The 72,089-nt window shown below is 45.2% G+C and overlaps 1 pseudogene; it reads right to left on the reverse strand.

Annotated features, from left to right (window-relative positions):
• Positions 1 to 32,334: 32,334 nt before the first annotated feature.
• On the reverse strand, positions 32,335 to 37,434 carry LOC115332881 (annotated as a pseudogene).
• Positions 37,435 to 72,089: the final 34,655 nt, after the last annotated feature.

Below are 72,089 nucleotides of genomic sequence, written 5' to 3' on the forward strand. Positions count from 1 at the left end.
AAACGTGCTTTCCCGAAACGCAGGGAGAATAAGAAGGTCTGCATTCCACCTGCTGCTGTGACATGATTTCTGACAGCCAATGACAGCCGACTGTCGGCAGAATTTCGGGGAAATTATTCTCCCGGCTGCCAGGAGGTAGACTGTCTAATTTTAAAAGAAATCCGGACGCGAGCCCGTGGAAGAACGGCCAATTGTCGCCAAGCAGGTTGCTGCACACTTACGTTGAAAATACCGTACTTAAAAAATGTAATCCGAGATATAAGTTGACACGGGCACTGCAAAACAACCACGCAAACACAAAAACGAGAACGAAGGGATCCGTGAAGATCCGTGAACAAATTACAAAAATTCTTGGGCTTCTATGAAGAAATTGCGTGTTGCCGACATACGGGTAGGACTCTTTTAATGAGATACCAGTTACCACAGAAGCGAAATTCACAGCATCTCCGCAGGCCGCACATTCCGGGGTTGTCAGCGGCTAATGCATCATCCGTCAAACCATGTGATCACGCTTCTGCCGTTATCCGTGCACAGAGAGCGCAGTCAAGAGATAAGAAGTTTACGGTTGATTGGTCCGGCGAGTGCAGACCTTCTACCACGCTTTCAGCTTAGAGAGAGACAGAGAAAGAGAGGAGTAGAAGCGCAGCAGCTTTTTTTTAATACCAGAACAGGGGTGCGCTCACAAGGGCTAGTCTTCAGGGGCATCCCAACAATGAACACAACGAGAGGATTTGTCACTTGTACCCAAGGTTGACAGTGCAGCGGTTGTTATGGGTTGTCTCGGGACTCAGGCAGGTGCCGCGTTCTGCCTTATCACCAGCTTCGTAACTGTAGTGCCGTGGCCCTAACCGGAGACTCGATTGGCCTAAAACACGCATAGCGTCTACCCTGCTGTCAATGACGAGTGAACAGGACAGCTCCACGAAAGCCAGCTTTTGGACTTCCAAAGAAGCTGCCAATCCAAAAAAGTGGCTCAAAACAGTGCAAGTTTGGTGATGAGGACGATTCGTCCATGCGCTCTTCTCAAAGGACGTTTCGTCACATAGGAACATTCGTCGCAGGATGATTCGTCACGCAGGCAACTGGCCTCATCGAGCGAACAAGGGGCGATAGTAAAATGTAAGTTTCAGCAACTCCCATATTCCCTGACAAAGAGTTTTACGACTTCCCACTGTGACATAAACCAATGGTTATAAAAACAAATCTTACAATGACGAGTGTGCATGTGACGAAGGGACCGTATCCCGGCAAGTTTGAAGGTACTGCTTTACGTCGCTTAACCCACATAATACATTAAAACGAACAACTACCCGCGACTCTCTTTTGCGCACAACGTCTACAAATATATATATATATATATATGGTTAAGAAACAGAAGAAGACACTTCTTTGTGAGGAGACAAGAGATGAAGAGGTGGAGGTGGAGGCACTGAGCTCTGGATGAATGTAACCGCCATTTTCAGTCTTCAACTAATGTAAATTAAACAATTGTATATATTCATCGTAACAGCTTGGTAGAGGTGCGATCCCTCCCCCTACATCTCCGTCCCTACCAACCTGGAACTCTGGAGCCGACAGCTTCCAGTCTCATCTATCATAATAACCTCCGGCATCACCCCTCTTATCATCGCCAACCCTCGTAACCCTGGCAACTTCACCGGATTCTAGGATCAAGAGGTAGAACAATGGATCCACCTATACGAAAGGATCAGCGTCCATAACAGGTGGGACCCAACTATCATGCTTGCGAACGTCATTTTCTATCTGCAAGACACAGCCCGATTCTGGTTCCTCACCCACGAGGAAACTATTACGTCTTGAGATATGTGTAAGGAACAGCTGCAACATCTCTTTGGCGATCCTAATGGTCGAAGGCTATCTGCGAAGCGCAAGCTTGCTTTACGTGTCCGAACGCCCACAAAATCCTACATTACGTACATCTAGGATATTCTTTCCCATTGCCAGAAGGCTGATTCTGTCATGACTAACGGTGACGAAGTAACTCACATTCTTAAGGGTATCGCTGACGATGCATTCCACTTGATTGTCCTTAAAGATTGTGCCACAGTGGCTGCTGTTATACAAGAGTGCAGGCGCTTTGAAGAGGCTAAAAAACGCTGAATCACAGCCAACTTCACACGCCTGCCCACCACGACACGAACATCCACCTCTGAGGATCCGTCTATATCTGCGGGACAAATTATACGGATAGTACGCCGTGAATTGGAAGCGATGCTGCCAACAGAGACCTCTGCGCTCCTTGTTGATTCAGGTAGTGCAGCAGTTCCAGTATCTCCTGTTCAAGCGTTGGTCCAATGAGAAATCCACCGGCTCGTCCCTCCGGAACGACCAGAGAGCCGACGACTGCCTTTTTGTCCTGCCCACCACTTGCCATCCACCAATCCTATGAGTCCACAACGGGATACTAACGCATGGAGGACGTCAGATGACCGACCCGTCTGTTTTTACTGCCATTGAATCGGGCATATTTCTTGGTATTGTCGCCGCCGATTCAACGATGGACCACGCATTTTCTCGTCGACTGCCTACCGTCGGTCCTTTCAACGTCACTTCAGCCCATCAGCTAATCTCTACCGTCATGAAGATGAAGAGCCCAGGTTGCCCACACAATACAACCGTTCCCCCTCTCATTATCCCCGCCACTCACCCTCGCCCATGCCCCGTCGCTCAACACCCACCACTCGCGACCACCGCATTTCGGAAAATTAAACCGTCCAGCCTCGCGAGAATGGGATCCATCAATGTTCGTGCCCATTAATCATCTTCAGGATGCTATAAGCAAGGCACAAAACGAGCTTTTAGTTTCAATCGACCACGTTCCAATATTGACGCTTGTAGATACTGGTGCCGCCATCTCCATTATGAGAGACGATTTTAGATGCCAGCTTCACAAGGTTTTGACATTCCCGGATCACAAGGTTTTAACATTCCCGGATTCTAAGCTCCTCCGGGGTGCAGACGGCCGCGCTATCTCACCTCTTAAAATGGGCAGCGCTCGAATTACCATAAACAATAAAACCACCCGCGTTCCCTTCACCATGATTTTCAATTGCCCCCATGCTTTGATTCTATAGGATGGGATTTTTTTTCAACACACGCCGCCCTCATTGATTGTGCCACAGGAACCATTGCCCTCGACATTCCTACCTCAGCCAACATGTCTGAATCAATCGTTTCAAGATTATGCGCCACTGCAAGTCATCAGATTCCACTACTTGCCACCCTCACCGTCGAACTTCACTCAAAGCACTTGGTTGCCAATGGATACTATGTTCTTACGCCTAACAAGGACATATTTCTCGCTAAACAGCTTGCCCTCTCGCACTGTATTGTTCTCATTTCCAATGGCCGCACCCGCGTATGGGTAGCTAACTTTAGTTCCAGTACGCAAGTATTGCCAAAAGGTGCGTCCTTAGCAACAAGCTTATCGTTAGACACGGCCACCGACTCCACTATTGCCGGCAGACCACCCACCCGCTTGTAATTCAACTCGCCCAGCACCCCTGGACCCTTTTAACATACTCACCATTATAGACTTTATGTTCGACGCTAGAAAACAACTGAAGCTTCAAGGTCCTCTGCGGGAGTTTCATGACATCTTTGATTTTTACAACCGCCCCCTTGGGCATACAAGAGTTGCGTGGACGGTGCCCTTGGGCACCGTTCACGCAACTCCCCTCCACTTCGGACCTTACCAAGTGTCAGCCATCGAACGCCGAGTCATTGAACAAGAAGTTGACAGCACGTTTTCGAAGGACACTGTTCGACCTTCCTCGAGCTTCTGGTCATTGCCCGTTGTATTGATAAAGAAAAGAGATGGATCATGTAGGGTTCTGCGTTGACTACCGTCGCTTGAACAAGATCACAAAAAAGGACGTTTATCGACTCCCTCGTATTGATGACACGCTTGATTGTTTGCACGGGGCCGACTACTTTACCACTATCGACCTCCGCTCTGGCTATTGAGAAATTACAGTTGACGATTCAGATCTAGAAAAACAACATTTATTACACCCGATGGCCTCTACGAATTTAAAGTTATTCCATTCGGCATTTACAATGCCTGCGACATTCGAAAGGATGATGGATCGCCTGCTTAAAGGATTAAAATGGGCAACCTGCTTATGCTTTCTCGACGATGCAATTATTTTTTTCAAGCACATTTTCCTCTCACCTCACGCGCCTGGCCCAAGTACTCAAACGTTTCCGTAACACCGGCCTTCAATTAAACTCGTCGAAGTGCCATTTCCGCAGTTGTCGAATAAAGCTTGTGGTCCATTTGGTGAATAAAGCCGGCGTTCAACCAGACCCTGACAAAGTAAATGCTGTTCAGGACTTTCCAAGACCTCGCTGCACTAAGGACGTCCGCAGCTTTCTGGGATTGTCTTCATACTTCCGCCGTTTTATACACCGTTTTATACACATATACTGCCCGCCCACTTAACACCCTTCTGAAAAAGGCACGTCTTTGTTATGGCAATCGGACGAAAAACGAGCGTTTACATGCCTAAAGACCGCTTTAACAATGAGCCCCATTCTAGGTCATTTTGATGACTCCGTACCCACTGAGTTACGCACAGATGCCAGTGGCCATGGCATTGGTGCTATTTGGGCTCAAATTCAATCCGGACACAACAGAGTAATTGCTTACGCTAGCCGCACGCTTACTTCAGCCGAAATATATTACACGTTCACCGAGCAGAAGTGTCTAGGGGTTGCGTTGGCAATAACAACATTTCAGTCATACTTGCTTGGCCGCGGGTTTTCTGTAATCCCTGACCATTACGCCCTGTACTGGCTATCGTATATAAAAGATCCTGTCGACCGCCTTGGAAGACGGGCTCTTCGACTCCAAGACTACGATTTCACCATAACCTAGAAATCAGGGAAGCTCCATCAAGACGCCGACTGCCTATTCCGTTACCCTGTGGACTCTACTACCCACATCAATGAAGACACCAATATTCCAGTTGTTCCTATCTCGAACCTTCGGGACATTGCCCAGGAACAGAACCTTGATCCACTTTTGCACTCTATCATTTCAGATTTGAGAGGTAACACCAGTACACCTCCCTCACGTCTCTACTCTCTCCAAAACGGCGTTTTCTATTGACAAAATTTTCGAGCCGACGGTCGTTCTTGGCTTCTGGTCATACCCAAGCACTTAGAAACGTCTATTCTTGCCGAGCTGCATGACGCACCACCATCCGGTCACTTGGGTATGGTGGGAACCTACGCCCGAGCGAAGCAATGATTTTACTGGAGAGATATGTACATAACAGTAAAGCGATACCTCACATCGTGTGACTCCTGCCTGCGCCGAAAAAGACCCTCCCCTCCCATCCTCCAGGATTTCTACAACTTCTGAATTTTCCTGAACAGCCATTTCACCGCGTAAGAGTTGACCTTCTTGGACCCTTCCCTACTTCCTCAACTGGTAATCGCTGGATAGCGGTCGCGATTGACCACACCACACGCTATGCAATCACAAGGTCCCTCCTGACCGGGACGGCAGTTGACGTCGCCCAATTCCTGCTCGAAGACATCATCCTCAAGCACGGAGCACCTCGAGAACTTTTGTCCGACCGTGGAGGGCCGTTCAAATATCGCGTCGTAACTGAAATCTTGAACCTCTGCTTCATTCTTCACAAAAATAACGACAGCCTACTATCCACAGACGAACGGCCTATTAGAACGCCTTAATCGGACCCTTGCCGACATGCTCGCTTGGTACGTTACCTACGAGCACAACAATTGGGATGTTGCACTCCCTTACGGAACTTTCGCATATAATTCCTCTCCTGATAATACAACCGGCTACTCTCCCTTCTATCTTCGTTGCGGTCATGAACCCCTCCTCATGTTGGACACACTGCTTCCGCTACACCCCGAAGCCTCACTTTCCGACTATGCCTCGGGCGCCATATGACGTGCTGAAAGAGGCACGACAACTTGCACTCCCGCGAACTCTCGATTCTCAGGAACGGCAATGCGCCCGTTAGGAAAGCACCCACAGTTTCGTCGCTTATTCACCAGGTGACCTGGTTCTGATCTGGACCCCACAGCGACAAGGCGGCCTTGCTCAGAAGCTACTACCTCGATATTGCGGTCCTTGGATTCTCAACCGAACAAGGGACGTCAATAATATAGTTAGACTTGTCGAACCTCCACAAAATAACCGCCTTCGTCAAGTACAAACAGTTCACGTCCTCTTACTCAAACCATACATTCTCCAATGAAACGGCGGGACGCCGTTTCCAACCGAGGCGGAGTGATGTTAAGAAGAAAAACATAATTTTTCGTCAGGAGACAAGAGAAGAGATTGAGGCACCGAGCTCTGGATGACTGTAATCGCCATTTTCTATCTTCACCTAAAGTAAATTAAATCAATATATATATTCATCTTAACAATATAAATATATATATTTATATATATATATATTAGTTTATAAGAAAAAAGGCCTGTTCACACATGCAGCGGAGCGCTACAGGCATAGCGCTAACCTCGCGCTTAGCGCGTGCTGACGGCAGCGTTCACCAGCTTTGTATAGCACCGTAAAAACTGTTGCTCATGGCAGACGATAAGTAGCTGACAACACGTGAGGAGCGCTACATCAGCGCTTCGCTGCATGTGAGAACCGGCCTTCATCAAGGTGAGACACAAGAACACTAGTTACGCCGGCAAAAAGTTAAAAAAGGACGGAAAAAATGTCAAAGTTAAAGAAAAACTTACAAAATAAAATTTCAAATGGGAAATTGAATACAGAATTAGAAATAAAAAATAAAAATAAGAAAAGGGGCCTGACATTCGTCGACGTTTCGACAGGGGCACTGTCTTCTTCAGGACCAGATGGCGCAGTAGGTTGGTTTTATATAGAGTTCCTGTATAGGCTCCCTACGGGAGCCAGAGTTGAGCGTTTGTTTTCCACGTGCCGCCGCGCCGCTATTCGCCGAGATCCGATCACGTGCGGAGCCGGATCAAGTGCCATGCAGGAAAGTGGACGATGCACGCGCCCCGCCGTACGTGCCCCTGCTTCTGAGCGCGCCGCGCGCCTCGAACGCGCGGCGCCGCTATTCGCCGAATTGAGTCACGTGACGAGCGGGATCAACATGCCGTGCAGGAAAGACGGCGCTACGGAGATGAACGCGCAACTCTGGATCCCGTAGGGAGCCTATACAGGAACTTTAGTTTTATACAAGATCCAGGGGGAGGGTGTTGTTAACTCGAAAGTTCGAAGAGGCTTGTAGGGAAAGGGAAGCGCGACGGGGATGAGTTCACTTTTGTCGCGATGAGAGATGACGGTTCTAGGTTATGTTGGGAGGTGCATTCAGGCTGAGTGGAAACAGGGCAGTGAGTCATTGGTGGCTCGAAGGAGCTTGTAGGGAAAGGGTGTGTGAGTTTTTTCGCCATGAAATTAGATTTTTATTTTTATCGTCCTATGGCCGCTGTGGCTGTGCACCCCACGTTTGTCTACATATATATATATATATATATATATATATATATATATATATAGGGAGAGAGAGAGAGAGAAAGAGAGAGAAGAAGAAAAGAACCCTTAGTGAAAACAGCAACAACGGACGATTTAATCTTCGACGTTTCGGCCAAAACGTCGACGATTAAAGGCCGGTTCAAACATGCAGCGAAGCGCTAATGTAGCCTTCTCACGTGTCGTCCGCTGCTTATTCTCTGCCATGAACAACAGTATTGATGGTGCGATACAAAGCTGGTGAACGCCCCCGTCAGCACGCGCTTAGCGCGAGGTCAGCGCTACGCTTGTAGCGCTCCGCTACATGTGTGAACAGGCCTTAAATCGTCCGTTGTTGCTCTCTTCACTAAGGGTTCTTTTCTTCTTCTATACCCACGCCTTCGGCCCCCCGCCACCCATTCCCGTTGTATATATATATATATATATATATATAACGAGTGTTCATTTTTAATACGAACAGATTTATTTTAAAAAAATCCGTGAAAGATGCACTGATACGGTTTGTGCAGGTGAGTTGTACGTCCAGGGGGACATATTATACGGGGCTAATCGTAACGATAAATTGGCTAATTAATTAAGATTCGTTAATAACCTTTTAATTAATGAAAATAGACATATGGTTCCAATAAGAGACTTGCACAGCGTCACCGAAAACCACTAAATCAGTCATTTTCAGAAAGACTTTGAGCGCGTGAGAAGCGTAGTAGTGCACTAAAGTTACGACTCGTGGAGTAGGTATATATATATATAGGGTGGTCCAAGTCACCAGGCTCGATCTAAAATGGACCGTAAAAATCGACGCCTGTACGTAGTAATCTAAACTTTTCGTCAAAAGTGTATTTCACAGGTCGGTTTTTTCTTGTAAAATTGCAACGCGTAGTTCATTTCCTGTGAAAAATAGGGCCAAGAAACTTGCCATGGTCTACGGCGGGCGACGACCCAGACGACCAAGTCCAGTAGCGGTGTGTATTTGGCGTTCGTATTGATCAGTGTTGTACACGCTCCTCAAAAAAAGGAACGAAAGCTCGTTCCTCGTTCCTTCTGATTTTTGGAACGCGTACCCGTTACAAGTTCCATCTGTGAAAAAGGAACTCGTTCGCGTTGCAGCGTAAAAAAATGGAACGTATTGTTACATACACGGTACATTCGTATTTTTCTAATTACCATATTTAGTTAAATCAAGCAAAGATTGTTTTCTTTTTTATCTATCCCATCAATACGCAATATACGATACGAGTTTGTATGTCGCGATGGAAGGGCACCAGAAGAAGAAAACAAGCGGAAGCAGGGTTTTATTTATTGATATATTCAAGTTAAAAAACTCAGCTTTTAACCATATTCATCTTTGTAGTGGACGATTGAGACGAGCCAAATGTAACCACATTGCACGAACGTTATACAACAACATCAAACGTTTCAATTTAACAAAGTCCCTTGTTAGAACTTAACAACAGTTGCTTCTCGATGTTGCTGTCCGCAAGACGAGCAAGTACAGAAGCGGGTACGGATTTTTGAAGGTCAATCTTGAAAACCACAAATACTTCTTTGTTGAAGGTTGAATTTGTTGTTCAGTTTGAAGGTAAGGGACAAGAAAAAAAATAAAGTTTTTTTTTTTTTTTGTATTTTTTAAGTGATTAATGTTCGGGATACAGGGTGCGCTACATGTCTGGCAACCTGTGGTCTTGTTGTAACTGTACGTCTCGTTAGGAAAGTTCAGAAATGGCTGTAGTTGGCCTTAGATTTCTGGGTGTTGGTATATGAGGATTCGTGAAACCATAAAAAGTAGCCGAGTTTGAAATGACCCCCTTTGTCTTTTCCTACGACTAAAAGTTTTGCTTTTTGAGCCGCAGTTTCGGGCACTCAAAAAAAGAATCACCCGAAACTATTAGCAAGGGTGGACCACACAAAATTATCCATAAGATTAGCAGCCAAAAAGTTAACGAGATCCTGCACTTCGTTAAGATATTGTTTTTGTACTGTCAAAATTTTCCTGTTTTAAATAAAATAAAAATTACCTCACTGGACAAAAAAAGGAACGCCGTTACTTTTTCCGTTCCAGTAAAAATTTAACGCGTGCCCGTTCTAGTTCCAGCAATGCAAAATGGAACGGCGGCGTTCCTTCGTTCCGCCTAAAAGGAACGCGTTCCAGGAAACGCCGTTCCTTGGAACACCGTTCCGTACAACACTGGTATTGATAGATGGCGTCGGGAGCAGCGTGCGAAGGTGCAGCCGACCAGCGAAAGAAAGCAGACGGCACGCAGACGAAATCCGTTGGCAGCAAAAACGCCGTCGCTATGCAGACGTTTTTTGTTGTTTTTTTTTTACTTTAAGTATTGCTTTTATTGCCCGCATTTATTTTTTAACCGAAGGTACATTTCAAAAAGATTATGTTCATTTCAATAAACCACGGTGGTCACGAGCAGTTGCGATAAGGAGGTAGCGCGATCTATCAATACGAACGCCAAACACACCCCGCTACTGGACCCCCGTCGTCTGCGTCGCTGCCTGCCGTAGACCCTGGCAAGTTTCTTGGCCTTATTTTTGACAGAAAGAGAACTACGCTTTGCAATTTTACAAGAAAAAACTGACCTGTGTAATACACATTTGACGAAGAGTTTAGGTTGCTACGTGGAGGTGTCGATTTTAGGGGGAAGCTCCTTAAGGGGTGCTGCGTGCCGGGAAGCTGCTTAAAGGGACAATGAAGGCAATTTCGGAGATCTTTTTGGCGATTGAACTGGGTTCCAGGCACGTCTCAGGCCACGTTGCCCAAATTTCAGCCGAAACCGGCGCTTGTGTGCCGCGCAAATCAATTAAACAGTCGCGGTAATAATTGTACCGGGATCGACTGGGGCGAAGCCCCAAGAGTTGCGGGAGAAGCCACGAGAAGCGGAGCTCACGTGACCGATGCGGGGCCAAGGAGCGCGACGTCACAAGAGACGCGTCAGCGATTGGTCGAAACGAGAAACGTGCCCTCGGTCACGTTTTGGTTCGTGATTTTTAGAAATACTGTTCTACTTTCCACTTGAATAACCATCAAAAGTATAAATCGGATCGGAAATGATTACTAAACCGTAAATAAAGCAGCATCATTGTTTTTTTCTTTGCTGCGCTGGACGCGAAACCGGCAACGAGCAACTATGGGCCAACAAAATAAAATTAAAAAAGAACACGGTACTCGAAAAAGTTTGCAAAATGATAGCTGTAGATGGCAGTTCTAAAGGTTGACTGAAGACCAGTATTCGCTCGGGTGACACTAGTTTTCACGTGTGGGTAGCTGTTCGTGTTCTTTGACGACAAAAAGAGGACGTCCGCGGAGGAACCGGATCCCGGAACGGCGGGATCGCTGCCGCTTTCCCTTCGGCATCTCCCCCGCGTCCGTCCTTCGGCATGCGGGCCGCTCGTTGCCGGCTGGGCGGTCTCCGTCGGGTGATTGGCAGTGGCCGCCACACACGTACTCCCGTTCCGTTGGTGTTCGGTCACTGAACGGAAGCTCAAACTCGCTCGCGAGAGCGGCATTCGCCCATGTTGACAGAGTCGGCGCAACGACCGCGCCGACCGCGCCACCGCGCTGCTATAACCCACCGCGGCAACCGGAGTCTTGATCTCCTAAATGCTACCGATACCGACTATTCACACTTGACGTCACTCCCTACGTCACCTCCGTTTTCGGAGGCCCAGAAACGAGACTGGAGATGGTTCAGTTTCGGTTTCTTTACTTCTTTCGTGGGCACATAAATACGCGTCATAAATGTCTACAAAAAATGGGGCGGCATGCTATGTGTCCAAGAAGCATTAAAACTCCTATTAAAAAATTAAATAAAATCGTCTTCATTGTCCCTTTAAGGGGTGCGCGTGCCGGGGACAAATCCCGGGGATTTCTCCCCGGTACGCGCGCATCACGAGATGAAAACGCGAGGCTTTTGCACATCGCAAAGCCTCACGTTTTCGTCGTGGGTTTCGCGTGCCGGGGTCGGGTGCACGTGCTCCTGCTCGTGCGCTCACGCGCTCACGAGCTCACGAGCACGTGAACACGTGTTCCCATGCTCGTGTAGGGCAAAAAAAAAAACGCATCTCCACGTGGTGAATGATGTTGATTGGGCCGAAGCTCTGGTGGTGCTTGTCTGCGTAGACGGTGAGCCGCAGCATGCCGAGCCTTTTGTTCGTTTTCATTCATGCCAGAAGAGAATGTGTGGTATGGAACGTGGTTATATACGCAATTGAGCATTTGACCGCAGCGTGACATGGATGAAAACGAACGAGAAGCTCGGCATGCTGCGGCTCATCGTCTACGTAGACAAGCACCACCAGAGCTTCTACCCAATCAGCATCATTCACCATGTGGAGATCCGTTTTTTGTTTGTCCATTTTAGTTGTGCCTGGCAACTTGCACCACCCTATATATACAGGGTGTTTCAGAGAACTCAGGCCAAATCGCTCCTGTCAAAACTAAGCTTAGCACAAAAAAAAGGTTGATGCCGTGTTGGTGTCTGCCCAAGAGCCCATTTAGAAAGATAATAACGTTTAGAAAAAAAAAATTTTAACAAGTTTTTGAGAAAGTAACTTTTTATTTGTTCATTTGAAGGCCATAGTTTCAATTAGAAACTTACTGGGCGTCATCAATAACCCCTGTATCAACCCTTTTTAGACAAGTATAAAGCGTGCTGAGCCTTTTACCATGTTTTACTTAAATTCTGACGCGTACTCTGGTTTCAGATGCTTATCCAAGCGCCTCCGACGGCTGAAGCGCGGAACCAAGGCCAGCCCAAGAGTCAAAGCTCAATCTTGCACTGTCAGGCGTGCCGTGCGTATGTCTGTGCAATCGTTATAGATAGAAAAAAGGGGTGAAATGAGCTATGTCATGCTCTTTCGAACAGCGAGGCGTTCCCTATCGCCTGGCCACGCGCGCGCGCAACACTTTGTTTTTTACGAGAGAGTGAAGGGAGGCGGGCGGGCGGACGGGCGGGCCGATACTATACTTCGTTTCACCATATGTCCGAGCGCGTACGATGTTATCAGCCGAAGGGCCGATCAAACAGCGCAAAAAGCGCAATGTCATGGCGTGCTCTCTGCGCTTGATAGAACTAGCCGGCAGAGGAGCACGCACAGAGAGACGGCGAAACCGGCTAATCCTATCAACTGCAGAGAGCACGCTATGACGTTTGCACTTTCGCTGTTTGGTTGGCCCTTCGGCTCATAACATGGGCCGCGCTCGGACCTAAGCTGAAACATAGTATGGCAAACTGTCTGGCCTTGGTTCCGCGCCTCGGTCGTCGGAAAGCAGAACAGCTGCCGCCAAGATGCGCTTGGATAAGAATCCGAAACCAGAGTACGCGTCAGAATTGAAATGTTTTTCAAAACGTAGTAAAATGCTCGGCATGCTTTATACTTGTCTAAAAAGGGTTGATTTAGGGGTTATTGATGATGCCCAGCAAGTTTCTAATTGAAACTATGGCCTTAAAATGAGCAATTAAAAAGTTACTTTCTAAAAAAAACAAAACAAAAACTTTTTTTTTTCGAACGTTATTATTTTTCCTAAATAGGCTCTTGGGCAGACACCAACACGGCATCAACCTTTTTTCTGCGGGATGCTTAGTTTTCGCAGGAGCGATTTGGCCTGAGGTCTCTGAAACATTCTGTATATATACATAACCTTGAAATTTAAAATTGTGTGTACACTGTTAGGTTCGCGTTTTTAAACTTCAACATTAAAAATATTTGCATCGTTGTGGTATTTCTAATTAGATTGTTTAAGAACTTTCTGTCGTAATATGTTTTCCATTCGTAAGTTCAGTCTATAGCACTGTTATCAATTACAACCTCTGCGTATTTCCTCGTTCTCGACGCGGGCATCTACGGACATTGCACCGCTGCTAACGCCCCTGGTGAGGTAAGCTCTACCGTTGTCACGACACTCCATCGCGCTATAGACTCGTCTATTTGACGAGTCTATAGCATCATCAGTAAGCTAACGGTGCTCGAGAGTCCCACGCTCGCATTTCCGCAAAGCGAGCGCAGCCGGCCAGACTGAGGCAAAGTCGGCTCTCGCGTCGCAATTGCTACGTCGTTTCTCTGCCTACAATGATGACATGTGCGCTTGCATTCAAAACAACCCTCTCGAGACTTCATTCGAGTCTAATAGACGAGTTTACACCGCGATAGACTGTAGTGACAAGAGTAGAACTCACCTCGGTAGCGGCGTAAGCACCGGCTTATGTTCGTTGACGTCCGCGTCGAGAACGACGTAATATACACAGAAACACGAAATATAAAAAATACAGCACATAGAAAGAAATACAAACATGGCAGCGACACAGACAAAGTAGAAGACGTTAACACTACGAAATACATATACTTACAAAATATACTGGAAGTGAAAACGATAATTACAGCTAAAGAAACGGAAGATTTAGATGACGTCAACGCAGAGGTAAGGCAATGCGAAGGAAAAGCAGCCGGCAAAACTGCGAAGGTCCTATAGGCAGCTAAAGACGTTTTTGTGATCCCGCGTATATAGCACCGGCGACGAAAGCCCAATTAAGCTGGTTAAATAAACTTCTCGCCCCGAACGAACGCACGAATGACAATTTTACACTTTCCTACCACCGCAGTGCAAAAAAAGAAGGTCGCGGGTCTAAAAGAAGGTCGCAGAACCGCCTGTAAGGCCAGACACGACACTAGGACCCCTCCGATGCTCCCTTCACACTCCAAAAACTACAGTGCGCTTTAAGGAAATGCCGGAATAAGCGCACATCGGGCCCGAATGAGTTATCATGCCAGGACTTAACTAAGCTAACACGCCAAACCCAGAAAGCTTTTTTTCCGTTGGTTCAAATAGATTTGGGAAAAGGTAGTCGTACCCGAAGACTGGAAATTAGCAGGCATAATACAGTTGCTAAAGGCAGGAAAACCACCTGGAAAGGTTGAATCCTACCAACCAGTGTCACTAACATCACTTATAGGGAAGCTGGTCGAGTGCCTCGTGCAGGCGTGGCTGTGCTGGTACTTGGAAAAGAACAGGTGCCTGTCGGAGTGCTTGACCGGATTTAGAAAAGGGCCGTCGTTTTAAGACAGCATCGTGGGTCTAATGACCACCCTTGAAGAAAGCAAATTCAGGCGAAGTAATACTGTGGCGGTTTTTCTGGACGTAGGGCGGGCATGCGACGTCGTTCCCCTCTCCTCGATCCTCAGGAGGCTCACTGGGCTCGGACTGACCGGAGAGTTGCACATATTTTGGCAAGCTTCCTAACGGGCCGAAGAGTACGAGTGCAAGACGGCCACACTGTGCCCAACCCAAACGTGATCCATCGTCGGCTCCGTCAGGACACCGTGCTAAGCCCTATGTTGTTCAACAAAGTGATGGCCAAGGTTCCGCAGGCCATTCCCAGAATGTCGCTTCACGTTCAAATGTCCATCTACGCCAACGATGCGTGCTTATGGGTCCTCGAAATCCACCGCGGGCAAATCAACAGCTGCATCCAAAAGCCATAAAGGTGACAGTGGAGTTCATACACAAGACGGGACTCGTCCTTTCACGAGGAAAAGCCGCTTGCATGACGGCGCGGAGATACGGGCGACGGTTTCCAGCAGCGAGGTGACTCTGTCACGGACAAGGATCAAGCAGGCGCACAGAACAAATTTCTAGGAATTACCCTCACCAAAAAGATAAAGTTGTCTCAGACCGTAGAGTCAGCGACCCAGATGTGCAGACCGGCCGCAAATGCAATTCGTCGCATGACAGCATTTGTAACATCTAGACTCCTGTATAGGCTACAATACATGGCGCCATCATGAACGGACATAGAGAAGCTGGAGCAGCTACATAAAGGGCGACTACATATGGCAATGGGGATCCTAAAAGCAACAGCAAATGAGACGGTCCTAGAAAATATTGGGACAGAACCTCTATCTAGGGCGACAGGCTAAAGGTACGTTTATATTCCAACGTAACGTCGACGGGCGCGGCGTAGCCCAGCGCGCACAGATGCTGATTGATCGCAGATATCGAGTTCCTGGTTGCCAGCCAATGAAAGGCGCGCGTTCTGCGCTACGCTGCGTTCACTGCGCTCAACGTCGGAGTAATAGCGGCGAGATGTTTCAGTGGCGCCCTCGTTCGGTTACCTTTCGTGACGTCATTACCTTGCGAAGAACAAGTTCCATGGTGTTTGTAATGGGCATGGTGGAAGCCTGAAATCATAGCGCTCTCAAAGCAACACTCCCGACACCACCAAAATTGAAGTTCCTACATTCCTCTTATTTCCGTCGTTGAGACATCCTTTCCTGACGTCATATCCAGCATTCGGCCAATTGTGGTGGGCCCACCATAGCGACGCTTTCGATCGCTCACGTCGCCAATAGGGAGTATCCACTGGCGCTGTGTGGGCGAATTCTGAGCGCGTGCTGACGGCGAGCTTCCACAGTTATTTTGCAACGTGCATTCCGCACCATCAAAAGTGCCGGTCTTAGCAGTTTATTGATGTCAGCTCGTTCTGAGCATGCGCTTTAAACATCACTCACAAATATGGCGTCCGGTAAATACTTCCTATAAACAGCCCTTAAGGGAAGACAACTGCACCAGCCAGGGTGCAACAAACCCACCGATCCATCTTTCTCATCAAAATAAAAGAGATGGCTCGAGGCGCAGTACACGCAGGCACCTCGGAGAGCTCGAGCAAAGGAATGTTCTGAAGCCCACATCACAGTGAGACACGTCGTTCCGTTGTCTCGTTCTATGTCCTCACTTTAAAAAACGTGGTGGGACCTTGCGGCCCCCACACCAGCTTGCAAAACCGGCTTCTACCGCCCCCCCCCCCCCCCCATCCCCAACCCCACCGGCAGATATTCCTTTTTTTTTTACGACTGCAAGAACGGAGGGAGACAAAGTGGGAGATCATAATGAGGCAATTCATCGCCGTGGCGGCACCACTGCCGTCAACAACAGAGTACGCAAACGTCACCCCCTGGGGGGCTATGTTGCGCTTTTTGCACTCCCAGGGGACTAGGGAGAGGGAAGTGACGTCAACAACGCAGCAAATGCAGATTGGATGTTGATTTTGTTTTCTTCTGTCAACATCCAATCTGCATTTGCTCTAGTCGTTGACGTCACTTCCCTCTTCCAAGTCTCCTGGGAGTCCAAAAAGCGCAACATGGCACCCCTGGGACGTAGCAGAAATTATGTGACCACCTCAAGAGCAAAAAAAAGACCAACCAGCTCTGCTGGCCAAGACTGCAGTAGAGGAGAATCTGAAGGCAGGAATGGGGTAGAGTGGAAGACTGTAGAAGGCTGCGTCCTCAACGACAGCGTAGCTAGTGGCCATCGACACAGCCCTCCACGCAGCCTTGAGGCTGCCACCACAGCATATAGTCGTCTTCACAGACTCCAATTGCGCAATGCAGGGATTGGAAACTCGAACAACCACGACCGTATAACATATTGAGGTATTTAGCGCACAAGGTAGAGAGAAGAAGGATAGGATAGAAAAGAGCGCTACTCACAACTACGTTTACTGACAAGAAAGGAAGAGAATGAAAAACCCAAATAATCCACCGCGGAGGCTACTTGATCCAGGCTCGTGTGGGCCCTTCATTGATTGTTCAGGGACGTTTCCTTTATTGACAAAACACATGGGAAATGGGATCCCAGCGTGCTTTCATTAGCTTCAATCTCCAGTTCTGGCGAAAAGATAGCGCGCAGCACCCCCGCCCCGGGGAAGTGCTCAGCCTGCCCCCCTTGGAAAAAGAAAAGTCTACGCCGCTGAGTTGGCTGCATCCAAAATAAAGCGGGTTTACGTCAAAGTACACCAAATAAAATTTGGACCTCCGTGACGTCACTGGCCGCATTCCCTGGACTTCAAATCGGTGCCGAAAATACGCACCCTTGACTTCTGGAGCCGCTACTGAACGAGCCCAATGGCGGTGCGGAGCCCGTTGGCAGTCCCTGCTCCCAGAGCGCACCTGAACCACTAGGGGCTCTTCTATTTTGCGTATTCTAGGGTAGCGTATTGCCCGATGAAATCGAGACCAGTGACGAGCGTCATTTTACGCGTTTATTGGGCACGATGTCCAGCCGAACGCTGACTCAGCACTCGTGTCCAGTCTCTGTCGCCGCTGGATCTCACTGTTATGACATCAAAATTATAGTGGCTTTGATTATTCTAGCTGCTGCTGGCTGCGGTCGTCTCAAAGTAAGGAGGGGTATAGCAGACAGCCTCTCTTGTTGACAAGCAGTATTTTTTTGCAAATATCAGTACAGTATTAATCTTAACGCAACGTGACAATTCCTGAGTCCGGTCGCTCCACCTACAACGCACTTTTCCAGGCGACGCACGAGGGACCCACTCGATCGCGTTTCTCTTCAATGTCAGTTTTTTTCTGGATGCGCGCGATCCCGAGAAAGTGCCAACGCTTGGCGGTAAACAAACCTGTCTTCCCTCATCTCCGTCGAAGGCCCTTTCCGGTCGACGCGTTGCTTTGTTCTTTTGTTCTCCGAGCCAAACAACGAGCCTTTCCCCGAAGAAAAATTGAAAAGACACGAAGGTTAAATAAAAAGCAAAACATTCGCAAAGAGAATTCAGAAGTGCTCAATAACGGCCTTTTTGGCCGAGCTTCTTTTGAGGGGCACAGAAATCATAAATACGAAATTCGACGTAATAATAGAGATGGCATCAATCGATAGTTAATATTGAGCGTGCGCCACGGACACTACAAAGCCGCTCCGGGATTATATGCGCCGGAAGGCCATCCGTTGTGTGGCCTTTCAACCTCCTCTCCCATTGCTAAGCTTAAAAGCATTTCGAGGGTAAGAATCGGAAGTCAGCGTTCCGGCCCTTAACGGCGACACGTTCCCACACTACCGACTGCATTTTGTCAAAGTCCTTACCGTTTTTCTTTCCTTATTTTTTTATTATATAATTTTTTTATCTTGCGATCTATTACAAAGCTCTGGTTGCTGGGTAGCTGCAGCACAAAAAAGACCACATCAGACTGCGACCACAAGTAAAGTACGAAGCGCTACCTAAATAAAACCTACAACTTCGTCATAGTTGCTATCAGACTATAGTCAGTTGCGTTGGTGCAGCTCATGAAACTAATAAAACCCAAACAAGAGATATTTAGATGCACACGTTTTAGTTTCAAGTGACCAATCTTGTGCGCGCTAGTAAGGTGCCTACGCGTCTTTGACCGGGGAGTTTTCTACCATCCAGGCATCGAAAGTGATACCAAAGTGGCTAAAAATGGCGTCGGGCAAGCCAGCTTGTCATGCTATCGGATGTCCCGATCCTGGCGGTTAATTTCAGAAAGGCTGGCGAATAAGGCGAGCGAACGTAAGCGTTCCGTTTTGTGTCTGCTTTGGTTTTCATCCACTTTTTGTGTTCGGAACGGCCTGCAGCAGGCCAGACGTCAGTAGCGTCCACCTCCGCTGCGGTGCCACCTCCAGTATTGCACACCTTTGTGACGTCATATTGCCGCGTGCATGGCCGAGAGGGAACGCTACTGCATACTTGTAGAGGATTCGCCTTATACTTACCAGAAATGTTCGACACTGGAACATACTATAGGTCGAATATTCGGTATACCGAGTGTAATAAATATGACGAGTCGGTCTCCCGAGTGTTCCACTCGAAGATTCTAGCCGAAGGTTCGAGATAGGAAGTGATGTAGGTAAGAAGCCCAGCGTGACCTTGCCGACTCGCTCAGAAGCTCGCCAGCTGTGAGGCTACACGTCGATGCTCACTGTTGCCGCCTTCGACGCTCACTACTGCTTTCTCGACGCTCGTTCTTTTTCTTATTTCTAACACAAGTTTGTCGATTGAACCTCTAACCTTAGTTTTACGCTTTTGATAATAATAATAACAATAATAATAATAACAATAATGTGGATTTTGGTTCAGGATCGAGAACCGCGTCGCAGCAGAATGGCGAGTGGCACATACCATAAAAATACCATAAAGGCCTGCAGCGTGATGATGTAATCAAGTAGTATGCAGATGACGTAAAGGTTCTGACTATGTTTAAATGAAGCTTATGGGCGAGGGTGGCAGGACGATGTTGCGGGTGACGGGGCGCAGTGTTAACGAGCTGCTCCCCATGGGCCGGTCTTCTGTACAGCTGGTCTCGCGACTCTTCACGCTTTACCGTACATTGGGGCTGCGAAAGCTTTGCCGGTTTGGGGGTGACGAGGACGACATGGTCTTCGGAGCCTCCGCGCTTGTCTTGCAAGTTTTGTGGTGGTTAAGGCGAGTAGACCAGCGGACCATGATGACCTACGGCGGGCTGTTAAAAGAACGTTCTGCATGGTGAGGCCCTGGCGTTTGATTGTGCACCCGCGCGCTTTTCGATTCTTTACCATCTGCTACGATATCGCTGATATTGAGCGGCAACTTTCCAGGACGCTGTAAATACACCAGCGAAAGACGAGCTCTAAGCCGCATTGCGTTAGCGAAAAAAAATATCTCAGCGCATTTATGCTACCGCGTAACATGTCTCACAGCGACAGAAGTTCGCCACTCGCACAATTTGCTATAATTTTCGCGCCATTAGGGAGTTTTCGTAGATCGTTTCCGCTGTCCCGCAACGCTCTACGCAACCAGCTACGCTAGCCGGAACTCTACACTCAGGGCCATCGGCGCGCCGGCACAGTAGCGGCCGCTTCGTTGCGGATTTCGCTCAACTTGGTTCCCAAAGAAAGCAGGATTGTCGATAATCGCGTAACGAACGTCGATGAAAAGTTAATGTCGATGAAACGTGTGTCCATGAAACTTGTATCCACGAAAAGGTGGCCGTGGAACGTGTTATCACGAAACGCAGGGAGAATAAAAAATGCAGTATTCTACCTGCAGTTGTGACATGATTATAGACGGCTAATGGCAGGTGACTGCTGGTAGAATTTCGGGGAAATTATTCTCCCGGCTGCCAGGAGATAGACACGCCCTAATTCAGAGGTAACCTAAAAGAGTACCTGTAGGAAGACGATCAATTGTCGCGAAGTAGGTTGCAGCGCACTTATGTTGACGAGACCCGACTTGAAAGTTGTAATCCGAGATGTATGTCGACACAGGCATGGCAGAGCCACTCAAACACAAAAACGAGAAGGAAGGAGTCCGTGAACTTTCAACACAATGTAGCACAAGCTGTGATTTGTAGAACCGAACCCTGAACGCGTCACAAAAAAATTCTTGGGCTTCTTTGAAGAAATCGTTTGTTGCCGATATACGGGTAGGACTTTTCGAATTTACTACAGAAGCATAATCCAAAGCAGCCATGCAGGGCGCAACACACCAAATTAGGTCCGCCAGCAGACATTCCGAGATTGCCAACGGCTAATGCGTCATCCGTCACACCACGTGACCACGCTTCTGCCATTTCCTGCACAGAGAGAAGGGAGTCAAGCGATAAAAAGTCTTTGGCTGATTGGTTCGGCAAGTGCGCAACTTCTACCACGCTTACAGCTTAGGGAGAGAGAGAAAAGGAGAGAAGGAAAGTCCAAAAGGGAAGTGCACACACAAAAGGCTTATCTTCTGGGGCATTTCAACAGTGACCAGAACGAGACGATTTGTCACTTGTACCTATGGTCGATAGTGCAGTGAATACTATATGTGGCCTTGGGCTCCAGGCAACCGCCGTGTTCTGCCTTATCACCAGCTTCTGGACTGTAGTCACGTGACCCTAACTGGAGACATGATGGTCCTAAAACACGCATAGCGTCCATCCTGCTGTCAATGCCAAGTGAATAGGAGAGTTCTATGAAGTCGAGCTTGTGAACTTCCAGAGAATCTGTCCAGCCCAAACGTGATCCAAATCGATGCAAGTTTGAAGGTACTGTGTTTTCCGCCGTATAACCCACAACATAATTTTAAATGAAAAACTAAGCGCGATTAATTTTGGTGCACGATGTCCACAGACAAATAAATAATAAAATATACACATTGTTTTACCAATAAATTTTAAATTATTTGTACATTGTTAGGTTCGCGTTTTTAAACTTCATATTTTTTTACGAAAGAGCTACACATAAACGACACCACGGACAGCAGATCTTCCGACCTTCAACACACGATGAATCGCCGACGCCCGCAAACGGAACGTTGCGATGCAGCGCGAACGGTTCTTGAAGGTGCTGCGTAGGGTGCTACGGGCGCAACGGCTCCGCAGCCGTTTGAAGGGAAAGGATTCGCGACGACGAAGTAGCGTCTTGCATCTTCAGTACGCTAACGGTTCATGTTTCCCCGCTAAATGTAGCGGGGAAACATGAACAAAAATAGTTTCACTGGTAGATTTGGCGGGAAAATTGACATCACATGTCATAAACACCAATTCAATTTCCCGCTAAATTAGCGGGGCGGTTACACCGATGCCGACAGCGATGCCGACACCGCTTAACGCGGAAGCGGGCACCTAAGAGCTGCGATCTAAAATCTATTATTTGATTAACTCGCTTTCCGATCTTATGCACTTCGTCATATTGTCACATGTCAAACATACAACCCAATTTCATTTGTCTTTCAATCTTCAAAATGTGAAACTAATTAATTGGTCCAAATATCTGGAATAACTTCACTTTAAGGATGCCAAGAATAGTTAACAAATTACTTGAGACTCATGCTATATAGGTAAATCAACCAGTGTCTTCGCGAGTACATATGACTTTTTGCTTGTACGACCGAAACGGGCCCCTATATCGTTATCAGGGGATATATATTTACCCATATATGTCGTCAGCGGGCTGTATATGGCAGTATTTGACCTTTTATACAGCGATATATGGCCGTACTTACGCACTTGTATTGCCACATCTGTCAGTATTTGCCCACTTTTATGGCAGTATCTGGCTGTATGCTCATATATATGGCGGTATATGGCCATATTTGACTCATTACATTATCATATATAGCCATATATAAAGTACATCAGGACCATATATGACATCTTCGTACGGGTAAGTACAGTGCTAATCACACTTGTCTATAACGCGCGAGCGTGCGGCTTTCTCCGGGGAGCGCTAGACTGGTGGTACTCGCGGAAACTAAGCTAGTCACGTGGCGCAACATGGAACGGCCCTCTCGATGGGTGTCCTGTCCACTCTATCAGCTGGCGGCGAACGCGGAAGGCTGCTCGCACGCTTTTTACAAACATCATTGCTCGAACAATAAACAAACGATAAAGGCGTATCAACGATGTCGTCATGAAAAATGGGAAACATTGGAATTGCAAAAAGAAAAGACCGAATGCGGAAAAAAGAACACTGTTGATATGCTCACAACAGCGCGCAAGCAATGAACGGTCATATAAGCGGTCAGAAGCGAGCGTGAAGCGTGCTGCGAGCAGCCTTCCGCGATCGCCGACAGCTGATAGGGTGGGCAGGACACCCCTCGAGCGGGCCGTCCCATGTTGCGCCACGTGACTAGCTTAGTTTCCGCGAATGCCACCAGTCTAGCGCTCCCCGGAGAAAGCCGCACGCTCGCGCGTTATAGACAAGTGTGATTAGCACTGTACATATATGTTTCATTATAGTAGTGTGTTGCAAAAAAAAAAGGTATTGCAGGAGTAATTGCAAAAATGTTTAAAAGAGTTTTTTTTATAAATATTTTATCGTATACTTCACTGTTCTAAACGGCAGCCTTGTGAAATCTGCCAGAAAAGCGAAGTTTCCTCTCTGTCTACAGAACACGAGCCTAGAGTTTTTTTTTTTTTTCAACAATTGTAATGAGGTGATGGCGGGGAAACCTTATAAATGAAATTTTATGCGAACAGAGAACCGCGAAACTTAGAACAAAAGTAGAAAAAACATGGCATTAAGGAAAATACATGTATATCACGTTGCCCCATGTTCCGTATCCACGCAATCTTCGACATATTTAGACTTCCTTCCCGTCATTACTGTTCTTCTTTTGTGTTGTTTTACAGAAGTTTTTGACCGATTTATTGAAATTGCGTCAGGTTTTTCGACACGGCGACGGCGCTTTGGTGTCAGCTTTCAAGAAACGGCACGTGGTTTCGCTCGAAGAACCCGGGTGGCGTCAAGCTTCTGAAATACAAAGTACAACAAAAACAAAAACATTCACAAAAAAACTCAAGTACAAAGGAAACACGAGGCAGGAATATTTATCGACCGAGAATTTTCGCCCCGAGGACACCAATTTCATCACCCGAAATGTTGCGCACACCCGATCGCTTTAAGCGTTCGGATAATTTCGACAGAACACATACAAAACTAAAACGAGGTACAACTTGACGGCGAAGGAAGATTGATGGATATTCGAAATTGGCGTTGGAGTGTCCCTCATATGTCAAGCTCGTTTTTTTTTTTTTTTCTTTTTAATAGAAAATGTTTCGCTTTGCGAACATCCCGGTTTCTAAATGTTCATTCGATGTTTGTTTGCGAATGTCATTATTGTCCCCCCTCCTTTTCCCAAATACCAGGAGCAAAACGCAGTATTCGATAAACACGCTCCCCTTACACGACGTCACAGAATCGGACACCGCGAAGCATGCACCTTTTGAATTCACCGACAACTTCAGAAACTTGCGCAAGCCGACTCCCCATCATAGTGGCTTCGGAGCAAATGGCGCTGCAGCATCCGTTTCGACAGGGTATTTTTTTTACACCTAACAAATTTGTTAAGTAAAAAATAAAAAAGACTGAAAGCGACAGTAATGCGGTATGTGTAGATGACCACGGGGGATATAGTATGGGGGGCTGAACGTCACCATAAGTGGAATTGCTAACTAAAACGTGTTTATTCAATTTTAGATATTGAAAATAAACATGAGGTTCTAATCAACAACGTGCCGAGTGTCGTCCATAAACCCCCGAACTCAGTCATTTTTGGAGAGACTTTCAGCCGAAGGGAAGAGCAGTTCTGCCCGTTGTGCCCTATCGCTTGTGCAGCAGGCACCACACTGGGTTAAGAAAACGCGAATGTTAAGAGACGGATCAACCGCGCCGACGCTTTATCGCACCGGTAGCCTCGCTCACTGCTGCACGAGTGCTAACTTTGGCGCTCCACCGTGTTGCCCACGAGCTACAAGTCTTTCGAATAGGGACCTATTTAGTGCTTTTCGATGACGCTCAGCATGTTGCTAATAGAAGTGTTTAGTGATTTTTAATAATTACAACGTTAATTGACATATTTTACTTAATCATATGACTAATAGTTACGATTAAGCTCCTATGCTATGCTTACCTGAGGCCCTAATCTGGAGACTTGGCGGGAAAGTCGGCGAGAAATTCGGCGCCTATAAGATTGGCCGGTGCCAAGGTCAAGTGTGGCGTTGGCCAATCACGGACGCCATATTTCTCGCCGTCGTTTTCGCCAAGCGTCCAGCTTAGGGCCCCTGGTGGTATGACTCACCTGCACAGACTACATTAGTGTAGTTTTCACGGCCTTTATTTAAACGAATCTATTAAGCTGAAAAATAAAGGCTTTGTATATTGTCACGGATGAAGGCAAGGAAACGATGAATAATGAACTGAAGATAAAGGTTTAATTGCGAAACTAGAGCAAGAAACAAAAAAAAAGGGAGAACGATCGTTGAGAACGCAGCAGCGAGCGACGGTGAGTCGGCGTGAGAGCTGGCTATTGCGGGAGTGAGTCAGTGAATGATTCGACAATACCGCACTTGGCTCCTTATCTACTAACCCGGCTTCTTGAAGATTCCGCCTAGAACCTCCGGGAAAGAGCTAGAGCGAGGCAGACCATACACCTTTCCAAGAAACACTCGGTCCCAGGAACAAGAGAACCTCTTTCGAGCCCGTTAACGGCGTTTGAGGCTAGTCTCTCACTGGGCGTCCGTGCTATGCCTAACCCAGTGGACTGTGATTTTGATAGGCGCAGCCTGCGTAATCCCAATTTCAAACACTGCTGGCGGCTAAAGTAATGTCTTTTCCAGCTGTTTTTTTTTCCCCCGTTTTATGGCGTTTGTTGTTTTTCGAGGACATTGTACCACATTTGAAAGAAACAAATAAAGCATTTTGAACTATTTTTGTTGGGTACGCGCGCGACAAGAAAGTATGCGACTGGAATGTTCGTTTTATTTTACGATAAGTTTTGACGGCGCCGCCCGCTCAGCGGCGTGTCACACGAGAAAGCGCATAGCGGTCGAAAATAATTTACAACAGAAGATAGCCGAAAGGCATGCATATTTCACACGCAATAATAACGTGGTAACAAATGGCAGGACTCAGACATACAAATTAGCAAGTGTTAACATTCGAACGATATAGCGTACGTACAACACCGCGCAGCATTATCCGAAAAAAAAAGAATATTTAAGAAATATCTCAAATAACAGAGCACTACAGTGCCGATGACAGTCACATCTTGAGGATCGGATCGAATCCAAAAGGACTTAGTTTTGGGGAATGTTTTGGGGAGAACTTTTTTTCACACCAATACCAAGGTAAAGGGACGGACTCGAATGACCCGTTCCGCACACCAATCCGAACAACTATTTTTAGCTATGACGGAGATGGACTCTACACGGACTATCTCTGGGAGAAGTTAGAACAGTTGTCATTGTTCGCAAATTTGCGTCGAAAGCCGGTCGACGTCTTTCCGCTCCTTCGCTTCCCATGCATGTAAAACTGAAACGCTCGAATGGCAGACATTTACCAACCCTATCTTTTTATAATGGAAGATAACACAAAAAGGGTACGCAGCATGCAAAAGGAAAAATAAATATTCCCGCGCTTTTCAATACTGTGACGGCAGGGAAAGGCAGGACTGCAAGTTGAGCGGACAGTCTAAAATTGCCTATGCCGATCCTTTGTTTCGTGCTACTGTGCGGGTGGTGGCGCGAGCTTTCAAAGAATTTCTTTGGAACTTTGAAACTGCTTGTAATCAGTTGTGAACTAAGCATACAGTCCATGACTTCCCCTGACGTCACTTTTTTATTGATGACAATAGAAGTTTTCGCTTTTTTGAAAAACACGGTGAGGACCACAATTGTAAATACACCAAGTTCGCGAAAACAGACCACTTAGGCCCGATATTTGAGCTACTATTTTAGCGATGCTTGTATGTGTGTTTAGCAAATTGTCAGGCAAATCTGGTGCTATGAAGAAAACGCCGGAGTACCCCTTTAAAGGTTAACGGACTATGGGCAAGGTCGTTCAGGCCTTATCTTTTATGCTTGGTATAAGAGTGAGCAGAAATCTTCTAGTCGAACGGAGAAGAGTTTTTCTCGATCATGGCCCTGATAATATTACCACGCACACCTTCTACAAACTAAACATTATATAATCTACAAATTACTACATCGTTGGCTTTGGGACCAGCTATTGAGCAGTAGTTGATTTATTTGTTTATACAGTTTATCCTGCAACTCCGGAAGGGCATTATCGCACGAGTGTGATAAAGGCGCATAGTTATTTGGTACGAAATACATTCTGCAAGAACCAAAAGAATGCGCACTACCATAAAAAATACACACAAACATCCAAGCATTCATAAACTCGTCTATCAGTAAAAAAATCAATCATAAAATTTGAAAAAAGCGTTATCCACGTTTGTAAAAAATAAAGAGTGTAATAATGATTTCTCCTCGATAAATAGGGATCAGCCGTTATATGGAAACCCCGCTAGGAAGACGACATTTTCGGGAAAGAACTTGGTAAATACATGCATTTGTGACTCTCTATTGTGGACACCTTACATAATGAACGCTTTCTTTGGTGAACTGGGCTTCCATATTGACGACACATCACTGCACTGGGTAGCTAAATTCATTTCTTAACTTGACGTTCTACAGTTCAATTTTCATAATTATGCGGGCGTGATCCGACCTTTCTGAGATAAAGCATATGACGGGAACACAAAAAAAGTCCTTTTAAAACCGCTGGTACATAACCCTTTGTTGATTTTTTTTTTTTTCATCGGCTATTGTTACGGTCCTCTGCCCTCGCTTTCACGACGGCGTGAGCGGGAGGTAGCCTTCGTGAAAGGAATAGAAACTTTGTTAGGGTGATCATGACAAGCGAAAACGGGTGGATGTGGTAGAAAATAATACTGACGAAATGTATCTCAGCTATGAATTTTTGTTTGGAAAGGAGACCACCTCTCGAGATATTGCGACTGATTCAGCGCCACTAAACCGATGGAAGCTTTAAGCTGTATGATACTTACAGATGAAGATGTTTTATTATGAACTGAGTTGCCCTTTTTTGTATAGATTCAAGACTGTCAATCAGATACTTTTGATGCGGCATTCAAATAACAGATGCATATTCTTAAGCTTAATCAGTATTACGACAGGAGACATCTTTGTGGTGAACTCCCAGGGAAACATCTAAGGGGTCAAAGTTGGCGTGTTTCCTTTGGAGTTTGAGGTATCTTTAACTTCAAACGAAGCTCTATAAATATCCTTGTAGGTGCTGGGAAACTTATATATTAGTAAAGTGCCCCACGCACACTGTGGACTTGCAACGTCATAGCTTCGGATATGAAAGCACATGATAGGCCTACCATACCAACGTTACTAAAACACTCAGTTGGGAAACTGCCAGAGACCAATCTGTCCTCTTGAACCGTGCTAATGACGAACACAACGCCACCATTCCACCCGCAGCGGCCACTCGAGGAACTGCACGTTACTTCTATTTTGGCTTTAATCGGCCATTGTGCAGCCGAAACGGATACAGCGGAAGAGGTTACAGGGGTGCCACCCCCGTCTCCCTAGCGGACGCGCCGCGAATTACTACCGGAGTTAAAATGCACCTAGGTCGGGACGCGCTACCTGAAAGCACCGGTGAGGCATGGTTTTATAAAAACAATATTAATTGTGCCGCAAAACCCTGCAACCTAAAAATTTTAAAATCATCACGCGCCCACTTTTTGGTACTAAACTCCAATAAATTTCATACAAAAAGAGTCTTTTCCGTTTGTTTTTAGGCAAAAACATGCTTTGTAAAAGCTCAAGGTGACCACAGTACAGACGAATGATAAAGAGTGGCGCTGTTGTCGTATTTAGCTCGGTCTGGGTGGACGCCAGCGGCCCAAATTTCGACGGCGAGTTTCCCAACTGAGTGTTCTAGTAACGTTGCTACATACATATATACACCTCAGTGTTGTGCGATTTCCTCTAAGAATATCAGGGATGTTTTTTGCAGCTGCACGGCAGCCAAGAATGAAATTTGCATGAGTAGAGATGCCTCAAACTTTTGTAGAGCCCAAGGTTCGACTGGTTCGGCGAACTTTCTGACTTTTTATCAAATTCGGCGAAGTTCAGTTTTAAAGCAGTGGTACCCGAATTCTGCGCAAACATTTTGAACTTTGCGAAAGAAACAAAAAAATAAATAAAGTGGCGTATTCTATATTTTATAAATTATTGTCATTCGTTACACGATTCTTTGAAAGGAAATATATATGCACTATCAGATAAATTTAACAAAGGAGCGTGTGGCTCGGTACATGCTGCGCCACTTAGAGGTAACTAGGGACTGATAAAACAGTGTAGGGGAGCAAAGAGGGTGTGCATATTGGAGTAGGCAAGCACCTTCACAGCCCTCTTTCCACAACACAGTTTTACCAGTTTCTAGTTGCTTCCAGGTAGGGCAGCATGTATCGTAGGCCACGCCGCTTCGCCGTTCGCATTTACAATATATCTCCATGGCGTTGCTAAACTTTTATTGATTTATTAATATGAAGCAATGAAACATTATGCCCAGAAATATTGCACTTCTCTCCAAAAATCGGAATCAATTCGCTCTAAATTTTGCGCAAGTGCAAAAAAAAAAAAAAAAAAAAAAGGAAGAAAAAGAACTTTTGGCGAAATTAGCGTTACAACTTTGAGGAAGTCAAACTTGGTGGAACTCGAACATTGGCAGGTTCGCGGCATCCCTAGTCATAAGATTCAGAGAGATGTTTTCCTTTTATTGACCCACCCAGTGAGTTGCGAGTGTGACGTCTTTTCTGAGAACATGGCAATGCAAATGGTATTAAGGGAGAAGCCATGCTCGCGATAAATCATATTTAAGCTTCTAACCTTCAGCCGAGTTTAAGAGGTTGCTTGTTTATTGTTTTGGCGCCTTTCATACCTTCATAAATATTCGATTCATTTATTCTTACTTAAAATATAAGACACGTCGGCGATCACAAAAAAAAAACAGACTGGGTTAAAATGAGACAGAGCAAACAAAGTTTTAGACAGAGCTCCGAGAAAGTCTCAAGAAAATACACTCAAACAATATTATTGGTTTTTGACTCAAAATCCTGATGACTCACGAATCATAAAAACCACCACGTTTTATTCTTGACCTTAATATATATATTTTGATACTTGTAGCGTTGAATTTTTTCTTTTGATCATTTATTTTGCATGTGTTGAATAATGCATGTGTTCGGTCACAGCCCATCAGGTAATGCATGCGACTTATACTACGACTGCCATCGGAAACTTCCTGGGGCGAAGGGACTTTTTTCAAGCGGCGCCTGAATATTTGAAGCAATTTTCGTGAAGAAACGTCGGGTTTAACGAAGACAAATCATACCCTAGAGGGTTTGAACCTAGTATTCCCTAGCTGTGTCGTACCTAGCTAAAACCTGACCGCAGAAGAAAAAAAATAATATTTCTAACGGACACTATACAGTGTGCTCGATCACCTGAAACGTTCCTAATACACGTACCAAATAGAAAATGTGAAAATTCAGAGAAGGTCAGCAACAACAAATTTGGACGGGACCAAGAAATAACGCTTTTTGTCCACTGAATTCGGTGAAACCAGTATAAAACAATGCACACCAGTTATGCGAGGCGAGGTCACATAGCGCGAGGATTGATATACTTTAGTAATCCTCACGCATTTTACCACCAAATGTGTTTTATCATCCGAATTCCATGAGATAACCGTCAGGAAGTACCGTCCCGTAGAATCGTCAAAAAGATCCGCCAAGTCGATTTCCCTGACAAATTTAGTGTGGCAATTGACGTCACGTGACCAAGTCATGTTATCACAAGTAACGTGACTTCAATTTCTGCGAGGTGGAAGTTTCCGACCACGAACTTTTGCGTTCCCCGGTTTTTGTCAGCGCAATCACACTTAGGTATATTTTATGTTTTTCTGCGGTTAGGGGCTTGGGATCAGTGGTATTAAAACTTAATTTTTGAGTCCCAAATTGCTGCCGCTCTTCTGTGTACATTCTGCAGAGTTATATAGTATCGTACTACTCAACTTTCATACTATAGTACGGCAATATTTGACAATTTTGACAACTTTATTTCAGCGAAACTGAGGAGTACGCGGGGGTCGTTAATGAAGCTTGACGGTGTCACGACTGCCGGGGAAAGAGAGAAAACAAACTAGCAGTCAGCTTGAAAAATCAATATGAAGATATGTTTACAGAGAACAATATAAATTTTGAAAGAAATTGGCAAAAAAGATAACAATAAATTCATAGTTATCAGAGCACCAAAATTATATTCAAAAAACGTTTCATCATCTGAGATTCGCTTGTAGTTCCTCCGACGTATAGTTGAAGGGGCACCTCTGGGTTAGCGCCTCGGTGCCTCGGAGCGATGCAGGGCTGTGTCGTACGTGGCGACCGGGCTCGTCGGGAACCAGACGTGACGTATCATGACGTGAACGGGCAGGGATTCAAGTAGCCGCCGTAGGCGTCCGTCGCGGCTCGTTGCTCAGCTCCGAATCCCTTCTCGTTCTCCCGTGCCCGCGTTTCTCCCGCATCTCCCTCCTTTATTTTTTTTTTTACGTTATGATTGTCATCACCTTGTGAGAGATGGGCTCTGCATTCCCCTTTAGACATACCCGCAGCCAGAAAACCAACAACTCGAGGACGACCGACTGAGGCCCGCTGTGTTACCACTCTAGAGAAGCCGACCATGTTTTCCGGCGATGCCCCCAGCGGCAGCTTTGGCATCGTGGGTTTACACCGAACGCCCACCGCCCTAGGAGCGAAGAACGACCGAGGGACACCGAAGACTACTTACATCGCTCGCCATCACCAGCACCCATTTCTCCTTAGGGATCCCGTTCGCAGTCACTACGACCTAGAGGGCATTTTACGCCCCAAGGACATCCCACGTTCGTCTCACTTCGGACATTTAGAAGTCCACCGGATGTCCATTTACCTCCGAACGACATTCACCGGATCATCCGATGCAAGAACTCTGAACGTGGCACGGCTCATCCGTGGGACGTCCAAACACGGATGTACGGAGATTTTCGGGAACACGCACCGAATGACCCTCCTGTCCAGAAATATTGCATTTTCTTGAGAAAAGTATTAATGCATGCCATATGTCCAATATTACTACAATTATTGTTTGTTCTTTTTGCGCTCATGCTTGGTGTAGTACTATTGTCGAGTTATTCATCTGCACTATATACGGAAAATTAAAATAAACGTGGTTCGATGATATCATGCACTAGTTTATTTCTGCATTAAATGTATTCTACTGCTTTGCTTCAGCTGGGTTTGCATGCACACCTATCGGTGAAGCGTAGCACCGGAGTGAACGCAATGTGGAAACAAACTAGTCCGTGATATCATCGGAGCATGTTTATGTGAATTTCGCATATATAGTGCAGACAGATAACCCGCCAAAAATACCATATTAAGAATGAGCTCAAAAAACCAGACTAAAATATACCAAAAGTAGGTTAAGTATTTGCTCTAGTAAGCTAAATTGTGACAGTATGTCTGCAAGTAAACTAAGACAAGTGGAATTTCTCTTGAACTTTTATTGCATATAAAATAAATGTACCTGCTTTGCTTATAGGCCTTCATTAGCACAAATAAATAAATATTGACTTTGGCAGAGCTAGTAGACTTAGCTAAAAAAAGTAAAACCAATAACTATAAAAAGCACATGTTCAACGCTGACTGGCCTTTCCATATTCTCGTTCTGGGGCATGCCTGAGCCATGACTTTGTTGCACCTTCGATATCATTCTTTGTTTATTGTGTAAGCCTCTTGTTTACTGCAGCTGGAAGAAAAACAGTATAAAAGCAAATATAATTACAGCCTCGCTAAAACAACTGTGCCGCCTTCAAGGGCAGCATAAGATAGGAGACAGGACAATATATTCCTTCATCTGTTGTTTAAAAGAATAACGAAATTCTAGGGCCAATTTTATTGTTTAAATGTCGTCTAGGCAATGACACCTGCTCGGAAAGACGAATGTTCTCTTGAAACGGAAAAGAAAACAAATCCTAAAACAAACTAAACGATTACGAAAGTGCACATGGTTGATGTTTCCAAAACATTGTTGTACGCCATGACTACGAACACTAAATTATGACATCGCTTATGACGAATGAGTAGCGACCCTCTGTGGAAGTATGGGTGTACCCGTGGAAGTCGACAACATCTGAGCGTGAAGTTTTGGTGGAGAAAGCCAACGTAGAGCTGGCCACGATGAACCCGTTAGGTTGATTGCCCCGGTTGACCCAACGGCCGATTGGTAGTCTGCTTCGGTGTGGTATTTACTTTGTTGGAAGGTACAGGAGTGAAAAGCTTCTGTGGCTTTTAACACCCAGATGCCGCTCTATTGTGTGGCAGAGGACTGTAATAACAGCGTGCCACATCGCGAGCTGCCAACGCGTTAATTTCCGAGCAACGTATGTGTCTCGCACATCTGTCGTTTTCCATGTGGGGTCCGACAACAAGTGATCGCTTGCGCTCTGATCACATTCGTGATGAAGATTACAAAAAGATCCCCAGGGCGATGAACTGTTTCGGTCTGACTGAGCGGCCGCAGCAGTGTGGGCGGGCAGTCCATCATTGTTGTCAGTGCTATGGCACGTGGCCCTCGGATATTTCAAAGGGCCGAGTTGTAATACGCTGGCGCCACCGAGTGGTGAAGCTAATAATTACGCCAGCCTTCCCATAGCCCTGCTCGTGCTGTATGGAATGATGTCACGATTTCGTCGAAGACCCCAAGACGCGTTGCGCTCTCCATGGCTGCTCTTCAGGCGCTTGCTAGAGAGGGCCGTTTAGAATGAAAAATATCGCCATCCACTCAAAATACAAATGTGCGATTTTCATTTCCGGGTATTAATAATCACATTTAGCCTACTTTTTAACTTGATAGTGATGTTTCAATTTTTGTTTCAACATCCCTTTAAGCTGGGAAATAATAGTACAGTAATGAAATGAACATGTTCAGAAGAAAACATAATGTACATTTCTTTTTCAGGGGTGCATTTTTAATTGTTGTCTCAAATTTAGCAGATTAAAATGTATGCCCAAAATTGCTACCTTATCCACTCTAGCACTCATTATGTTTTCTTTGAGCATATTTCTATCACTCCCAGGGTGAGAGGAGTAAGAGAATGTTTTACCTGCAAACAACAACCTTAAACGATTGTGACACACATTTTAGTAATGAACTTCAAAGAATTAAAAAAAAAGTGAAACTAGCCAAAAATGAGTTTACAAATACGAAGCTTGCAGAATTTCTTTTTTTCCTTCTTTCCCTCCCAAGAGCATTCGGCAGCTAGTTTATCAGTCAGCAGTTAGGCCAGCATCCGCATGGTTTCAGTGTTGGGGGTTCGTCCACCAAGTTGAATTAGTTCCTTGACCTGGAAATTTCAAAGACGCAAACAAATTGGGTATAGCACGTCGGCAGAGCACAGCCTACGTGAGTTCCTTTGTGACTATGAGGGCAATTCTCCACAGGGTTTATTTTAAAAATACAAGACAGAAATAAGCTCTATTTAACGTTACCTTCTCAACCTTTTCATCGTGCAAGCTGCAACCAGGAGCTTTGGAGTCTGATTTGTGCGAACTTTAAGACACTTTCTTTCAGTTAGTTCCTGCCAATTTAATGAAGCTCAGAGTCTTCACAAAACTAATCTTTCTTGAAATAATTTGGTTGCACCTCCACACTTGGGAAGGAACATGCTGAAGAACCGCTAGCTAAGTTTTGTATTTTACACGCACAGGTGGCTTGCACAATACCTAATGTCCCACAGCTATCAGCCCGAGTCTACGTTATGTAAATGTGGACGCACCAGAGGAGCTTCGTCAGATACGCTCAGATCTGCCTCGAAGTTGGAGAGACGATCGGCTGTGCTGAATGGTTGCGGTACAACCGGACCGGGTACAACAGTAGGCTCGCTGGAGGCGGTGACAGCATCAGGCCTGCTGGCAACGTGCTGAAAACTCAGTCTTATAACACTGTGTAGCCTTAACTCTTGGCCCTGAAAGTCTGAAGAATAAATCAAAATTACTTATTAGCAAGGTTGTGAAGTACCTAGGTACACGTAACTGTACATCCGGGAACTACCGTCAAGTACTAATCGGGCACTCACTCAAAATTTGGAGATAACTGAAAGAAAGTGGGGGATGGGCACTTGTTAGATCACAAATTTTATGTATATTTGTACTGCGTACATTCTTTCAGGTGTTACGATATTTAGGAATGGTCGCTTAGTGTGGAATGGGCAGATGCTTGGTATTCTACGGTAACTACTTTTTGTGCACCTGAAGCACAAAGGTAGACGCTTGTTTTTCTTTGGTAACTAACTGTATCTCAGGTACACTTTCTAGTAACTTGTAAGTATGACATGTTACTTTTTTGGAGGTACTTTTCTGGAATCTTCAATAAAATTAGGAAGTGTTCCAACCTGCAAAATTGAGGTCAGTGTGGAGGAGTCATACCAAGACACAGGCTCAGGCATTTCCCAACATGAGCATTTCACCCCGAGCAACGTGGACAGTGACAGCCAAAAAGCTGCTGGTGTAACATCTGGGTAAAGCGTTCTTGTTAGGAGTATTATGGAATGAGGAGAGCGGTTTGTCTATGCTGGTCGCGCAAGTTTCACTAAAAAAAAAAAAAAAACTTTATTTACCCATTGGCTGCTGCTCTCACGACGAGAAAGGACGTTAGGGGACGTCACAGTAAGGTTTGAGCAATGAAGTTCAGCGCATTCTAGGCGAATTGTAAAGTTGGCCGTAACGTCAGATTGTCGCTACAATCAAGTTGTTTCTGTCAAGAAAAGTTTTGCACCTTCGAGTTCAAGAAGTTCATCGGTAAAAATGACGAAATTCAGATGTGCTTTTCCCCTCTCTCAGCGACCCGACCGTGTTTTTTTTTTTTTTATTTATTTCTTGGAATACTACGCCGGCTTCGCTCTCCGAGGATAGGTGGATTTTGCCAGAAACTACCGGCGGAGCAAAAAGCAAAAAGTGACGAGCTAGCTGTGCGCACAATAGCACGTGTTGTGCGCCCTTCATAACCTCTATCAATAACCTCATTGAAAGAGGTTATAAACAGTCAAAATGTCTGCATGTACAGCGTTTGTACCTCCATGTACTGTCACGATCAATAGGAGTGCGAACACTGCTCCGCGTGACCCGCGGTACTATCAGTGCCCCCTGTCGACTGCTCTTCGAAGTACATGTGCACCTTGGTTTCGAGACATTTCGTCTGTAGCGATAGCCGCACCACTCTGCACTTTCGGGTCGTCTGCTGCGAAAAACGGTCGGCGAAACCGCGAAAATGTTCACCAATGACGAGCATTTTTCGCTAGCAATGTGTGCCAGCATAATAACTTGTATAAACATCTTCAGGTTCATCCTTTTGTTTAGGAAGTTTTAGTAGACTATTCCCCTGACTCTGATAACAATACCCGATACTTCGCCGACGACTTTAAGCACACATCATATTGTTATCAGAGGTTTCAAAACAATCAACTAAGCTTGGTAAAAGCTTGGTCTGCTGGTCAAGTTGGTAGTTGACATTCGTATTAAAAGTATAGCAAAAAAAACGGGACAAAAATACGAAGAAGCGCATGTCGTGTGTGTTGCTTCGCCCGTTTTGTCCCGTCTTTTTTCCACTATATTTAAAATCAGCTAAGACTGCCTATTATTTACTCGCGTGCGTTTTGCGATAGCAAAGCACCACAACTCGAACAGGCAAGAAGTTAGCGCGGTGCGAGCGTGGGTGATACCTTTCATCACAAAAAACAGCGCGAAAGAAACGACGATGACGTTAAGAAACAGACGGGACGTCCTCGTCGTTTTTCTACGCTGTTTTCCATGATGAATTCCCACCAACTCGTTCAAATATCCATTCTTCTAAATGATGCCCTTCGCTCCTTAGCACTGTAAAAGCAACATGACACAGCATAAAGTTCAGTGTCTCTTCGGGTCATCGTGCTATAACCAGACCACTACTTTGCAGCTCGAACGCATTTGTCAGGAGAATAATCTACTAAAACTTCCTAATCAAAAGGATGATCCTAAAAATATTTTAACAAATATTTTTGCAGGCGCACATTGCTAGCGAAAAATGCTCTTCGTCATTGGTAAACAGTTTCGAAGTTTCGCCGACCGTTTTTCGCTAGCAGACGACCCGGAAGTGCAGAGTGGTGCGGTGATCGCGAGAGACGATAAGTCTCAAAACCAAGGTGCACGTGTACTTCAAAGAGAAGTCGACAGGGGGCACGGATAGTACCGCGTAACACACGGAGCGCGGGTGTTCGCACTCATATTGATCGTGGTAGTACAAACGACAAACAAAGGGGACATATAGAGCACATAAAAATTATGTTATGGTCCGCTTCCTCCTTTCAACACATGATTTTTTCAAATGTTTTAAGACATGCTGACAGCACACATAAAAAAAAAAAAAACTTGCACATTTAGCATGACAAGCCTACTACTTGAGCCAGGAAACAAAGTGCTGGATAAAACAACAAGATATCATAACTACCACGCTCTGGCAAGGCAGTGGGCCCAGGGCATGGGGTTTGTCCTGGAATATTACAATAGGTGTGGTCAAGACAAAGCTTTGGCTTACACAAGAAACAGCTTTTCAACAGCACCTACATATATATGCAAGCATTCCGACCGACCAGAAAAAGGCTAACAGTGTTACCAGAGTACTCTTGCACCCCTTCTTGAGGTGTTCCATGTGGCGACAGGTTAGCCAAGGCTTTTCCTGTGTTATTAGAGCTTACATGCATGAATAAGTTCCGCTGCCTTACCTGGGACTCTGACAGTTATCTCCCAACCTTGTGAGCAACTTGCTTGATCTTGGAGACGCTGCGCACCAAAATAAAAAAAAAAAAAAAAGATGCCTTAACTTTTTGTTTAGTTTGTTCTTTTGTATATTATTAGTATTAATAGGTGCCACAACTTTGGAATGACGTCACGTCATACCAAAGTTGTGGAGCCTCATGTAGCATGGAAGGGGAAGCTGCAGGTAAATCAACCTAGCATACGCTATGCACCGCAGTTTCGAGGATGCAAAACTCATCTGCTGAAAGCGCGCTGTCAGCATGCGCTCAGGAGAAACACGCACAGCTATGGCGACCAGTAAACCCTCAGTATTGCGACACGCGATGACCACACCACCAGAACAGCCAACCGGCGCCAAGCGTGCACAAAAGGATAACAATTAGCGCGCGACCCGAGCGGTAAAAGGCCTCTGAAAACGATCTACTAAAACCATGGCTTGCATAGGACGTCATTCTGCAGTGGCTGTAGTTACTCCTGCCTATTGTCAGCTTTCATGTAGAATTTCGATAATGTTAAATTACCACAATAAAAGCTACGCTAGTGGCTGGTATTCCACAGCTTGGCTGACAATCGCGTCAGTGAGCGCATCTATAACCATGACATCGCCACCAAGCTATTAGAGTTTTAGTAGATCGTGTTTTCCGGCCACGCTGCGTGGCGGGAGCTCGCGCTGCCACTTCGAAGCATGCTATAAAGCTTGCGCCCGGAGAGGTAGCGGGCTTCTGAAAATGATCTAAAACTCGCTATTAAGAAAAAACACTTACCGTTGCGCGTGTCAATTAAGGCTTCAGAGAACCGCTATAAAACAGAAAATATGACCACAACAGGCTGGTTGTGAGTTGAACCTGGTTGGACAAAGCTAAACATACAAAGAAAGCAAGCGGCGCGCACGCAAAGCAGACTGGGCGAACGAGCAAACCACAGGACCACGAAGCGAACTGGCGGGAAAGCCGGAGAGCCACAACAATTGGATTGGCTTGGCTTTATTAAATCCGCCTAATTGTTTTGATTGTCCGTATTATTAGGTAAGACAGCATATTATAAATTTAGTTTTGTGCCATTATAGCGTAACTTTCACAAATTAAAAAAGAGGGATTTTTTTTTTTTTCGCAAGTGTCTTTAAGAGTGATTAGTGCCCTACATAGAGGACGCCGCCAAGGTGCTAATTTTAAAGTCCCTCAATATTTTTTCGAGGGACGTTAGCTGATTTGCTGATTTTAGCGGAACTGCGCGGTGGCTTCGGTGGCTTTCTGTACTCGATCAAAGAAATCTTTCGTGCTTTTGTTACGACTCTGTCGTGCACGGTTAACAAATCAGTAGAAGTTCCGCCTCCAGCGCTAGCTTTCTTCCCTTGACAAGCATGGTACACGCGTACTAGCCGATTCAAAGCACGACCAAGCGCCGCGAAAGGCAAACTGGCAAAATGCTACGCTCGAGACTTTGTGTTGTATCGTCCCTCATCTTTCCCCGGTCTCGGGGTTTTCTCTAAGATGTTACGCTTGTACGGACGTTATAAGCGTAGCTTACGCGTCCAGTGCTCCGATTCCAGCAAGCTGGTTGGCTGAACGAGATCGATGGCACGGGAAGGACTGCCGACCTCCTGCGGATATGGTGGTTGGGACATCCGATCCAGGACATTTTTCTTACATCCGATGGATGTCCGTATTCGGCTTCGGACGTGTGGATTTTGATCGGACATCCGTCGGATATTAGTGGCCCTCTGGGGACGTCCGGCTTGCCCACTTCGTAGGTCCCGCCTAAAGAGCCTGTCTCCCCTGTGTCGACAAGAAAACTAGGCGCGGTAACCCTTGGAGGTGGAGCTGCCGTAGACGACGGTCGGAAAGATCTTCCGAAAATGTCGGAGGGCTCCCACTTCAGCGACGACAGGCATCGGAGCAACAATTCTGCAACAGTGCCCGTCACCCTGAAGTTGTCATCGACGGCCACGACGCGCCGGCACTCGTGAACACCGGAGCAGATTACACCGTTTTGAATGGGACGCTCTCTCGCCACCTTCGGAAAATCAGAGTGCCCTGGGACGGCTCGAAAATACGCACCGCCAGAGGACATCTCATCACGATTGTTGGGAGGTTCACTGCTCGCGTCGAAATCACGGGGAAACCTTTTCAGTCAAGTTCGCCATCCTTCAGGACTGTGCCAGAGACGTCATCCCTGGCATGGACTTCCTGTGTGAACACGGTGTCGTGACCGACCTTAGATCGACCAGATTGTCGCTACAGAAGCCCGTGTTACCTCCGAAAATACCGAGAACGACGCCAGCCGCCGTCCGAGTCATTGCGGACCACGTGAACCCGCCGCCGCGGTCGAATGTTTTCGTGCCCCTCGTGACCGATGCAGTTATTCTCCGCAGGCAACTGCGAAGAATGACTTCTCCGCAGACAACTGCGTCTCGGAAGAAAAATAGGCATCGCAAGGGGCGTAACTTATCTGCAGGATGGACGCACTGAGGTCATCGTGACGAACACAAGACAGGAGGCGCAGCACCTCACGAAAGTTGCCGCTGTAGGCCACGTCGAGTTTCAGGGTGCTGCCTGCGTTTACCGAGCCAGAAAAGGTGACATTGACGAGAAATGTTTCCTGAAAAATGAGGCGAAACTGCGCACGCGGGGAGCGAGTCCGGGGTTAGGGTCAAAATTCCCACGGAGCCGTGTCCATAGTTTTCACCGTCCACTCGGTCGTGGACGCGAACGCGGCTGCAATCAAAAGAAAAGTGCAGTGCATTCTGAATGTCGCCCTGACGTCAGCGTCACGTGCGTTGTCCTTTCAGTCACGAAGAGTTGCAAACATCAACTTCAGTGTGCCAAAATGTTTCTGCGAATTGTGACTGGAAGAAATAAATTAAGCTTATTGCCTCCCTTAAGGTAATATTCATGGCTAGTGGCTGGTCACAAGAGCTGTCAATCCCCCCCCCCCCCAAAGCACCCAATATCATTGAAAGAATTTAGACCAATGACGTGCCCTTATATCGCCGTATTCTTACCAATTAATAACAGAACTCTCTACATATACGACTCTTACCAACTGAAGATCGCCGGCGACATCACCCTTCGCCGATTTCAGAACAGCACAATGGGAGGTGGCGGGTGTATATGTCACTGCGCCAGTATCAACACCCCCCCCCCCCCCCGTCCACGATGCCTGGCGGCGACAGTCCGCGCATAGCCTATTACCAAATATCCCACCTTGTGCCACCCGTGCATGCCGCCTCGCGGCACCCCACCGGCTTCCCAAATACGTCTTATGCCCGCAGTCCACCACTGCGCTTTGGTTGCGCGGTGTTACGTCAAGCGTCCGGCGTGCAAGTACGCGCTTTCAACGCCTTTGGAAGCTCCTGCCGCCTGACTTGAATACCTGTGGGCGCACAGAGGCTGCTGTTCCCATTCTTAGGTCTGCCACGCCGTTCTTGAAGCGCAGTCGTCTTAGCATCTCACCACGCCGTAAGCGCACGGTGTCGTCGCCCCTGTATGCACAACATGCATGACTAACAACGAAACGGCTCTCACCCTTTCCGTGCATCGCGCTCACGTCCTTCACGCACACGCTAATTGACCTGATCTGCCTGTGCCAGGAAGAAGTGAGGTTTCGAGAATATTTTCCAGCGGAAAAGTGCTGAGAGGTTGCAATGCATTCACCATGCTTTATTATATGTAACCGCTGCGCGGAATGCTAACATTTCTTCTAGAACCAGCTTGGTGGCAGCAGCGACTTCGGCCCTTCTTTACTTTTTGGAAGCAATTTTTAGCTATCTTGCGTCTTGTATAATTCAGTTTCGGATAATGGGTGACGTGAACATTAATATGACGATGAGTAACGTGACTTTTAATAAACTGACTCGCAACTAATGTAGGTAGGGCGAGGGAAAAGAAGGCCGGGGAGGAGGAAGCAGGCAGAACTCAGGAGACTGGAGGAGGTTTCCCGCTCTCCTATCCAGCGTTCCGTCAGCTTCCTCGTCCCCGGTATTCCTTTCCCTCGCCCTACCTACATAAGTTGCAACGGACTATAGTGACCACCTTTACACCTCATGTTTAACGTCCATTCTCAATAAAATAAGAAAAATAAGAAACAGTAAATACTGTTATCGAAAAATAAGTGAGCAATCACTTGCTAACTTTTGTGCGAGGAATGACAGCGCTGATTGGAGCAATGCTTTTGAAGAAACGAATACTTACATCGCATTAAACCGGTTTTCAAAGATCTTTAAAAATATATGACTTAACTTTACCCCACGTTCAATCTAGAATATTAAAGACTAAAGTTAGAAAGTCAGGGATAAGTGAATGTCTTTATAAAATAATAAAGGAACAAAATGAAATGTACAATGACGTTCTCAAAACCCAAGACCACAAACTTTTGGCGCAATTTAGGAGGGTAAAATAATACAAACGGCAGATGTAAAAACATAAGTACGCAGGATTAATATCAGGATGTGTTCAACGCCATAAAAAAAAAAAAACGAAACGGGGAAACTGCTAGTAGAAGTGTACACGACCAGTCAAATAATCAATCAATATGAATTAAAACATGTGTTTACGATGAGAACACATGTTTCTATCTATGTGTTTTCTATATTCGACGTATTCCGATATCTGGTTTATTATATCAATGTTTTTTTTATATCCAACCCATCTATTCGGATATCTAACTGACTAACTGGTCGAGCGTTGCTAGAAGTGGCGTAACAGCAGCCTCTTCTGGAATCAGCCAATCCAGCGCACGCGCCGTTGCTAACAAGTTTACCTCTGCACTTTCCAAATACGCCAGCCTATCCGATCCTAAACTCTTCCGATATAAGATTAGCAAAAATCGATAACTGATAATCGAAGAATAAATTAAGCGTCAACCGATGATCGATCATCGGACGATAGTCGATCATCGGTCAGTGGATGGACCCACTGCTAATAGCCACCGTCCGTGACGTCATGTCACATGACATCTTATCTTATCTATCTTCTCTTATCCGAGAATTTTAACATTTCTCAGAAAGGACCTTCCGCTCTTGTCCTTCGCCGTCGTCGAGCCAGCGACGTTTCGTTCAGTTCGACGCGGTACCCATCCGCCACGAATGTTTTTTTTTTTTCCTTTATTGTCTCCGCCACGGTTGCCACTGTCTCGGTCGTGCTCAGATGTCGTGTGCAATCGTGGAAATTGCGGGGCTCGCCGCTCTATGACGCTATGTAAAGTTCAGGTTATAGATGGTGATACTTCTATAAGGCGGCGCTTGAAATGTTCTCGTGAAAAAGTGTTAGGAAATGCTGCTGGATGGCGCTATGGGTTGTTTGGAATATTTGGTGATATTCCCAGAAGATGTCGCATGAGATGTACTTGTGTGAAACTGTGGGGATAAGCCGCAGGATGTCGCCATGTCCAGTTTGTAATGGTTGGTGATATTGTCCCGAATCACAGGAGCACAAGCGTCGAAAATTTCGTTTCAAACTGAATGCTTAATGAGCAGACTTGTGCCAACCAAAATAAAGAACGATCGCCGAGGCAGCAAAAAAATCGGGCGGCGACTTGGCGGCGTAACAGTAAGCGATAGCGAAAATGAACTCGACAAGGTCCCGCGCAGCTCCTTATCTAGTGTACGTTGGCCTCTCAAAACTTCGCACCAGAAGGCTCGAGCTTCGAGCCTTCGGGGTGAGAATGGACAGACACTTCCGAGAACAAGAAAGTACGATGAAATTATAAGGGTTACGTCCCGAGTAAGAATGAACACAAGTCTTCTAGACGTCCGTGACCGGGCTTGGCATCCTCGGCCCTATGCGTGGCAATATTCCCAGAAAGTTGCGCCTGAGATGTCTTCGTGGGAAATTGTGGGGACACGCCGCTGAATGTTGCGTTTCCAGTTTAGATTACTCGGTTATATACCCACAAGATGTCGCGAGTCGTGCAGCTAATCGCATTCGTTACCTTCAATCTATTGACATGTCCGCAGTGCGTCGTCAGCCTCAGGCAACGAACGCTCTCCGTCATTCCTGTGGTGAAGATCGAGCTGCCGAGATGTTGACGAGCGGACGTTTGATTATACTCTGTTGCATACTTGGTGTGCAACACTGTCAAAGCTACTGGCGCGAGCATGGGGCTTGATCTTGTTGATCCTTTGCACTCGTTCTCGCGCAAACAAAACCATAGATGAAGCCACGCGCTCGCGCCAGTGGCTTTGACAGCGTTGTACACTAAGTATGAAACAGAGTATAGTTGCACGGGAGAACACACTTGATGGAGCAAGTCTGCGTTGGAGATCGTAAGACGAACAGTGACTTCTTTGTGACTGCACTAGAACTACCCATTGATCTGATTATGTTCGGCAAGTTCCCTCCCTAGAAGTAGACCCAGTTGAAAATAAAGAATTTTATTAATATAATAAACATATTGCATACGCAAGCCCGCGAAAGCACTGGTGTGCTTGTATGCGTGACCTGGCGTCCAATGGGCTGCCTACACTGAAATCTTCTCTTGTGCATTAGTGGCACACAACAAAAACCGACAAAAAGAGAAGAGAAAAAACTCAGTGGAATACAAAAGCAATAAAGCAGATTACATTTCCAAATTCAAACACGAATCTTTTAGTTCATAATATACTTTTTTCAGTGACTCCATGTTATAGTAAGTTTCTAGAAGCTTATTAAAATAAAATAGGGTGTAATATGCCCGCGTCTTTTGCCCATAATTTGTATAAATCTTCAGAATAACAAAACGTTCTATGCGCCTAAGTGTTCGTTCCTTTTTTAATACTATTTTAAAGTTGGTTTTATAAGAGTGCTTTACTGAAATAACATAGCTGTGCAGTTTTTCCATAGATAACAACTTTAAGACATACATTTTCTGATTCATTTCCAACTCTGCGTAGGTTGTTTCATAAATAATATTGCTCGTAATACTAGAGAGTATGTTGTGAAGTTTTTCATTTTTATAATTAGAACACAATTGTGTTCCGGGCAGTCTTCCGCGTGTACGAGCACTACTAGGGAAAGGACAAGGAATGGTTAAGGCAGAAAGGTACTTTCACATTCTTGTCGGGATGGGTGAGCAAGGTGATGTGCATGGTAACCGAAGCGGAAACAACGGACGTGGTGGAGTTGGACACGATGCATACCATGAAGCGGCCAGTTCGGTGCAAGTATCACATCGAAGAAAACAACGTGCATCGGCTGGCCGCGGATGTTCATCGCTACAAGCTGGCCACTGCCGATAGTGTGGACTTGTAGATATAAATTAACAGCTCTATTTATTTGTCTTCCTTTCTTTTCGTCCGACCCGATAGAAAAATCGGACCTCACTATTGGTCCAGTCAGTCTGGTATTGACCGAGTTCACAATCGGTCTTTAGAATGAGCGATAAATTTTATGTGAAAACTTTTTCAAATACCTTCAGCGAAATTTTTCACGATAATACTTTAAGTTTAAGGTACAGCTTTCCCAACGTATCCTATCAAATAAAACGTGTGAGGTCGCCCTAAAGGATTTATATTTTCCATTTAGCATCAAGAATGTGGCGAAGCTATCAAACAAGATCTATTTGGAGAAACCAACGGACGTTCGTAAAGGGGAATTAACAAGAAGATTCAAATCCCTGCAAAACAAGACGTCCTCTCGTTGGTGAGTTGTAGGTTGAGAGAATTGTTCGGTCCCAAAGCGAGCGTCAATTGAAAAGAAAGTTGTTATTCCATAAGCTATCAGAGAAACAATGGTTTGCACGTGTCGTCTCCCTTAGCCAAAAAAATTCGGCTTTTCAGAAGGAATATTTGGAATAGGTCAGCCTATGGAATGCCATCCCGTACAGGAAGAGATGTTCGATCAGGAGGTTAAATAAATTAAATGAGAATTAAGGGTTAAACACGTCATGATACAGGACCGAATTCAGATCCTCGAAGGCTTTCACAAATCGGCGAGGGCTTTCACGAATTGGCAGAACACCTCCTTGACGCGATAAACAGTGCATACAAATCTACACTCAAACTTCCTCCCTAAAGATGCAAAGGCTTGACAATGGGTATATAGTGATCAATCCGCACTTGTCGCACATGCTTGGATTTGGTGAAAAGACCGTGCCTTTTCACTAGATTTTGAAGTCATTGTACGTTCAAGTATTTACATTCTTACGTATTGCGACACATAGAAGCAGAACACGGTGGTGATGTGAAATCCCCACTTTTGAGAGTCGTATATTTGGTGACGTTCAAGCAAAATTAGTTTATATCATATTCATTCAATTTGTTACAATATAAGAGGGTAATCGTAGAGGAAGTCATCACCATTTGTGATGACTTCCTCGTTGCTAAGAAAGCAATCTACATCCCATTTCAAGACGGATCGGTTCGTGTCGCAGCCACTCTGAATTTTTAGAAAATCTACGAAAGGTCTGCACGTGTTGTGTGGGCCATTTATCTGGTTCCGGGAAGAAATATTTGACACATTTTGTGTCTGGGCTTTATTTCAAGAGGGGAGAGGTCTATACTTACTGTCCGACATCTACCAAAGAATATCACGTGATCTTGGGAGGGGTCACGGGACCTTGGGGGGTCACGTGGGGGTCACCTTGGGGTCACGTGACCTTGAGGAGACCTTGGGAGGGGTCAAGTGACCTTGGGAGTGCTCATGTGACCTTGGGGGGTCACGTGACCTTGCGGTGGCCTTGGTTACGCCGACGGCGACGGCGACGCCGCTCAAGCCGGAAACGGGCGCCTAAGAGCTGCGCTCTAAAACAAGAACGAGCGAGGATGTGGCGCGAAGCACGGCAAGCGGTACATCGAATGCGTCACAGAGGTCGTGTATGAAATCCCCCGAACGTGTGGAAAATCTTACGTTGGACAAACGGGAAGATGCACGAATTACCGTTTAAGAGAGCACGCGAAAAATTTAAAGACAAATGACGGGGCACATTTGCCCGCGCACTGTAGGGCCTGCAAATGCGAGCCACGCTTCGGTGATACCAAGATTCTCGGTAGAAGCAGAATTCAAAGGGCACGCGAACTGCAAGAGGCATATTTTTTCAAGAAGAGGGGACCCCAGTGAGTCAGCGACACGTCAATACCATTGTATAATGCTGAGATTTGTTTTTTTCGATAAATACATGTAAACGGTTTTATGCTCTTGTATCTCGCGCATGAGTAGCCTGGGTGACGATAAGTGTATCAGGTATATTTATATATATATATGTACTTCCATCTTCCTTTCCCAATACAGTAGTGAGTAGCGCCCGTGTTTGTCTTATTTCTTGTGTACGTCTTTTTTAGCGCTTTTAACCATGGCTCAATACAGTCAACACCAACTAGCCCAACAACAAGTTCTTTTACATTTGGCTAGCTTGGGCAGATTTTTGAAGGGACGGCTGTGTGCGCGTTCTTTGGAGATTACTTCAACGGCGGTGCAAGCGAAGCGGGATTTGAGGAGACAGCGAGCCGCAGCTCGTTCAACGCGGGAAGAAGTCGGACTGAGATGTCGTTTCATGTCTTCGAACATCTATGTGCCCGTGAATTACGGTGGCGCCGAAGAGTATCGCCAATGCCATCCAAGTCACACGGATTTCCTCGCCTCTGCCAACTACGCAAAAGACCGCTTCGCCCCCAACTACATTCGGGACCCAGGTTTGCTTCTCTCATCCGTGTAGTATTGTTTATAGTTATTGCCTGTTTTTGGCGTGTGTCTGTAGCATCTGACCTCATGTGAGCAGGCCGCGAATACGAAAATAATAAATTGAATGACGAGCTGGCTTTTCTGAAGAGTTTGGCTTGTTTATCCTGAGTATTAACTCAAATTGGTTAAACTGGTGGGAAGTCCGCCAGCTTAGCCAGCATGACCAGTTCCCCCAGCACGACCCAGCATTTGCCGGGCATTCACCGAGAATTCACCCAGCACGACCCAGCATCCAACCAGCTTGACCAGCACGGCAAGCTACGCTACCTGGAGCAATAACCCAGCATCAAGCTGGGATGCTGGTACCAGCTTGTGCTGGGACCAGCTTGACCAGCACGGCAAGCTGGGCATGCTGGAGCAATAACCGAACATGAAGCTGGGATGCTGGAACCAGCTTGTGCTGGTTATTTCAATAAAGATTTCAGAGAAAAATATCTAAATATCCTACCTGGAGAAGAAAATGACGGGTGAGCGCCCGTCGCCCTTGCTTTTCTGAAGAACTAATCCTGTCATGTGACGCATACTTTCAGGCTCTTCGTCACTGAGCGATCTGAAAAGCGTTTAGCTAAAAACACCTTGACAATGTCGTCTGCCAGCTAGAGGGATACGAAGACGGACGGCCCGTGACGGATGTCTAAACGTCCAATATCTAACACAGGCAGTTTGTCACCACGCGAAATGACATCCATCTCAACAAAGTTTCACGACGATCGCAGAGAGTTAAGCTTGCCCAGGAGGTTCTCCATCATTGGGTCGGCGGCGGCAGTGGGCTTCTCTAATGAAAAGGCATCTTAAAACGTAAAATAAACGCGTTTCAAATATTTTTCTCTCATCTGACGTGTAGTGACACGCTTTGAAGAGACGGTGAACGTTCGTAGGGTTTTATAGCAACCTCTTTACGAAACGATGACAGCGAGACCTGTCTAGACGTGACAGCCTCCGAAATCGAGAATTTGACACCAAGCATCGCATTAGGTTTCTGTTGCTTCCACTCTTTGCTTTAAAGCAATATGTGTACGAGGTGACGAATGGCTGCGTGTTTAGCAGGAATTAGACAGCAGCGGGGTGGTGGCTTGCCAGTTTATCACTATAATAAGCCGGCTCAAGAAAGCTGACGTGTGGTCTCATCGTGTCATTTTGGTAAGGAAACCGGTAAATGTATCAGGCGTATAGAGAAACGGGTGGATACACTGCCCTTTCCATTTGCAAATGAGACGTCCTGACGGTCGTTCTCGATAAATTTTAATTTGAGACGCCCGCGTCCGTCATAATGCTTGGTTCTCCGAAATGAGGCAAGAGCGTGTATATTTGTAAATTGCTGCATTATAGAAAGGAAATGTTTTATAAGATGTTGGACGTCATTTTCTCGTGTACGTTTACGACCAACCGTTTTTAAACGATCACCCGGACGTTGGTCTCACTAAGGACATTCCACAAAACTCGCTAATCATTTTTGACGACTTACTTTTGAATAGAAAAAAAAAATGAAATTTATATACGAGTTTTTCAATGGCTCTGCTCACCACTAGAACAACGCCTCTGTAATTCTCATTACTCAAAACATGTTTCACCAAAACTTATGCTTGCGAAAGATGAGTTTAAATTCTACGGCTCTAGTGATATTACGGTCGGTGAGGATTATAGATCAACGCTGTGTGCTATTTCGACAATCCTTTAGGGCGCAGAGAGGGCATGTCCTTCCGCGTATATATTCGGACGCGTATAAAACACCATTCAGTTACATCCTGATTAACCTGACGCAAACTTGTCCCGATGATGTTCGTCTGAGAACAAGGATCTTGCCACACGAGGGACCAAAAGTCGCCTACGACACGTCTTCACAAATCATTTTTGGGGACAAGCACCGTTTTAGCACCTCTTGACCAGAGCTCAATCGTCTAGACAGAGAAGTCCTTCGTGACGTCAAGATGAACACCTAAATGTCGTTCGCGAAGTTTGCCTAAATTTTTGCACAGGAAACGTTCCTCTCACATTAATTATAAAAAAGAAGGTAAATAGGTTCGTACCCCTCCTACGATCACTGGGAAACCGAAAGAAAAGTCACAGAAATATAAAAAAAGTGTTGATGCAGCAAGAAGCTTTTTACCTTTGATCCTTCCGGCTCCGTTGGGTCTCTTATCTACGCCCTGATGAAGAGCTATTGCCAAGGCCATCAAAGTATGAAAATGAAAAATACCACCTCTTAGTCATAGTTAGGGTGCCTGGAACGAGTCTCCGACTGGTGTGCTTACCGCGGATAAAAAAGTGGTCCCTTGATTTCCGTCTGATGACGTCATAGAAGTGTCATGCTGTCACCGGTCGCGACCCTGGCGGCGTCCCAACAGCTGTGGTACAAATAGCAGACGGCTGTTCTGCTGCAGGTCGCTCTCCACTGTGGCAGTTCACGCGGAAGCTAGAGCAGCCGGAAGTTGGGACACCTGGGACGCCGTGACGACAGCGACACTCGTGTTCGCTCGTGCTTTTCGCCAGTATTTCTACGGCCAACCGCCAGGATCGCGGCAGGCAATAGAATGACACTCCGGCTTCTGTGACGTCATTTGTTGTCGCTTTGGGACCTCTTTTGATGTATGGGCGGGAAAGGACGCTAAACACACCAGTCGAAGACGCGATCCAGGCAACATAGTCATAGCTTACAAAGAAGATCATATTCCTGATATTTTAAGGCAAGACAGGGAAGCGGATGGCGTCAAACTGAAAAGAATCATTCAGACGCTTCATAATAGTTAACGTCCGTACAATTTCGATATTAACAACGACACGCATCACGAATCGATTTTGTTTACGAGAGAACAGAAAACGCAGATGAACAATGTCACGGAAGATCGCGACACCGATGCAGTCAGTATTATTTTAGCAGAACATACAGAAAAAAAGTCGATCGTTTCTATATTTCAAACCGGTGATTGCATGGGACCCCCACACGTTATAAGTTATAATCGACGAGAAGCTTCTCTAAGAGTCAAACTCAGTGATATTGTTTCGAATTAATTTTGCGAGAAAATCAAATGCCAGTTCCCCTTCACTTCAAACATGTCGCGACGCTATTGGTCAGGCAAAATCTGCCAACGAGCATCATAAACTACGATCGCTTTAAAGACAGACCCTTCAAAGCAGGATCGAACAGTCGACGAGGATCGTCCACTCCGACCATTTCACCGAAGCGTTCCTCGGAGCAGCAGGAATCATCACCATCGCCGCACTCATCGTCGACCTTCGCTGTTGCCGCTGTAGGTGCCGCTGCTGATCCTGCTCCACGGATATCCAAACGTCTGGTCGATAACGCATGGAAGGTATTTTATACGAAGGTTTTTTGAACGCGAGAAAATTTTTTCCACATTTTCTTCCCGCCCAAGAAAGTACGCTGAAAGACTCTTGGAAAGCATTTCGTCTTTAATTACCTATAGCTCAGCTGGAAAGTTGGTTGTTCATTGAAGAAAGGATCGAGGAATCCAACATAATCGATCTACTACGCTATGAGCTCTACAATAAACAACCTTCCTGGGTGGGGGGTGCGGTTTCCGCCGTAATAAACAACTTTCTGGACTTGGCAGCCCATCGCGCTCGCTCATACGGGCGGAAGAAGAGATGCCGTCGTCAGAGAAGGAAAGCAAAGCTGTCTACTTCAGAGCAGCCCATTCCGCATCCTTCGGTAGAGTCAACAGACTTTCCAGTCATACGGTAGAAAGAACGGAGGAAATTGTTTTAGAAATATTCGACGCTTACACCTACACCTTGTTTAGGGAAACCCAACTCCCTCGTCTATACCCCAAAACGTTGTCCCTGGGACTTCAATACGCCTATCAGGCGGACCTCGTGGAAATAAAAAAAAAAAAATTAGAAATATAATGATGGAGAAAGATTCTTTACGGTGACAGCGCAGAGGAACGATGACACACCAGATACTCAGAAAGACAATCACACGCTCTGAACTTACAACTCTTGTGTATTCGACCACTTCGTTCTTCTCTTCAACGTCCGGGTTGACTATCCAGAACGTGATGGGCAGAAGAAATAGCACAAAATACAAGAAAAACAGGCGAAAGACAAGACAAAAGAAAAAGAAAAGGATTGTTTCTCCGCGCTGTCACCGTAAAATATGGTTCACAAACTCGCCCAGGCATCCATCCTATCAAGAAAAAGATACACTTTGGTTTTGATCAATACGTTCTCTCGATTTATCTCCACCGTTCCGGCTTTTCGCAAGACAGAAGAAGATGTCGTGAGAGCGCTTAAAATCGTATTTTCTAGGAGGAAGAAGAGTGGGTATCTATGGACAGACCACGGCCGTGAATTTCACGTTAAATTAGTCGGGTGAAGTATAAATAAGAAGGGAGTTAAATTGTATTCCGTGTTTTCAAAGCAAGCGACTTTCATAGTAGAACGCGTGCAACGAACCATTATGAGTCGGAACTATAAATACTTTGAGCATGCAAGAACGAGGCGATTAATAGAAGACCTTCCCAAAATTGTAAAATCCTGCAACTCTGCTAACCACAGGACGCTGGGTGTTCGACCCACCGACGTCACCGAGGAGAACCAGACCGATTTCTTTCTTCATCTCTTTCCTCCTCGGGCGTAACCACCCAAGAACCAAAGTTGAGGATCGGGGACCACGTGCCTATATCTAAAGAACGACACATTATTTTAAAAAAATGCAAACAGTCCTTCACATATAAGATATTTATCGTCGACAGAATCCGACTAGGTATTCCCACAATCTATCGCCTCATCGACATGGTGAAAAATAGGGATGCCGCGAACTTTTTTCGAATCGAAGTTTCGATGATCGAATCAAGCTGTTCGAAAGGTTCGAATTGTCGACATCGTAAAATTCGACGCAAGTCGAATTTTCTAACTTGTTAGGCTAAGAAGTTCCACGCCTTTCGGACCGTCGAACTTATTACGCTAAAAAAATTGATATTTTTCGAACTTTCGAACTTATTGCGCTGCAAAGTTCGATGTTTGTCGAACTTCCGAACTTGACTGACCAAAAAATTTGATGAATTTCGAACTTTCGAACTTATTTATCAAGAGGATTCGAAAAGTTTCGAACTTTCGATTCCAGAAAAGTCAGAAGTTCGACGAACTTCGAACTTTTAGGGTAAAAGTTCGACGTTCGTCGAACTTCGAAAGACCGGCGGACGGTTTCATTTGAATTCAAGTAGTGAGGTACATTCGTAATTTTTTTCTTGAACTTTTACGCGCGGTGCTGCGTTCCTTACGAAAGACAATGCCGTTTGTTTCAATGTTCTGGCATGCTTAGTTTTAAAGAAATAAGTTCCCAAAGGGGCGAGGAAGGAAGACTGGGTTCTTGACAATTATCGTTTGTGCCAGATTTGAAGCGCGCTGTAGCCGAAGCTATTTGTGGTAGAGATGTAATACTTTTTTAAGAATGATCTATGTATAGCCTAGGTAAGTGCCGTCTTAAGATGTGATTATTGTTATTCAACGTGAGTTTCGAAGAAATGTCCAAACATGTATCTGCATGCAATTATGACCTAAACTTGATATTTATTTTCGTCTAAGTTGTTTGAGGTATCGCATTTAAATTAGCACCACAGACAGTACATATCATTGCCATCTGCAGAATACAAAATAATGTATTTATTGTTTTTTCACGTTAAGGAATAAATTAACCCATGGGAGAAGATTTCTTATAGTGTTCAAGTTCAGCACGTCATTAACAGAAAACATTTTTTCGCTTCACGTTTCTGGGACGTGTTTCTTTTAGCCCGTACACATTTCGGTAAAAGAAACTTGTTTCGAAGTTCTGAACCTCTGAATATGCAAGGATACAACACTTCCGGCAAATTCTTAATAGTTTTTTTTCTCCAGCTTTTTATCCCCGCATTTCTTTTTATTTATTTATTTTTTTACTATTGGCACAGGTATTTAGGTCGAAAAGACATTGCTTTGAACTTCCGAACCACTAAGCATGTGACGAGTAGTGCCTTCTGACAACGAGTTTCTAACAATGACCATCTACGCAATCTTTTATGCAGTGAAGTGCGACAGTAGCTCTACATATGCATAAATAATTTCAGAATAAAATAAGCTCGACCATGCCCTCTTTCCCCGTATTGTTTTCTTTAACAGTCCGAAATATCTGGAAGGGGAGGAAGGGAACTGAAGCCCCCCCCCCCCCCCCCCCCCCACTACCCTCTTTCCCCCGTTTCTCCTTTTCCGACGTCACTTGTATGGTAGAACGCTCCTCGACATTGAGTTGTGTCGGCTTTTTGCGAGGCGATTCCTCTGTCCCAGAAAATAAACCTCCAGGACAATTACAAACTTAACTTACTATATGCCAGCGTCACTCGGGCGGCGTTCGATCGGATTACTACCAGCGTGCAAGGGGTGGCGAGGTAGTTTGCCAGGTCGCTTCAAGGTTTTTCTGAGCCTCAACCTCCTGCTCGCCCCTGGCCGTTTCGAACTGGATGAGTCTCGTAAAACAGTGTGTTCGTGTGATCACTACTGCGTGATGCAAGTTAAAGACCCCCCCCCCCCCCTTCCCCCGGGCTGGCGGTCACAATTACTAATCTATGGTCACACGTCACTCTGCACTGGCAAATATTCCAGCACATCCAGGACACTCCTCGTCTCATTTAATTTGCCTGACCAACTTCGCAGAATCTAGATATCACACCCTAACTTTTCTAAACTTGATTTTGTGAAAACCAGTGAGTCGTGAACACGTTATTTGAAACAAACTGTGAAGGAACTTGAAAACCGGACTTCGAACTTTGAAAACTTGGACTAGAAAGGAATTCAAAATCTACAAAGTTTTTTTTTTCGAATTGAGCGTTAAAAGAGAATCGAAACCTTCGAACTTTTCGACCTTTACGCAGAACGAAATTCGAAATCTTTGAATTGCTCGAACTTCATGTTTATAAAAATTTGACGCGTTCGAAGTTTTCGAATTTTATTTCCAAAGAATTTCGAAATCTTCGAATTTATCGAACCTGAAGTAAAATGATATTCGATATATTCGAATCCGAAATTTTAGAAACCGTGAAAGCTTCGAACTTTTCGAATTCGAAACTCCACTGTGATCGAAATTTGCGGATTTTTTGAATTCGAACCTCGGTCGGTACGAAAATATCGAATTTTTTTTTAAATCGAACCTCAGTTGACTTCGCAAATATCGAAACCTTTCGATATTGAACCTGGGGTGGTTCGCGACATCCCTAGTGAAAAAGAAGCTCGTTCTCGGTTATTATCATGAAACTGAGTTGCAACGTGTTTCCATCCCCGAGATCGAGGCCTGGATCCTTGAGAGGATTTTGACAAAACGACTTACGCCCGATCTCCAGTACCTTGTGAATTCGGGAGCCTACGATTCTTCCGACAGAAGTTGGGTGAGGGCACATGATTTTCAAAGTAAACAAAATTAAAAATTTATACAATAATGTTTTTCACACTGCATTGAATCTGTTCAATAGACTCCGCAGATTTGCATGACACAGAGACACACACACACGCGTAGCGTGTCTTATCACTCTTTATTAAAAACGTCCAAGAGGCGCAAAGTTGCTTCGTGATCTAAATTTATCCCATACATCGAGGGTTTTCTTTCGACCCCTCGTCTGCTTTGATACACATTGAATAGACACCGACGGAGATACATCGACGCACTTATATTGCAAGTGTCTTCGCACTGTAGGTCATGTTTCCGCAAGGCATGAACGTCTGCCGTGTTAAGACATTGGTTTAAGTTGCGAGTTTGCTTTTTGTTCAAGTTCACGCCGGTTTTCTCTGGATAGTACACTTTCATCCATGCACGTATTGCCAAAACAGAGTCTAAACATCGACAAACTTTGATGTCTTCCGTCAAGCTTGGTTTCAAGTGTGCAGTAGCCGTACGGGTTTGGTTGAGACGCGGCAAGTCCGACGACAACAATGTAGATGATTGTAAAGAAGAGCATGAAGGCAGCTATTTGATACCTGACGATCGTTCATGTACCTTCCATAACTAATGTGCGGATATCTTTACGGAATATATATATATATATATATAAAGAGAGAAATGACTCACGCTAATTGGTGTCTCGAACCCATGCAAATGATGAGATTAGTTTCGCTGCTCGCGACATCTTATGGGAATATCACCAACTATACCAAACTGCACATGGCGCCATTCAGCGGCGTGTTCCAACACTTTCCCATGAGTACATTTTAAGCGCCACCTTGTAGAAGTATCCCTAACTATAATCTCAACTTGACATAGCGTAAGAGAGCCGGCGAGTCCCCGCACTTCCCACAATTGCACACGACGTCTAAGCACGACAGAGACAGTTGCACCCGCGTCAGAGAGAGACCGCGTCGGACTACTGAATGAGAGGTAGCTGGAAAGAGCGAAAAGCCGTTTCTGAGGAAGATTAAAATTCGAAGATCTCACGTGACATGACGTTACAGAGATTGGTAATTAGCAATGGGTTGATTCAATGATCGGCTATCGTCGATGATCGATCATTGCTCGATGATCAATTTATTGATGAATTATAGGGGAAAATATTAGATACATTTCTGATATCTGATATAGCAACGGCGTTGGCTGATTTCTCAAGAGATCACTACTACGTCACTCCTATCAACGTGCGACCTGTTAGTAGTTACATAACCGTATAGATAGGTTGGATATCGATATTAAAAACATGCGTTTTAATAAACACATGTTTTCATATTGATTTATTTTTGGACTCATCGGGGACACTTTGACTACTGTACTGAGGAAAGTGTAGAAGACAGTAAATCAGATAACCAATAAAAACACTATTTCCACGTGTATAAATATTTAAAAAAATTACACATATTAAAGCGAAGGGAAGAGTGGAGGAGAAAGTTGCGTCGAAACGGGACTGCATCCTTGATAAACTCAATATTTTAACCAACCACACCTTTTGAAACTGCTCGGTTTATTGCAAGTTTAAAGAATAACACTTCAGTTGACATTCATCGATACACATCAGTGCCAGTAAAACATATGTCTCAGAAAAATGTTGCCACGTTCTTTCCTATATTGCAAATATCATGCTACCGAGCGGAGAATTTCCGATTCAGACACAAATTGCAAGACTAAGCCCAGCATACAAATTTGGTGCAATAAAACAATTTATATTGTTTTATTCCAGAGGCAGAACCAATCCATAGGCAGAACCAATCTCGGTTCTGCCTATTTTATCCAAAATATTTCTAAACATTTCAGCCTCATCGTATTCCCCATCTCTCACCCCTCATCTTCCCCACAAATAACCTAAGGTCAAGGTGGTATAATCATTCAAATACGTCTTAAACCAACGAAACCAAAATATTTCTAATTCAATTACCGTAGGATTAGGGGAATTTTCTTAGGAAATACAACATTGTAAGTAAAGCAGAATGTGGAATCCAAAACATAAATCTACAGAGCAAGCTTTACTCTACGTCAAAGCCAGAATAAATGACAACATTGAACGAAACTTTTACACATTATGTTTATTTCTTAACTTTACCAAAGCATTTATTGTGGTACAGCGTGATAACTTAATTCAACTATAATATTATGGAATACTTGGTGTGGCTCAACAACTTGATTAAAATTACTTAAAGGGAAGATACCACTATGTGCACGTTAATAAACTCTTACAAATTCGATGTAGCTATGGAGTGCGTCAAGTTAGGGAACAACAAAAATTCATGGGTGTATGGTTTCATGAGAAATTGAAATGTACGGCGGATGTACAAAAACTTTAAATGTGGAACGCGATAGTGGTACCGGGCCGCGTTCGCAGAGCCTTCTGATAACAACTCGCGCTCGTTCCCGAGCCGTGCAAGCGTGTGGGCGTGGTATAATCGGCAGCGTTACGTGTCACGTGACGTCACATGACGTAACGTGTGACGTAATGTCGCGAGACGCGTGACGTCACAAGTGGCTGTGACGTCATGTTAGCCGAAAATGTACCTCCTGATTCGGCGGGAGAATTTTCCGCTACATTTGGCGGGAAAATTTGGTGAGTCGGTAGGGTCATGACGACACGGCCACGTGTGACGTCACATGTGGCTGCGCGCGTTGCATTATGGGAGTTTATGGTCTCATCGAAGCTGACGCCGGATTTTCTGCGACACGAGCTCTTAAACGCTGCCGCGTTAAATGCTTTGCTCTGAATTGTCGAAAACATTAAGCTGTATTTAAAAAATTTTTAAATTTGTCCCTGTATGGTTACAATCGGTTCATTAGTATGGGAAAGAACAACAATAGTGAATTATAATCAAATAATAGTCTTTAAAAATAGAATACTCCGCATGCTAGAAAATGTTCAAGGAAACCGTGAGACTTACGCACGAATCATTTGCTTCAGCAATATCTTATTAAAAGCCATCAAAATATTACTTTAGTCTTGTTCACCTAATACACAAAGAAAACTATTTCTTATTTCAAAAAGTTGTAGCACGGATATGAAAAGCCCCTAGAAGTTAGAACTAATTAAGGAAAGTAACAAATCGCTTAGCAGGCTCATAACTTGATCAATAGCTGAGAAAAAAAACTTTCAACATCCTTTCCACATAACGTAAGAGAAGAATTAGCATTTCTGCTGGCAAGTGAAGTCATTTTTAGTAAAAAAATAATAATGAAGTGTAAAATACATTAATTGCTCAAAAACGGCTTTTGCAAATAAACCTGGATCATCTTTTTTTTTTTTTTTCTCGCGATTTTCTTGATAGCCTGCTGGCTGGTTAACGTTCCTAGCACTTCGTAAGGGCTCCAAAGCTCCGTCAGGCTTCGCAGCCTTTTGACTCTGGTTTTCATCTAGATGTACACCCAGAAAAAAAAAAAGAACTACAAATAAAAAAAAGAATGTATGCAGAACTTAAGTCCCGATCGTTTAAAGTTGTTTAAAGTAGATTAAGGAGTCGTTTCGGGAGAGCAAAGGGCACATTGTTTATTACTTCCTCGCTTATTTTAACGGGGAGATTGTCATGTCGCGTCATGACGTCACATAACATGATGTCACGTGACGTGACGTCCCGTGACGTCAGGTTACGTGACGTCACTTCATGTGATGTCAGTCAACCCGCTAAATTCGACGGGTAAATGTTCGGGCGGACGGACGAACAAAATATTCTGTCTTGGCTATTCCGTTAGAAAGCCTTCCATGCTCCGTTAGGACACGAGCCACTATTAATGAGCGGAGAATAGCGAATTATTTCGATGCTTAATTCGATGTAATATCAGTTAACGCGTAACCTCACATCACGCGACATAAAGTCACGTGACATCAGGTCACGTGATGTCGGTCACCCCATTGAATTTGTCGGGGAGATATACGAACGGACGGGCGAACACTTTTGGGATTGGGGGTTCCATTAAACGACATTCCATGCGTTTTATGAGAGAGTTTTAGGGAACCAGTTTTGCACATCTGATAAGGTACGATAGGCTGTCCGGTACGAACTGCGCATACGCCATCCCAGAAGACTCGGATACGCGCACTTTGTATCAGAAGACCCATCGTACCCTATCGAATATGCAAAAACGGCTCTCTAAAACTTTCTTATGGCACAAAATACTATAGACGAGTACCGCATGACCGTATTCGCGACTCTAGCAAAGCGGACGCCACCAAGCGGGAAAACCGGGAAACAGCCGGTCCAGGTCGCTCCGCGCCCCTCCGCGTCTCGGGTGGCTTTCGCGGACACGTGTTGTCGGCGCGGTGACGAACAATGTAATTTGACGAGGGTCCGAAAGTTTGCATGAGTGCTCATTAGTGTGGTGAAGCCTCAGTCGATTGTTTCCTTCCATCGCGTGTTTGAAAGCCCGTTTACTCCACAACAGACGGTCGCGTGCTTTCGATTTCCTGGATGGGGAGGAATCACGGAAAAACGTTTTGATTTCTTGTCTGTCTCGAATCACATTCTTCAAAGTAACGACTACTTGGTAACTGATAAGTGGTTTCTTTATAAGGATGTAAAACAGTTGGCTGAGGATGACAGACGAAGTGTTTTACTGGAGGGAACACCAACGTTGCAGTAAAGTCAATGGGAAGGTTCGACAGCTGCTTTTCTTGAGTTTGGTTGTGTTGGGTTAGCTTCAAGTTTGAGCCACCCACGCCGGTCGGTACGTTGGCTATTCATCTTGGCTGCTTTTCGCCGAAAAAGCCTCTGAACCACACTGAAGGAGTTGGGCTGATCTCGCAATTACTTGATTCAGGAAAACCTGCTCGCTGTATATGATTAGTGAGGGAAATTATCTGCTTTCAAATGGTGGAGGACGCGTCTCGCATAGTTAGAAGCTGTCACGACATTTTGATCTATCGCGCCTGCAATATTTATATTATACCCCCGTCGAAGCCAGCAGCAATATACGTCCACATTGCTCAGGTTGACCGGCCACAAAAAATACTAATTTTCTCCGTTCAGGATTCGAAGCAAACTTCAATGCAGAGAGGTTCTGCGTGAATCTCCGATGAACACTCTCTTCAGTTTGTCTCCGTGCTGCTGGCTATAAAACCATTTGGCTCAGTTTTAGTAGTATCTCTCTGTCTGCCAAATATTATTCAGCAGTTCATCTAATAGCCAGTGAACTAAGCTCATATTTCAACCCGAAGAATATACTAATATCGCTTTAGTGGGACATAGTTCGTAATATAATATATAACCCGCTTGTCAAAATGAATTCTCGATTGCTACTAAAACCAGAATTAAAATAAGAGTATCAGCTGCGTAGTGGGGCGCCAGCGGGTTAAAATGCTCCTCGGCTCAAGAAGCGCTCGCTCAATTTTCGTAATTTTCCTGCAGCCTGTGTTGTTGGCCGCACAAAAGCTCGATTTCGTGGACAGATAAGTCGCATGGTCGAGGCATGCGAGTTAGCTGAAAATTGCTCTCGGTGGAACAATTCTGTGGTCATCGCCGCTTTCCTTAGATGATCAAAACTGATTAAAGTCTATTAACGCCTCTCCGGAGCCCATAGTTTTGGTTTGGAACGAAATCTCCGAAACGAAAGTTCGGCATGAAAAGAGCAAAAAACAACGGGAAAACAAAACTATGCTTTGCAAGTTTATGTGCACCGGCTACACTTAACCATCTCAGTTCAGATACCTATAAAATTTGGCATTAAAAAAAAGAAAATCTGTTAAATTGAATGCGCCACCCGTTCAGGCAGCCCGGCCAAGCCGACGCGACCTGGACTCAGCCGCCATGTTTGTTTGGTGGTGGCGCCCCCTATAGGTCGCTGGAGTCGCGAATTCTGGACACATCGTCCATGAACAACGCTTCCCGTCTAGTTTACTGTGGAGCAGGCGGATAGCCAATCATCGCGATAGGGAGAAGGGACCAAGCGACTAAAAGAAAACAAATGACGCTCTTATGCGAAAATGCCATCCGCGCAGATCACATTTTCGTGTAAAATCGTTTTCTCTGTCTCGCTTCTCTCTACGTTTCTATCTTCAATACCATAGAGTTAGTACAATAAACGCTAGAGGCTCAGCTTGCGCTAGTGTCTACGGGATTTCCGGTTGAAAATTGAAGCAGACAGCATGCAGTCTACTTTTCCAGTCTTCCTGTGTATTCCTATGGGAAAACGCGCGTGAATTTTGTCTCGTCGCCGGAAAATAACATTAATAACTTTTGTTATTTCGGTTGCACCGGATAGTATGTACCTTCATTAATATTCTGAAAGTGTAATTGCTTTAGTTACAGCATTTTTCCTTTACCACTAAACGATGTTAAACTTCGCTATATTTCAGGCCCAAACCACTGTTCTATGGCAGGGATGTAGAAACGAGCGGCGATTCAAAGCACAATAACGATCGAAAGGAATGTAGAGTTTGTTCAAAGTTCGCCAGCATTCCGTTTGTGCTTATATATTGTTAATATGCCTGTCCTCTCACTATATGAAAATGACCCCGTCGTGCATCTTTACGAGTGGTTAAAAAAACGTTCGAAACGTAAAGAATAAAGTACGTGGGCTACGAAAGGTGTGTTTTCTTATTATTTCATATGTTTGGCAGTTTTCATCGCGCACCTGTTCTCTGGATTTCGACACAGAACAAGCATCTCCGCACATATTCATGAGCAGGAAGAATACAGCAGTACTTTTTTATCGGAAATTGGATTATATTACGTGTCTTTATATTTATTTTGATCGTCTGCGAGCACAACGAGTAACTTATCCAGTGTTACTGCGTAGTGCTTTCCGTCTCTCTTGGTTTTCCCCATGTCCTTCGTTCGTTTGGAACGTATATCCTTAATGCTGGAAAGCGTCGACGCCGTGTTCGCGCTAACAGTGTCCGACAGTGGACACAAATACACGTACGAAGCGGTCTTAACACCGTTTTTAATGGCGCGAATTTCAAATAAAAGTGCTGTAACTGACCAATTATTTTGTCTGCGTGACTGAGAAATGTTCCAATGTGCCTAGTACGTACAAATTATTCGTGATATTTTCTCTTATAATCAAGCCAAGAGAGAAAATGCACTCGCTTTTTCCCTTAGAAATGCATTACCGGAAGTCAATTTGTGACTGCTTGCTGTCTGCGTCAAAATGCAACAGCACACTAGCGCCAGCTGAGCCTCTAGCGTTCATTGTACTAACTCTATGTTCAATACACGCTCACTCGCTGTGTGCGTACTCTGCTAGATATTAATAGACGCACGAAATTTGTGCGCGAGGCGCGTGTGTATACGTGACTAGATACGCCATATAAATTTAGACGCCTTTTCCTCTAGGGCGCAGCCATATTGAATGTCGTCTGTCTGGAAATGAGCGCCAAAGGAACAGGGACAGGTGAAGAAGTGGACGACAACACGTGTTGTCGTCCACTTCTTCACGTGTCCCTATTACTTTGGCACTCATTTCGAGTCATGAGCCAACAAGCCCAGCTAAACATTATGTTGAATGTCGTCCCTTCTGGTATGTGGTAAAACATCTTTTTGATCTCAACACGCAGGTGGAATGTGTTCACGAAAAATTTGTGATTGTCACACATTCTCGTTTTACCTCACTTTTATTTTCTCGCATATTCCAGGTTGAAAACTTTATTATTTTTTCGTCTCGCATGCCAGATACGGGGTCCCACGTGATTGAGAACGACAGGAAGCAGAAAATATATCTAACCCCACGCGGGATCTGGCCCGCAGGCCGGCCTTTGGAGATTCCTGTTTTACGAGCTTAAATTTTATTGAGTAAGACAAGTAATTAGTATTTCGTTATTTGAAAACGATGGTTTAGGGGGACTGCCTTATGCAAGCATTCGCTCGCGCGAATATTGTGAACGTGCCCCTTCAATGCGCACTCAACAGTTCTACGAGAAAGGCCTCATCATACGTGGCTGTTATATCAGGTAAGTTTGAAGGGGGTGGGGGCAGGAGGTACAAGCACCTTTTGATCTTTTTAGAGGGTTCATTTCGAAAATTGCAGCAAAAGCACTACAAGCTCTTTCGTCGTACTAAAATCCGGGACAGGGGCAAAAAGTTAAGGCAACCACAGACTCCACGTTTGCTACCTTCTCGGATTTCGGTATGTCGATTAATAAGGAGCTCACCTGCTATACTAACATCTCTTAGACCACCTCCTTTCATTCATTTGCAAAAAAAAGTTAGATAGGCCTAGATGTTACTGAGCTATTCTAAACTTTCAGTGATGGCGGCACAGCGGTGTAAGAATCGCGCCCCTTAGCTCCTGGATGATTGGCTTCGTAATGAATGTGCTGGCTTAAACCTCCCTGACTTGGAAGCATGAGGTATCACTCGTATATTACAAAACTAAAATTACGCGTCGGAGACCCATTTCGTACTGCTCTTCTACAAAGATCATCGAGATGACAGCCATTTTGATAGAAACTAGCGCGAACCTATATAGGCCGTGAAAGTTGCGAACAGTCTGTAAAAGATCAAGGGTATTAAGAGGAGGGATGCTTTTCGCGGAGGGATATACGTGACGTCATTGGTGGGCCGAACCAGCAAAACTCCCTGCACGACTCAAGCACTCACACGAACGGCGGGAATTCGAGAGAGACATCAGTTTTATCAGACGCATTTAGCGGTCGCCCTCATGACAACAGGGCTCGGTGCGCGCTGACGAGTGTAGAAAAATGGAGACCTACAAGAGACGACGATGCGCGATTATGGCAGCAGTGCTATTTGATGCAGAAGACGACGCACTGCTTCCTGCTAAGTGGAAAATGCCTCTTCAATGGGTGGATGCAACACACAGGACGTAGAATAAAAAAAAAAAAAAACGAGTTGCACGAGGAGCGGCATAAGGACGGCATTGTCGAATGTCGAAGACCACTGCGGGAGCCTCGGACGTCACCCGCAACAGCGCAAGCCACAACAAGTGAGGTGATCCCGATGCTACCGCCGGCATCTCGCTGAGCAAGGTCTGTAAAGTTGCCAGACGCGCGAATAACGTGGCGCCAATGGCAAAGAGATTTTACGCCGAAGCGGGGAAGCGTTTGTGCAGCCCGAGCCAAAACTGCCCCATCCCCCCCTCCCCCCGGGATGCCTACGTCAGAGCGGCTCCGCGCAAAAAGCGTGATGTCGTTACCACGTTATGCAAATCCCGGAGTGCAAAAAGAGGGATTTTTTGCCCCGCTTGGGGGGGGGGGGGGGGGGGGGGGGGGGGGGGGGGGAATGCTTTTTTAAAAGGTACCAGGGCCGGTCGAGTCGAGAGCAACTTACTATCGCTTCGCGGCCAATGACGTTGGAGTGTTTTTTTTTTTTTTTTTTTTTTTTTTTCCCATTATACACTTTAAAAGGGAATTACAAAGGAAGAAGCCCGAACATAATTAGCCACGCTCGGCGTATTTCTTTGATCAGTGACTAGATGGATGGATGGCTGAATGCTTATTGATGTACCTTTTATAACGGGCAGTAGCTTGGGGAAGCTAGACCATAGCAGAAAATATTATAGTGGTGTGGTCTTGTATAGGTTATGTTTTAAGTTTAAGACAGGGCAATATATGTTCGACCCCTGGAGTGTTCGAAACGCTTCTATTGTTTTTCCCGTCAAGCGGCCGCGTTAATCGCGTGCCGTGGCGACGACCATCCCAATCGTTTTTTTTTTTTTTTTATTTCACCGTAGAAACGATCGGGACAAGCGGCGCACGAGACATCTACAGTCTCTAAGCAAATCGGTTCTTAGACACAGCTTAAAGAAAACGCAAGGCATGGCTGAGACATTAAGCTTTCTTGTCTTGGTGATTTCCTTTATTTCAGCTCTCTTATTGGTGGGGTTTAGTGTCTTCGGATTTATCTCATAAACACCGCATTTCGGAACCACAATGTTAAAAAAAACGTAATTCAGCAAGTAAGTTTGTTCACAGAACAGGGTCTTTGGTTCTGAGGAGAGACCACTCTAGTTATATTTCAAATCTCAGATCCTTCGCAGAAGGAAGTGTACCGCTTATCTCGCGCTAAGGTTCGGTCGGGACAGCGTGACGTTCTACTTCTGGGTCACGAGAGAAGTCAGTGTTTGGATTTCCAATTGGGAACATACTATTTTTGCTTTTTGCTATTTGAAAGAGGTGTGGTGTTTTTATAACAGTGAAAACTACGTACTCGCATTTTATATTACTCCCTTCTCCCCTTTTGCGGGTTCGTGCAACCGCAGTGTGGGGTATCAAGTATCAAAGTATCAGAAATTCTCGAAGCACCACAAATTTGCAAGTTTCGTAGTCGGACAGTTAGCATTCCAAAAGTAAAGGTCGCCAACGCTAAGTTCAGCTAAAGAGATGTTGCTTGATCGTGCTAAAATCAGAAAAATTTAATGCGGAATTTACAAAATATGCTGAATCCCCAAATTGAATTTTGAATTCTGAAGACCTAAAAATCCAACAAAAAAGTGTGATAAACTCTGAATTTCTGGCAAAAAGCAACGACAACAACAAAAATCTTCGGAAACGCGAAGTTTTATTTATTGGTTTAAAGAGACAATCTCATTTGCTGCGGAGCGATAATAGGCTTTGAACTCGCCATGGCCTGCGTTTCTTAAATTCTCAGTAATAATAGAATTTGTTTTAGTCAGGTGTAAAAAGAGTTTGTATGCGTGGTTTGCGCCAAAAACTCCCGTACCCTCTAACGCCTCACCTCTTACGTTTATTTTCTAGCCGTTAACTCGGCAAACAGGCGATGCTTGAATCTGTCTCTCGTCCACAAACCAAAACTTCACAATTCGCGCGCTCAACCATGTGGATTTTGTCCCACCCCACCCTCAGAGATGCGCCGAAAATAAGCTGCACTTTCTCATTCCGTTCTGCTTTGAGCTTACACTGCAGTGGAAGCTACGAGCTCGTTGGACCAATCACGCTTCGATCGTTAGGCAGGTGATCCTGCTCCCTCCAGTGCCTAACACTACGCGCAGAGTGCGGAGTAAAACGATGAAAGGGAAGAGGTTCACTGGTGAGGCGAGCGCGAAGCTCCCTCCGCGCTGTCGGCTTAGGGGGGAACGTGGTTTAATAAACAGCGGCCGCTTTTGAGCGCACGTACTCGTCGTTCGGCAGGAGGCCGAAACTAAGCTTTTGCCTTTGTTTGTCCGGGGCACATCGCCCGACTGACACTGTGCGAACGGCATACGCGAGATCGTGCCGGGCGTGACAAACCAGACGAGTGGTGCTCGGTCCACCGTAAACCCCAAAGTCGGGGAAACAGAAATAGAGAAAATAACGAGAGTTGATAAACAACGTACAAGCACCGAGCAGCAGCCGATCCTCTTGAATGTTCGTGCTAGTATGCTGTATGCCTTAAATGTCAAGGCTAATGAATCGTGGGAGAAGAACACTATCGTTGTTTCTGAGAAATGTTAAATACTGATGCTTTGCTTAAAATCGTGCCAATGGTAAGGTTCCGATTCACGTTACTCAAGAAACTGTGAAGCATTTGTTTTCTGGGTTTCCTTAAAGAGCGAAAAGGTTATAAGAATGCTTGATTAAACGTATCTGAAGTTACTCAAATTTGCTTTTTGAGCGTGTTCTTTTGGCGAAGGTAATGCAAAGAAATGGTAAATATAATTCAAACTCACTGGTGCCTAGGTATATCGGTGTTAAGATATACAATAAATTCTCTTCATATTTTTAATCCTGCTAGGAGATTTAATAAACTTAAGAGATTTACGAGCCACAACTGTACCTTACAAGCAAACAATGTTTAGGTAAAATATGTTTGAGTAAATTTTCTATAATCTCTAAAGTTTATTATAAGAGATCGTACCTAAGCGATCGTAACAACTTACAGGTGATATATGATGTTTATAAAGAAATATATTTCTTTATTCTACTAATGCGTAATCATCTAAAACAAAGTGCGGGTTTATAGACGACATTATAAATCTTTTATCTTCGAGTCAGTCCATTGATTGTGGAACTAGATGTGTCTACCCCTGGGTCAGTCAGGTTAATTATCCGTAATATATAAAACAAAAAGAACAGTACGCTGTAGGCACGATTTTTTTGTTTATTTTAAAGTACATGCAAACAAGCGCCGTAAAAAGGAGGCACATCCGAGGACGAACCATTCACAGTTGTATATTTGTCCGGGGTCAAAAAGACTCTCCGGATAAGAACTCTTTATCATCATGCAACAGCTACTCCGATTCATGGAACCCACTCCCGACGGACACAAGGCAAGCGAAATGATATATCTATAAGAAGTACTATTAGACATTTGTCAAAGAGCATTCTCGGTATGGTACATGTGCTATGTCGTAAGTGCGTCCTGTTGCTTTGCGTTGTCTCTAGAACAAAAGGCTGTTTCGCCATAACGCAAATTGAGTTTAAATTAAGTAGCTTTTTCTTTTTAGATTAAGGTGTTATCTGTTTGATTGTAAAAAAAAAAAATACTCGTCAAAGTCAAAGTCAGAAGAAAAGCGAACTCGTGGAGAAAAATAACATAGAGGGCGAACATTTCAATCCAAATGATGTAATTGAAAGCGTAAAAATGTCACGGGCATCTCATTTCTTCTCAAAAGAACCCCCCCCCCCCCCCACCCCCCCCCCGTCTTTTTCTTTTTAAATAATTATTTGAGTTGGAACAGACATCTTCGCTTACGGTGTCGTTGAACGTATGTGACAGCTAAATAAACAAAAGCCGGGCGTCTTCCCGGAAACGACGCCATTTCCGACTTATCGGGTACTTCCATTTATGCGTTCCCCTGGAGACGCTTGAATGCCCCCGCCGTTTGGAATGTACTGACTTTGGGATACTTAACGGCGCCATTCTTTTTTTAGCCTCATTGAACTAGCCTACCCGATGGCTTTTTCTGCGTTAAAGGCCAAAGTATGCTCCAGTCCGCTATGCGAAATGTTGCTTTTGTTTTCGCCGGAGAACGTTTACGCAGTCATGTATCATTACTTGACACCTCCTTCCCCTAAAAAAACCGTTCATAATATGAGTCGTACGTAACATCGAGACAAAGATACACGCATTTACGTTTGTCCGCGAAATTGTTTTATACGGTGGGATATCCATACTAACGTGGTACATATTACCGAGGCATCACTGTACTGGTTGGTGGCGTGTTAAAGGACCCCTGCAAAACACGAGTATTTCTCACATATTTTAAACGTGCATGTCAACATTAACATTTTGGGTTGGTCTTAAAATTCAAGGTGAATGTTTGTCAGGATCACACACATTCATTTTTACGGGGAAGCCTAAAATAGCAATGGGAATTATATCGAGAAGTGCCATTCGTTTTATCATCATATAAATTTTCAGATCCACAGAACTACGGCTGCATTCAGTAAACATTGCGCTCTAGAGCCTAAGAAAAGTTTCCAAGCTCATTAATGACTAGTGCTGCCCCCAGGTGCAAATGCCAATACTGTTTCCCGCTTCTTAACCTTGTATATTTTCATCTCAATTATACAAGGGCAGCAAGAATGTATCACTACTGTCAGATTCCGCACGCAAATCACTAGGCAATGGTGTTGGATACGTGAAACATTCTTGCATCAGAAACCCTAGTAACCTCTAGAAATTTTCTTCTCGAGCTGTGCCTCCAGGCCTGCCCACTGCTCTACGCCCCGTTGACTCCACCCACTACTCTCCAACCGGTTCACTCATCAGAAAGTGTCAGTAGATCGTTTGAATGAATCCGATAATTGTACCCGATACTCCGCCACCGCCTTTGCGTCGTATCGTTGTCGGGTATCAGAATGACCTACTAAAACTCTCTATTGACTCAATCACCCATTGACTTTCCCCGTCGGGTCGGCCTGTGTCCACAGAGTATGGGGAATGACGGGTAGCGGGTAAACTGAATTGATCTGTAAGTCACATGACGTCAATTTTCCCGCTAAATCTGGCAGGGAAACTTAATTAGCGTATATGTGACAGGGTGGCGTCACTTTTTCTTCTCTATTTAGCGAGGAAACTTCATTTGCGTATAGGACGCGTGGCGTGAGTCGTGGGACATCATTTTCCCCGCAAAATTTAGGGAGAAAACTGAATTTATGTTATGGTCACGCATCGTCAATTTTCCAGCTAAATCTAGCGGAGAACTGAATTTGCGCATTGGTCATGTGACCATTCCACGTTACGTCAACCTTTTCGCTAATATTTAGAAAGGATACTGATTTAGTGTTTAGGTCACGTGACATGAAGCCATCTGACGTCATTTCACCGTCACGCTACGGGCCACGGCTTCACGAAATCCGGCTACACGACTTCCGGACAATAGCCAAAGAACCTTTAACGTGCAAAGGAAACTCGGTGTTTCCGCAGCAAGTTCGTAGTCTCGGCAAAAACGATTGTTGCTTCCTCGTGAATTTCTGTCTTGGAATAATGAGAGGTGGTCATACGGAGGTCGTCGTTTCGGGGTGATGGTGATTAGTTGGTAGCTTGTGGTAAATAATTGCTCCGTGCCTAGTTGGACAAGTGAATTTCTATCGTCTGTGGTGTATTGTCGTGCGTTTAATTGGCGAGGGAGTTCGCTTTTTCGTTCTTTTGTAGCATTATATGTGATGGAGTCCATTAAGAGTAGGTGGTGCTTCCTTGATTTGCCATTTTGCCTACACGTTGGGCAATTTTTTCGCGTGGGTGTTGTTGCCTTTTCTAGGTTTTAAAGTTGTGGTAAGACGCCTCTAGATTCTCTGCAAGATCACAAGCTGCTCGTTCTTGCTGTGCTCTGATCACTCGGTTAGGGTAAGCCACATGGCTGCAATATCTGCTGTGGTTGTATTGGGGCAGTGACTCTGTCGGGCCTTTGAAAACTGGTCGCTTTCAGGCACTATGTAGGCAGCTGTGCCGGATACGTTTTTTAATCTATAGTGCTGAAGATTTTCAGCTATATATATTCTGGCCTCGAATACATTTCCCGCAAAATATAGCAAAAAATTTACGTCACTTGACCTACGCACCAATACAAGTTCCCTGCTAAATTTAGCGGAACATTCATATCCCATTACCAATGCACCAATTCAGATTCCCCGCTACTACTAAAGCTACTATACTCAAGACTTCCAGCCATATGGGTATTTTCTGGTCTAGAACACTTTGTGCAGAAGAAACTTTATGTAGAAGAAAAAGAGCAACTCTCAACAATAAAACACAGCTAGCACATTATAGCACCGCGGGATGAGCCGCGTGATCAGCAATAGCAGTTTGAAGGTTGCTCTCACTGATAACGTACAGCGAGCTGAGCGATTTGGGGCCCCGCAAGCGTCCACCCCCAACGGAGCTCCAGCCCAGGAAGCGTCGCCGAGCGGAAGGGGAGCCGACGCTTCCTGGTGATGTCAAGGTGATGCGCTGCCAACAACAACTGTCTTGCTTGTGAAAAATGTATCGTTGAACGCGTCAGCTCTTGGTCGTCGAGACCGAACACCTGCTCGTGTGTGCACGATAGATGCTATCACATTCATAGAGTTTCTACAAATTCGCATCGACCGTCACTTTTTTGTTATTCTGTGTAAATGTGAGTAATTCGAGAATGAGTTTGGATTGTGTCAATAGCGATGTCGCGTGCCACAATATCCGCAACGTCGTGGGAAATCTAGTAATTCTCCTTCAATGTGGAGATGGTCGTCCTGTTGACGACCATCTCCACATGAACGTGGTGAGAGTAGGCTGTTTTGGGGGGTAGCCGACGTGATTGACGAACATACTCATGGCTGTGCCAAATTGAGAATGACCGCTCGAAAAACATTATGTCGATAAGCATCTAATATATTGGTACTCCGAGCTGTCTAGATGCACGAAGAAATTATTGTTCGTGTGCCTGATTCTCAATTGGTGAGTAACCTGCCTCGATTATGGTTGAGATGTTTCACGTTGAAGATAGCAATCTGAGAGAGACCCCGAGTGCACTTCGATGGAATGTCTGCAGGGCTTTCCACAGATATTTCGTAATTTCCATCAGAGAGAATACGAATGGAAACCTCGGTGTAGTGCAACATGAACTGTTGGTCGGCGTCCCAGTTAGGACCAGCTATTCTTCAAATAGCACCTAGAGGTTTTTGGGCTGTGTTGATGGTACGCTTAACTGCTGGACTGAAAGTCAGAGGTCACAAAACAAGGCTTGAGCGATTGGCTTGCGTTGCAAAACCCTAAAACAGCACTCAAACCGCAATATCTCTAACGGATGGGCGTATTTTTGGAAAAAAGAAGTGCACGACTGGGGGGGGGGGGGGGGGGGGGGGACACTGCCGATGAGGCCTAGAAGACGTGTGAGGTCGTGACTCTCACTCCCTCTCCTCTTCGCTTTGTCCCCTCGAGCTGGTTAACCGAAGCGAGGAGGAGAGAAGCGAGGCCGCTTCCCCTCATTCTCGACTGTTCCAGGAGGATCGTGAGGTCACATTCCTCGCTTGATCGCGGCCTTCTTTTCCAAAAGTACGGCCATCCGTTTGGGATATCGATATATGAGTGATATTTTCGAGTTCTTAGCGTCCCCTTCAACGGTTCTACGGCTCTATTTTCCGAAATCCAAATTTCGGTTCAGCATCCCTTTAAGCCGACCTGTTGGCCGGTAGGTCAGCGCCGATGGCTTTTTTTTTTTTAATTCATTTCAATTCAATTCATCTTTGTTGACTCCAGTTTGAAGAAAGAGACAAAGAAAAAAGCTGCATTGTGTAGCTTGACTGGTCTCTGCCTCCCATACAGACTTGGGCAGATTAATCGGCACTTGCATAAACAAAAAAAAACACAAAAAAAAAGCATGCAGGACATGACACAGCTTTTGATATCATGAACAGTATAGAACCTTTAAAATAACATTTGTTGTTAAAATACAGTTGTCTTATTTGGTTATCTGGCATTATTTCTATGTTAATATTGCTTTAATGAGTTCATTAATGGTAGACGGTACAGTATACTGGAGCATTTGAAATCCGTAATTGGTCCTGGGATGTCCACTCTCCGGTGCCCTGGACTATGCGTATGATAAGGCGAAGGGTTTTTATCCAGCGAAGCTAAGTGAAGGAATGATTTGTTATTATAATAAATACTATCTTTATATTTCTGGATTAATGTCTGTGTATAGAAGTCAAAAATACGTGCTACCATAAATTTTGAGAATAAAATATTTCCGGCAGCTTCAGACCCGCGTGGTGAAGAGAGGTGGCTGGGGTATTCAAAGCCTCTAGAAGTTTCGCTTGTACTGTGGTTGATATGCGTGTCAGGCCTGCTCTCAAAAGTGCAACATGCTCCGCGTAAACAGCTTAGTTTAATGTATTTATTCCACCCTTAGGTATTTCCGGGAAAGGCCGATCATTGCTATGTTGAATAGTGGAAGACCTAAAACGCTCCTCCGTGGTACTTTTTGGAAATAGTCACGTGAACTCATATGTCCTGCCACCTTGACTTGAAAGGTTCTTTCATATAGGAATAACCGAATTAATTTGAGTTATTTCCCTCTGACACTGATCTGATGGAAGGGCTTTATGTTGATAGTGTATGGAAGTGCATCAAAAGCTAGGTAGCTGTTGGTAGATAGATAGGTAGCTAGGTAGCATCAACAGCTA

Source organism: Ixodes scapularis, unplaced genomic scaffold, assembly GCF_016920785.2.
Source record: "Ixodes scapularis isolate PalLabHiFi unplaced genomic scaffold, ASM1692078v2 PGA_scaffold12__126_contigs__length_90152505, whole genome shotgun sequence".
Lineage (NCBI taxonomy): Eukaryota > Metazoa > Arthropoda > Arachnida > Ixodida > Ixodidae > Ixodes > Ixodes scapularis.